Raw genomic sequence first — 56,680 nt, 5'->3', positions numbered from 1 at the left:
ACAAAAAAACCCTAAAAGTTTTTGTTCCGTCTTTTATAATAATCAAGGTGAACAGGAACCAATTGATAATCCGGTCTTATATTCCAGAAGAACATCCTAGATTAATCAATCACCTCACAACAATCTTAATCGTATGGTAGCGAAACAAGATGTTATGGAATCACAAACAATGAGACGAAGGTGTTTGTGATTACTTTTTATATTTTGCATATCGGAGAACTCTCACGATCTCAAGCCAATCAATATGATAGTACTATTACGATAGAAGATGCAAGATCCGATCACACAACTACGATAAAAGTAGTATCGGTCTGGCTTCACAATCCCAATGAAGTATTTAAGTCGTTAACCTGGTTTTAGAAGAAGAAAACCCAAGGTTAAAGGAGAAAAGACTCCAGCATGCAAACTAGTATCACACGTAAGGTGTGGGGATAAGTTTTGCACAATACTAGATGTCTCCTTTATATAGCCTTTCAAATTAGGGTTTTGCCTTAGTTACAAAGCAATCAATATTCACCGTTAGATGAAAACCTAATTTAGATTCAAGCTAATATTTCTCAACCGTTAGATCGAAAACTTAGCTTGTCATACACAAATGACTATACGCTTCTAGGTTCGTTAACTGCACCCAAACGTATACATTGTTGGTTCAACAATAGTCTACCCAAAGAGGTTAACCATATGAGCGTTTCATACCAATCATGTTCCAATCAGTCTCCCACTTATCCAAGGTACAGTTGTACTCCGTACGCCTCGGATCCCAGAAGGATATTGCGCACTTGATTACCTTAGCTGATCTCACCCACAACTAAGAGTTGCTACGACCCAAAATCGCAGGCTTTAACGATAAACAAATCTGTCTCACACAGAGAAGTCTATCAAAGGATCAATCTGTCTCCCATAGAAAAACCCTAAAAGTTTTTGTTCCATCTTTTGATAATAATCAAGGTGAACAGGAACCAGTTAATAATCCGGTCTTATATTCCCGAAGAACAGCCTAGATTAATCAATCACCTCACAACAATCTTAATCGTATGGTAGCAAAACAAGATGTCGTGGAATCACAAACAATGAGAGGAAGGTGTTTGTAATTACTTTTTATATCTTGCCTATCGGAGAACTCTCACGATCTCAAGCCAATCAATATGATTGTACTATTACGATAGAAGATGCAAGAACAGAACACACAACTACAATAAATATAGTATCGGTCTGGCTTCACAATCCCAATGAAGTATTTAAGTCGTTAACCTGGTTTTAGAAGAAGAAAACCCAAGGTTAAAGGAGAAACGACTCCAGCACGCAAACTAGTATCACACATAAGGTGTGGGGATAAGGTTTGCACAATACTATACGCTTCTAGGTTCGTTAACTGCACCCAAACGTATACATTGTTGGTTCAACAATAGTCTACCTAAAGAGGTTAACCATATGAGCGTTTCATACCAATCATGTTCTTCTTCGCCATAACTAGTTCAATTGACTCAAATGAACTAGTTAAGAGAGTTGTTCAATTGCAAGGAAACCTTGTGTAACTACACAAGACACAATTAAAGAAAAAATGATTTGATTCACTCGAAATCGGTTCATGAACTTTAATATCCACGGTTTGCAAATGCATTCCTTAGTCTTTTAAGATTAAGTTCAGAAATCATCTTTAGATATATGACCTTCTCAAGTTCGCAGACTAGGTTCGCGGACTTAAGACACTGGATAGAGTTTACAAAATCCAGCAGAAATTCTCGGGTTCGAGAACTACGCCGGTTCGCGGACTGGGTTTGAGAACTACGCCGGTAGTTTGTCAACTCCAGCAGAAATTCTCGGGTTTGAGAACTTCGGCAGTTCGCGGACTTGGCACTTGCCATACTTCCGGTTCTCTTGATCAACAAAGTTCGAAAACTTCGGTTCAAGGAATCCATTGTTTATGTAATCTACTCTCATTCCAATCATTTAAACTTTCTTAGAGGACGTTATATAGTTGTTACACTATTTCTCGTCAAAGAAATTTTCAAAGTGATTGAAACATTCATGACTTTCGTCACTAGGTAAAGATAAACTTGGTCGAAGCGAAAAGCTTACCGACACATATTTCGAGATAAAGATAGGCGAGGTATACTCGACTCGTAATACCAAATGTGTATAATCTAGTCTATATATATAACATACGACTTTTGTCTCAAAGAGTATGAGATAGAATAGATATACTTTTGAGTGACATATAAGTTCAAGTCTCCACCTACCTTTTTGTCGAGAAGTTCCACCTGTTCCTTGAGTAAATCTTCTACTTGTATCATGAATCGCCATGAAGTCCTTGAGCTCAACTACACTTATTATCCTAGTCCGAGACTTAGCTATAAAAGACTAGAAATCAAGACTTATAATTTTGATCACTAACATTGATAAACATGCTCGAGATAGCAACGCATGCGAGTTTGACCGAGCAGTTCTCTAACAGAACATACACCAGCTGTTGGCAGATCATATGGAGAATAATGTAAACAACAATTTCATCATGAAAATGTGTGTTGTTTGGAATTTATGGAAAATGATAAATGATATGGTGTTCTCTCATACTAACTTCTCAGAGCAATGCATTATCAAAAACGCTTTACAGGACTTTCAACTTAGTATGACAGATGTTTCAGAAAATGGAAACTCTCTTTCTCAGAGCTACCATATTCCTTACTGGGAGAACCCTCCTTCTCCCTTCATCAAGATAAATGTGGACGCTTCCTTTATTCCTAACAATGCCGCTGATGGTATTGTTGCTCGCGATCACAATGGTATTTTCCTGGGTTGTGGCTCTTTTGCACTTTTGATTCCACTTCTTCTTTACAGGCGGAATCGGTGGCTTGCAAATTTGATTGGATCTTGCTACAAGATTTGGTTTCAATGAAATCATAATCGAGGGAGATGCTTCTAACGTTACTTCTGCAGTTATCGGTGATATCTCTGAGATACCTTGGAGCATCAGGTCGATTATCTTAGAAATAAGGGAAAAAGAAATCTCGTTTGTTGATGTAAAATTTCAATCTGTTCCTAAAAGTGCAAACCATATAGCACATCTGTTATGTCAACATGATATGCATAACAATGTAAATATGTGGTGGAATGCAGATTCTCCACCTCTTTGTATCGTTTCAAACCTCTTTGATTGAGGTCCCTTAATAAAGTGGTCTCTTCAAAAAAAAATAATTCCAAGAACCAGGGCCAATCCGTATGCAACTCTGTTGCACGCCCCATGAATATCCATCTGTCCATCGGCAGTTCCCTAACTGCCAGACTTACTTTTTAACTGCTAGCTTTGGTGCTGGCTTGCACAATGGCTCCACACCTGTCTCAAACGGTTAGGTCATGCCAAACTCGGCTATAAAGCACTTTATAACCGTCTCTAACTTGATAATTCACTTTGGCATGCGTGTGATGCACCCACACTCGCAGCTGACAGCTTGAACTCAAGTCCTACAATCATTATGCATCACTGAACTTTGGCCCTGCCAATGTTCGATAATGATTGCGCTATTCCATATTGATTGCGTTGTTCTATAATAATTTCGCTTCACTCAATCTTGGCCTACGTCAAGTGCCCGACAATGATTACGCTGTTCTACAATGATTGTGCTTCACTCACTCGTTACGCACTTAGCTCATTTGGATGCCAACATCCAAATATCATGCCAACTGAGTCTTGACTTGCTTAATTTCAACTTTATGCTTTATATGCATCACTTGCATTCCTTTTGCCTGATCAATTGATATCAATGGCATGTTTGGCCCGGCATTGCTGCATATGCATAGTCCAAGCCTTGGCTAAAGCTTAGGACCATGCCAAAGTCATCCCATGACTTTCAATTCATCCTTTATTCCTTCCTTGAGATGGGCCAACTCTGAATAAGGATATGCAACACTATCTCATAGTTTTTGCATGTGTTAAGTAGCCTTTCTTGTCTCATCCATGTTGGCGCTACACCGTCGGCATGTGTAGCTCCAGATGCCAGGCTAAATTCTCAGTAATGCGCAACTATTGCGCTTAACTGTTGGGCCATGTCATAGACCTCCCCCACCCAATCCATTCAACGTCCTCATTGAATGCAACATCAGTCAGCCTCTACTGAACTCTCTTTGGCATTGTACGCATCTAAGCCACTCTCAGAAATTATCAACTTTGTTTAGCCTTCAACCTTGCCAAAACTTTTCTTCCTAGTACTTTACGCCACCACCTAGTTTGTTTGCCTTCCATTAAGCCTATGAATTTCATCATCATTATCACATCGTCGACTATTCTTCAATCTCCACTTCATTCACATCTCAACACCCAAATTCTATTGCAATCTGTCACTATGCCTCTTTCATTAGCGCACAAATTTTCCCTCAAGCCATTCCGTGCCTAAGTGTACACGCTAAACAACCAACATATCGCCTTGATATGCAAAATTTAGCTGACTGCCTTCAATTCCGACTGACAGTGCACTCTTGCAATTCAACATGCCTTACTGTAGACTAAGTGTTCTTCAATCATTTTTCAACAATCTTGTGCAAACTCGACTGAAATGCATGAAATTATCCATGACTTAGGATACTCGGGGATTTCTACTGTCACTTTAAAAGTAGTATCCTCTTCACGCGCCTTTGAAACTAACAAGGCCTCACTTGTTCTTTCAAACTGCATGTAGCGGAAAAACATCATCATGTTCTTCCTAACTATGAGTTACTCTTTAACTCATGTGCTTGATGGACTTATATCTTTATTCTTGTTGCGTTACTCCATGCTATCGATGCCAAATACTGTCGCATTTCTACATAACTCTCCCAACATCAAACTCGCATATGCCACCAACTTCACTTCTTGCTTGGCCTTGCTTTTAGCGTTTGTTATTATATACTTTGGCTGAGTATACTTGTAGTGCTTCCCCAATTAACTAGCTTTACATTAAGCAAAAAGAAACAAGATTTTTTCTTAAACACCTCCTTTATTCATTACAGTATCCTTACATAAGAAACCTTAGGGACTCCTTCCCATTTACACCACTGGCCAACACTCGGCCTTACTGAAAGAAAACAACTAACCAAAGAAAATACACCAACAACTAGTGTGCCATCTTTTAAGACCATAGGATCAGCAACAACCAACATAAACTTGAAACATAAACAACAAACAGATAACATGCCAAAGTCTCCATACTTCAGCAACCTTGTAGGTTCAGGAACTTGCAAACAACAATGCAAGGCCCCTGCTTCATACACATGCTAATAACGGCGAACAAGGGATGCTAAGATCCATATGATATCCAAATTCCATATGAATCTCAGCTAAGCTTTCTTTGAACGAGTGGACAGGAGCAAACTCACTTGCCTTTTATTTGTTAAACTTCATGTCAACCGAACTAACTTTCTTTACACCTTTCACGAAACAAGGTGCACTTGGACATTGTATGAAAATACCTCCAAGGTGAGGCATCACTGTTGCCTCCGCTTCATTTAAAAAGTTGTTACCAAGGATCATCTCAAATTCATTGAGATGCATACTATTATACTGATTTGGCCACGCCATTCTCAAACTTCAACATTCGCCACATCCATCCCCTTGATCGACTTATATATATCATTCATTGTCTTCATGCAGTGATCAGCCTGATATACTTCCAAACCCAAGTACTATGCCATCGACAAGCTCATAACAATATGTGATGCACCTGTATCTGCCATGCCCCAGTGACGATGATTGTGAATGCCAACTTTCACATAAACCAGGCCATGTTGTATTGCTTCCGTTTGTGTTACTATGTTGCATAGTTGAATATGATTAACATGCTCCACTTTAGCAGTTTCTTCTTTGTCTCCACTGCCCTCAGTGACTATTGCGGACAATGTTTCTTTTTTTGTACAATCACGCGCAAGGTGAGGAACCTGGCATAAGAAACAGCCGCCGGACCTGTTCTTCGCAGCCAAACTATCATCCCTTTGATACCTTTTCTCCTTGGCCTCAAAACTTTTCTTATTTTCCTTGTCGTTACACTTCTGGTTCTTCTTATCCTTTCCCTTCCTATTAGCATCAGTTGAGGAATTGACTGACCTAAAATCAGCAAGGCTGTCCACGATTACAATGCCCGAAGGTAGGTCTTTGGTACCCTTTTTTCTTATTTCGTCATGAGACCATGGTTCCAAACCAGATGTAAAATTAAACAACTTATCTTCCTCATATATGTTGCGAATATCTAGCATCAGAGAAGAGAAAACTCTTTCATGTATTCCCGTGGTGTACCAGTATGCCTCATCTTATGCAAGTTCTCTCTGGCTAACCAAGCCGCATTACTTGGCAAGAATTGACTCTTTAATTTTTCTTTCATGACTTCCCATGTAACGATGCTCGGACGACCAGCAGTAAGGTCATCATCAGTTCTAGTTCTCCACCATAATTTCGCGTCGCCCTCCAGGTACATGCTAACGAGAGTAACCTTTTGTTCTTCCGGGGTTCTGGCGGCCTTGAAGTATTGTTTCATGTCCCACACGAAATTCTCCAATGCCTTCACATCTCTTGCGCCAGAAAACGCCTTAGATTCTGGGACTTTAATCTTCCTAAAGTCACTGCCACTACCACCCGCAGTAGCTTAATCTGAACCAATGATACCCACCATTCTCCTTAAGACGCTTAACTCATCAGTTAGCTCTTTCAAGGCTCCGGTGAACATGGTCTTCACAGCAGCGATTTGGCCTTCCAAATCAGCATGCTTCTTAGTTGCTTCTTGGTTTGACTCCAGTATATCAGCAGTGTACTCATCAACAGCCTAAATGCGAGCCAACACCGTTGCATTATAATTGGCATTGTTAGAATGGCGCGCCTCATCACCAATCTTGTCTTCCAAGTCCGCTACCTTATCAGTTAAGGCATCCAATGTACTCTTCTTACCAGCCATTATCTCTAGCAACTTCAGTAACTAAACTCGAGCAAAACAAATAAAATCTTCCAAAAACAAAGCTAAAACAGAGCAATCCGTGCTCTGATACCCGAATTGCCACACCTCCAAATGGTCCAAGAAATTTTCCGCGAAGGTATAACCCGGCAATACAGTGGTTCAGTGATCTCTTATCACTCACTCGTATTTCAGCCTTATAAGTTTGCACCAATGCAAACAACCAACTCTACCTTGAGTATGCAACGAAAGACTTACTTAGATTTTATCTACCAAACAATGTATCCCATACTAGAAAGAGGTTCGTGCCATGTTTATGCTTCACAGAATTGGGGGATTATTATCAAATCAACAGAATACCAAAGCCAAATGTAAGCCAACAAACTCACTTTTATTAGCTTAAGGGGAAGATATAACACTCGTCCAACCAATGTACTTACAAGCTTATTCTCTAAGCCTAACGTAGAAATCACTCGCTACTGCAATGTGGTTCCTCAACACTTAAAATATTGAACAACTTGATTTACAAGGGTTCTCTGTCTATTTATAATGCCAAGAACTAGGGCCAATCTGTATGCAACTCTGTTGCACGCCCCATGAACAACCATCTGTCCATGGGCAGTTTCCTAACCGCCAGACTTACATTTTAACTGCTAGCTTTGGTGCTGGCTTGCACAATGGCGCCACACCTGTCTCAAACGGTTAGGTCATGCCAAACTCGGTTATAAATCACTTTATAACCGTCTCTAACTTGATCATTCACTTTGGCATGCGTGTGATGCACCCACACTCGCAGATAACAGCTTGAACTCAAGTCCTACAATCATTATGTGTCACTAAACTTTGGCCCTGCCAATATTCTATAATGATTGTGCTGTTCTATAATGATTGCGCTGTTATATAATGATTGCGCTTCACTCACTCTTGGCCTATGCCAAGTGCCCAACAATGGTTACGCTGTCTACAATGATCGCGTTTCACTCACTCGCTACACACTTAGCTCATTTAGATGCCAACATCCAAATATCACGCCAACTGAGTCTTGACTTGCTTAATTTCAACTTCATGCTTTATATGCATCTGTTTGTGGGTGAAAATGGTTTCTGCTGATTTTGGTAATTTCGGGTGTGTGGGTGAGAAACGAATTTAAACCCTAAACAATGTACTGCAAGGGAGTACTTTAGATTCGAGAGATCAATCTGTACAAGTCCGACCTAAACTAAGAAATGGCCGTTCCATACTTGCTTCGGTCACAAAATGAAGAAGAATGGGTTGGTTTTGGGGAGGGAAGCAAGGAAAGTGCTGAGACCAGAATAGTTTATTCTGGAAGAGTAGTTGTTTCACGACTTGTATCAGAAAGTAGGAAGCTAACAGATGGAAAGCTAGAAAATGTTTTCTGAGTGTTGTATTGCTCCTGACTGAACTTGTTGTTCGGTGGAAATATGTAAGACCTATATATACAAGTCGAAGTGAAACGTACTCTGGTCTCATTAAGGAATAGTAAATGAGTGAGTAAACGGGAGGAGGTGATGACCGGTCACTCTTGGAATTGATGTTCCATAAAAGAAAGCGTTTCACCATTACTTCCTATATTTACTAACCGCCTCATTATTATTACACTTTCTCATAACGGGCGTAGTGTAAGCCGCACGCTGTAAACCGCCAAACCAATACCCAAATAGGATCCCCCAGTTTGTGATATGTGTTGATGTCTCGAATGTTTTCATGGAAAACATATAGCATGTTGTTGTTTTCCTGGCAAGTCGAGCTTGGGGGACTTGCTGGCTTGGTGACCTTCGATGGTCCAGATTTTGCATCTTAGGAGGAAAGGTAGTCGTTGATCGTCGCACGCTCTTTGGTAGTCGCATATGGAAGGATAGTATGGAGGCGCGACAAAGTTGGAATGACATTGGCATGGCATGCCTTGGCGCGGTTTGGCTGGCCAAACTAGGGTTTCGGGCCAAAGGTTACCATGCGTTGTCTGGTAACCTTGGATGGCTAGGATTTTCTTACTGGGATTGAAGGGCGATCGTTGATCGTAGCACGCCTTCGTTTTAGTAGCCGCATAGGGAAGGCCAGCATGGTGGCACGGCATTGGCATGACATGCCTTGGCGCGGTTTTGGCGCGGCCAAATTAGGGTTTCGGGCCAAAGGTTACCATGCGTTGTCTGGTAACCTTAGATGGCTAGTATTTGCTCCTGGGATTGAAGGGCGACCGTTGATCGTCGCACGCCTTCGTTTTAGTATCCGCATAGGGAAGGCCAGCATGGTGGCGCAGCTAGGTTGGCATGCCATTGGCATGGCATGCTTTGGCGCGGACAAATTAGGGTTTCAGGCCAAAGGTTACCATGCGTTGTCTGGTAACCTTGGATGGATAGGATTTGCTCCTGGGATTGAAGGGCGACCGTTGGTTGTTGCACGCCTTCGTTTCGATATCCGCATAGGGAACGCCAGCATGGTGGCGCAACTAGGTTGGCATGCCATTGGCCTGACGTGCCTTGGCGTGGCCAAACTAGGGTTTCGGTCCAAAGGTTACCATGCGTTGTCTGGTAATCATGGATGGCTAGGATTTTCTCTTGGGATTGAAGGGCGACCGTTGATTGTCACACACCTTCGTTTTAGTAGCCGTATAGGGAAGGCCAGCATGGTGGCGCAGCTAACATGGCTAGGGCAAGGTGCGTTCGGCATGGTGGGGCCAAGGGCTTGGCACATGGTGCGACTAACATGGCTAGGTGGGTTTTGGCATGGTGGGGCCAAGGGCTTGGCATGCCGTTTGGCACTTGGTGCGGCTAGCATGGCTAGGGCCAAGGCAAGGTGCGTTTGTCTTGGCGAGGTGGGGCCAATGGCTTGGCATGCCGTTTGGCACATGGTGCTGCTAGCATGGATAGGGCCAAGGAAAGGTGCGTTTGGCTTGGCGAGGTGGGGCCAATGGCTTGGCATGCTTTGGCGCAGTGGTGCGGTTGGCATGGTTGGCATGCCTTGGCGCGGAGATGTGGCTGACACGGTTTGCCACTGGCACAGTGGTGCGGTTGGCATACCTTGGCGCGGAGATGTGGCTGGCACGGTTTTCCATTGGCACAGTGGTGCGGCCGGCATGCCTTGGCGCGGAGATGTGGCTGGCACGGTTTTCCATTGACACTGCGGTGTAGCTGGCATGGTTGGCATGCCTTGGATCGGAGATGTGGATGGCACTGTTTGCCATTGGCACAGTGGTGTGGCTGGCATGGTTGGCATGCCTTGGCACGATAGCATGAGAATTTTATGGTTTTGCACAGGTGATGTCAATCAATGTTAAGGGTTCTACCATGAAACATGACACGTAGAAAGAAAAAAGGTACCCTAATAATTCTTACGTAAGCATGCTGATCGGTTCAATAAATGTGCTAACGGTCATCATGACGTCATGCCAGATGTGCGGTTTTATGATTTTAACACTAGGCTAAAAACTACCATCAACATTAAGTCCTCTGCTTAGCTCGAAAGGGGAGCATCGTTGCGAGGTAAGCATAAGATGGTGACAGGCTATGATAAGAAATCGAAACAACAAGTCGTGATAAGACGGTCAGGGAATTCCGACTAACATTTTTCGAGAGGTAAAGAGAGTTGCGTTTCGGCGAGTTTGTTGGTATTGGCAAGTCACTGCGCGGACGACTCGACATGCGGGGGCCAAGGAAATGGCACGGCCTTTGGAGACGCAAAGCATGCGCGGACGGCCTTGGCATGTGTGGAAAAGTAATGGCGAAGACGGCTTTGGCATGTGGGGTCAAGGCATGGCGCGGACTTGGAGAGGCGAAGCGTGCAGACAGCTTTGGCATGTGGGGCCAAGGCATGGTGCGGACTTGGAGAGGCGAAGCATGTGGACGGCTTTGGCATGTGGGGCCAAGGCATGGCGCGGACTTGGAGAGGCGAAGCGTGCGGACGGCTTTGGCATGTGGGGCCAAGGCATGGCGCGGACGGCCTTGGCATGTGGGTCCAAGGCGTGGAGCGGACTGTTTTGGCGTGGTAATTGGTCTTTGCAGGACCGATTGCCTCTTTTCCTTACTTGGCTCAAATAGGAAATCCTTTCCTTGTTCAAACTCCCATGTATCACGCCTATATAAAAAGGGCTCCGACCTCTCCTTCTTCACAACTTTATTTTTATTTCATTTTGGCCGTGTGGTAGCAGTAAAGCGAGCGAATCCCAGGTATGTCTTCCAGCGCTTCCTCCTTAACTAGTTTTTCTTGTGTTCTTGTGTTAGTGCAAAACCCTAGCCATAGGCATATCTTTTCATGAACTTGTAGAAATATTGTTCTTCTGAGTTGGCATGAATCTTAGCCATAGATATTCTTTGCTTGAGCTTGTAGAAACATTTAAGCGTGAATACTGTAATAATGTTGGCCGCCTTAATTACCGCGTAAAGTAGGCGTGCGTGTGCTAGTAACCGTTATCACCTTCTATGGAAAATTTAGCTTCTAGGGTTTCCCCCTTTGTATGGCCGTGTGTACGATTCCCATGGTGGGGCGTGTATCCTTGGTCAGGCGCATATTTCTCGCTGCGAGATGCGGCCTTGGCATGAGGTGGTAATGCAGGGTCTTTCAGTCCCCATTTATTTGTCTATGCTCATTATAACATCGAAACAAACCGGCTTGCGTACAAGATGGTTCTTTATGTGTGATAAAATTATTTCCATGTACTTTCCTTAATAATTTTTCTTCGTGTTGTTCCATTGTAGTTATCTCGAGGGTGGAAGTAGCATGAGAAAATCTTCGTTAGGATGTCACTTGAGGAGAGTTCTGCCGTACCGAAATATGTTGGCAATTCCAAGCCAAATATAGATGATGAGTTCTTCACAACGTCCTCCACAATTAGGAAAAATCATCCCAAGTATGTTCGGTTCTTCTGACTGGTCCGGAAAGTGAAAGAGAAGCCCGGTCGGTTCGGCCAGGAGTTGTAATAAGTTTTTGTCTTCATAGGAAAGAGTATCATGCTTCTCCTATTGACTTTAAAATTTCTGTGAGTCCATTGCGTCCCTTTGAGAAATGGATGCGATTCATGATGAGCCAGGAGTGTGTAAAAGATAGTTTGACCAAGGCGCAGATTATTGATGTTGTCGTGGCTTCCGCAGTGCTTCAGATTAGGAAAGATATTCCGGGCTTGGTTACTTTTATTTCCCGATGTTGTCCGAAAACTTACGCGGCTATATGCAGGTGGGGTGAAATGACTATCTCCTTAGAGAGTGTGGTCGTGTTGCTGAACCTTCCTGTAATAGGAAACCTCGATGTTAAATTGTCTGCAGATGAAGAAGAAATGCACGCCGTATTTGTTGCGAAATCAAAAGGGTTCGTTCGGAAGGAAAACGAGAAAAGGTGCTTCTATGGCTGGTGGGTGTCTCAGTGGTTTCCCGACGAATCGGACTCGAATCAGAAGAACAACACGCTTCATGTCGTGGCATTCTTGGCCCTTTGGTTATCCAGAGATGTTTTCGATGACGACTCGGGTAAGAAGGAGATAATACTGGAACTTATCAAGTTTGCTTTAAAATTGGAAAAAGGCGTCGTTCTCCCTATTGGCGGCTTGTTTCTTGGTTCTCTGTACATACACTTGGATCAGCTGGTCTCGAATATGTGCGCTTCGAATGGTTACATGAAAGTTGATTCATATATTCATGCCGCCTTTCTCCAAGCGTGGCTGTGGGAGCACTTCGAGAGGTATGCTCCAAAATCGTTGGCCATGCTTCTTGAGTCTTGGGGTGGTTCTAGGATACTGTGCTGGTCGAACAAGCGCCCAAAGACTGGTTCGAACCTGGTTAGATTCATTGACAACTCGTACAAGGTCAATTTTCGTCCATGGGCTCCGGTGCATGCGTCCATAACTCAAATCAGTACCTTTGCTCCTGCTCCGAGCATGTCTTTGTCTTATGATAAAGATGATATGAATGTTGGAGAGATGGTGTTCATGCGAAGCTGCATGCCCGGTCATGTGCCGTCTTTCTTTCGAGGATTTTTCAAAGAAGTCTCTTACAATATCGATAGGGCGGCTCGACATATGGGTTTTGACCAAGGGGTCCCACTTGTTCGTCAGCCGGTTGTTCCAGAAGTCTCATTGTCAACTGTTCTCGATGCTACTGTTCTTGTGTCGGGTAAAAATCTCCCTTTCCTGCTGTGGGTGGGGAAAAACGATTTGCTGGTTTTTACGGAATTGAAGAGTCGACCATGTGAGACTCCTTTAACCGAGCGAAATGTTGAACCTCACACAGATGCACTGCAAGAAGGGAGTGCTTTAAGTTTGAGAGATCAATCTGTGAGATCCCGACCTAAACCAAGAACAATGGTCGTTCCAGAGTCAATTCGGTCACAAGAGAGGATGGGTTGATCTGCAGGAGGGAAGCTGAGAAATGCGTGAGATCAATGGTGATCTGAGATTGTAGGTGTATTGTGAATTCAGCGTGAAAATTCTCTGAATGATTGAATTTTGCTCAATTGAGAGTAATTTCTGTGAGTCCATGTAGACGAAAGATCGTCTGTATGAACTTTGATGAGAAATTACTCGTTTTGGCGAATGTTGTTCGATTGTTCGAAAACTGTTGTTCTTTCAATCAGGATTCAGGGACATTTTATAATACCGGAGTTGAAAACACCATGATCCCATGAAGTGTGACAGTTGCTGGAATCAGAGAATGGGAAATGGGGAAATCGTGTTAAAACCAATTACTCATCGTGCAGAGACTTGGTTAACTTTCCACCCACTACTTTGCTGACTCTTCCAACTGATTGCACGAATTGCTCACATTCTCATCGTGGGTGAACACACGTGCCGTAGACCGCCAGACCAAAACCCTAGTTAATATCCCCCCATGTGACACGATTGAAATCTCGTGATTGTGGAGTCAGTTGCTGACTTTATGGGACGATGAGTCCATGTATTGCTGAGTTGAACATGTGTGAATAGATGTTTCGAAACTCATGAATTTAATGTGTCTACTGAGACGAGGTATCATTATAACCTAAGACGAGTAAAACTGTGTTGCTAAATTGTTGAATATTCATAGTTGAACCAATATTCTTTGATTTGAGCAAATATTGCTAGTCTGAGCGAATATTGCTAATTGAGTAAATATTGCCGGTTCGAGCGAATATTGCTAGTTCGAGAAAATATTGTTCTTTTGATGAATTGTTGGTAGCTGGACCAAATAAAATATCAATTTAAGTTACTGACTGCTGAGTCGAGCAAAATAAATATCAACATAAAATTACCAGAGTGTTCGAATCTGCTCAGAATCACGTTTCTGCAAAGCTCTGGATTCAAACCCTAATTTTACCGAGATAATGATTTATTGCAAATCACATGAAACCGGCTACATGAGATGACGGGTTCACCATATAACGCCCAGATGCTCGAATGAGCAAAAACACCAAAGTCTCTTGAGGACCAGTTGGTGAAAGAATGATTAAATGTTGGTTTATCATTTACTAGAATAATGCTCGTGTGAGCAACAAATCACAAAACCTGATGTAGAAAATATGAGGGACCGACCAAGAGGTCATTAGACCGGCTCTTGGTGGCCGTGGGATCAATAGATGGTCATTTAAGCGAACTTCCAATTGTTTGGAAAGAGTTTGAACCTAATATGAGCAGTTGAGCAAATTAGGTTAAAATCATTAAAACACGCGGGACCAGCTGTTTGCAAGCCTCAGGGTTACCCTTGGTCGATCAAGGGGATGTGCCCGTGTCACCATGATGTCCGTGCTTTAATCCTGAGAATTTTGATATTTTCTGGTGCACGTTTGAGCAACATTTGGAGAAAATATGCAAAATCCATGGTTTTGCTGAAACTGTGAAAAATACATGAGATGATGAAAACCATAAATAAACAAGGAATCACAAGGCGTGGGACCGGACACGGCTAGGGCATGGCCGGCCGGCTGACATGCGGTCCCACATGCTTTTCCCAGTTTTATGTGATTTTATGTATTTGTCTCTGATTCAAGGAAAATTCCATGAAACTGAAGAGTTTGGCGAAATTAGGGAACTTCCATGAGATGATATACATAAATTAAAATATAAAATAGGGAATGGGAGTGTGGGACCGGCAATAGCCGTGGCATGGCCGTCCGGCCAATGGGCGCGGGTCCCAAGGCACTCTCCCCAATTTTATGTAATTTTGATGATTTTAGATAATTTTCATAAAATTAAAGGGATTTGTTGAAACCCAAGATATTTTGTTGAAATCAGGGAGTTTTCATGAAATCAGGAAACCAAACACCAAATAACAATAAAATAATGAGCGTGTGGGACCGGCTAGGGCATGGCCGGCCGGCTAGAGCCCGGTCCCACAAGTTTTCCTAATTTTTTAATATTTTCCATTATTTTAGAGAAAATACATGAAATTAGGTAATTTTTGGGAAAATTCATAAAATCAAGGAATTTTCATAATTTGAGAAGGAATAATAAAATAATGGGATGTGAGGTGTGGGACCGGCCACGGTCAAGGCATGACTGGACGGCCGGCGGTCCCGCGACACCTTTCCCTAATTTTATTATTTTTTGATAAAATCATGTGATTTAGATAAAAATACATGAAATTAGGTAATTTTCATGATTTTAGGGAAAATTCATAAAATCAAGGAATTTTCATAATTTGAGAAGGAATAATAAAATAATGGGACGTGAGGTGTGGGACCGGCCATGGCCAAGGCATGACCGGCCGGCCGACGGTCCTGCGACACCTTTCCTTAATTTTATTATTTTTTGATAAAATCATGTGATTTAGATAATTTCTTTGAAATAGAGGAAATTTGCTTGAACAAGAGGATTTTCATGAGATCGTGAAAATAGTAAAAATATGGTAAAATATAAAATTGGGTGCGGGACTAGTCACGGCATGACTGGCCGGCTGCTGAGCCTAGTCCCCTGGCGCTTTTGCTTAATATTTTATTATTATTATTTTCCCTTCCTATTTTGCATAGGTTCCTCGTTCGTTCGTATTTTTAAAATGCTCGTTCGTGCATTCAAAATGCTGGTCTGTGCATTATCTGCTAATTACACTTGCACCATTTTGTCACGGCTTATTCGATGCTCAGATGTCTGTTTCGTCGAATATTTATTACTAACCTGTGGAATTATGCTGGGAAGAACCACAGATTGAAGTAACGAAATATAACGAAGAATCGTAGAATATTGCTGGATACTCAGACGATGGCTCGTAGAATATTGCTGGATATTTAGACGATTTAAGATAATTAATTGTTGGCTCTATACTAGAAGGTCTTCCTGTCTAGGAGCATTAATTATCTGCGGGTTGAGAAATATGAACTTGTTGGAGTGTCATATTCCTCTTGCATAGTCGGGGAAAACCTGGTTACATCCCGAAGACGTTCTCGCTCTATACTAGCAGAAATGCTGTCTAGGAGCCGCCCAATCTTTCGATTCTATACAGTATGAGATGTGACGTAGCCTCAGCTGAGAGACTACACATCTTCATCTTCTCTGAGAGACATTCTCCATCAGAGGTGGAATGAGCTTTCATGCATAGAGACATGAGTCTCGATACTCATCTGATTGTCGGATCCGCAGTACTTACTGAAATTGCTCAGTATTCATGAGATGTGTCATGGCCTCAACTGAGAGACTACACATCTACATGTACTCTGAGAGACAGCCTTCTCAGTCAGAGATTTATGACATGAGCTTTCATGCTTTAATGGGAGACATGAGTCTCAATACTCATTCGATTGCCGAATTTGGAGTATGGTTTTACAATTCTACCCTTTGTCGAAAATCCACCATCTACATTAAGTCCCCTGCTTAGTGAGGAACAGTCACGTTCCTCAGTCAACATTTAATGGTGATTTTCCAGGTATAAATAAAAATAAGTAATTGAACTTAGTCATAAGATAAGATATTATCGGATTTCGACTGAATGAGCAAACCATGGTTCAGGCGGAAACCTTTGTGGCATAATAGAGCGTCATCCAGTGAACATAAAACCGTGTAGAACCGCTGGTTCGATGGTGGAACCTTGGTTGGTTTAGGATTCACGGGTCAGGCCCAAAAGGGAAATCCTTATGGAATTAGGTTTTGGAAATAAAATTAGGTATAAAAGGAAATTAATCCTTTTTTTTCTTTTTTTTTCTTCCCACACGACCGACCATCATCTTTATCTCCCTCTCATCTTCACGTCAAGCATCAGGAGTGTGGAAAAAATTTCCGCCGGAGCGCCGCCGTCCGACCGGAGCTAGTCCCGCCAACCAGGTACGCGGCTGATTTTTTTTTTTTTTTGGCTTTTTTTTGCTGATTTCATGAGTTGTTCATGTTTTGATCATGTTGAAATTCTATACATGTGTATATATTAGCGTGAGTTTTGTAGAAAAACCCTTATTTTATCAAACGTATGTTCGTTCGATCGTTAGTTTTGAAAACTAATAAAAACCCCTGATTTGTGAGAGATTTTTTATATATGTGGATTTAGGTCCAGTGATAGAACTTAGTGTATGAGCTTTCATGTGAACCAAGATTTTACCTTAATAGATGTGAGCTTTTACAAAACCGAAATAAACTCCATTTTAAAGGATAACGTTCATTCGAGGAAAATATACATATATATCTTTATGTATGTGAACTTATGTCCAGCGATAAAAATTTATTTATGAGCTTTCCTGAGAGTTAGTATTTTATCACAATATGTGTGAGCTTTCACAAAACTAGCATAAACCTTCGTTTTTAATAAACGCTAATACGAAGGAAAATAGACTTTTTTACATGTAGTCGTGACATATTTTATGTGAAACATGATGACGTATTTTATTCACATGGATTTGTTCTTATTAGATAAATTATGAAAATTTATATGAACAAATTGCATTAATTATTGTTTTGTAAAATCAAGACATGGGTTTTGAGTAACCTTCAAATTATACAACTTATTTGTGATGAAGTCATGTCTTATTGTAAATATCCTAGTTCAGTTATGTGAATGTTCATGTTATGAAAATTATGTATATGATTTTATGATAAAATCATTTTTTATGAACTAATGAAGTGTTGTTCGTTATTGCAGGTTTCAAGGAACGAACTAATTTCGTGTGCTAATTATCGCGGCACAATCACTATTGTTAGTGAAATTGTAAAGAGGTAAGAGTTTAAGATTTACCATTTTGTGGATGAATCTATTTGCATGTCGATAACTCCATGCTCCTGGTTTCAGAAAATTTCGTAGTTATTCCTCCAGTTCTGACGAAGATCCCAAAGCTCCTATAGCTAAGTCGAGAGCCAAGGAAATTTGCGATGAAGGAGCAAAGCCCAGCGTACCCTCGAATGAGCGAGTTACTTTCGCCGAACTCATGAAAACAAAAGCCGAAGACGATGAGAAAGATGCTTGTCAGCGCACAAAGGATCGAATCCGGCGCAAAATACAGAGAGCTGAAGAAAAACGCCAATTCTTGGACGGGGTACCCTCTGATTCTGATGCTATGCTTCCGAAGAAGAAACCACTTGGGGTTTTCCTGATAAGTGTTATAGTTGCAGGAAATCCTACAATTTCACCCCTCATATGATTTCATTGTTGATTGATGAGTGCCAAATATTGTATATATTTATCCCTTTTTTGTTGGCATTTAACTCATCTTTTGCGCATTAATTCTACCTTTTATCCCATATTCTGTATTTTCATTGTTTTCAAGAATAAATATTTTTCTTACTTAATTTTTCATTTTTAGGCAATAAATAAAGTTTGGATGAATAGCAGAGCGGAAAAGAGCAAAAAAGTAGTGAAAAGCCGGGAGGAATTATACAAGGAAGCCGCGAAGAATGGTGTGCACAAGACCAAAAGGCTAGAAGTGGGCTTGAAGAAGAAGAATTGTCCTTAAAGAAGATATGGGCTTGGCGTACCCAAGGCCCAAAACCCTTACTCAAACCCATTTCCACTATCCAAACCCGTATCGGATTTCAGCCGTCAGATCGAAGCATTTCAGCATCCTACGGTCGCTCCATCATCGCACATCAAACTCCGAAGCTCCCGCTTTACATCGCAACGCCCATCTCCATCTTGGGCCGTCCTTTTCGTTGCATTCCTCCATCCGACGGTCGCTACCCACAGCCTCCCATCTCATCGTTGGATCCACCTACCATCGTCACATCCTACGGACCAGATCGCGAAACATCATCCCTCGCTGCAACCGCTCAACACTACAGTACCAAACACTCTACACCTCTACCAAACGCCCCCCTCTTCCCAAATCAGTCGACCACCCTCCCCTTCTCCCAAAATCAGTTGCAGAACCACCATACCGCCTGCAACTTCCCTGCCACCACCATCTCTTCCATCACCATCTCCATTCTCTCGACCAAGTCAGAGCTTCACCATCATCCAACTCCCTAGTATGTCCCTTTCTTGTTCTTAGCATCACCCCTAGGTGCTACAAATAAGAAAGAGAAACTCTAGGGCTTCAGTAGTTGCAATTGGGAGCTGTAGAGCTGAGGAGGAGCAGAGGGAACATCAACAGGGCATGGGTCGAGCGTAGGGGAGACCAATTCAGAAATCAGTGAGTGTAATTTGTAATTTAGAAATTAGGGTTTTCAAATTTGGGGATTTTCCAATTAGGGTTTGTAGAAATTTAGGGTGTTGAAAATAACTATAAATTGATGATATGGGTGTGGTAGAAAAGCTCTCTGGGCTAGCCAGGAAAAAATTATTGCATTAATTTTCCAATTTCTGTTTAGCAACAGTGTGTGTGTGTATCCTGTTTATCATTTGATTTTTGAAGTTATGTTTGCTTTATCTATGTATGCTGTTAGTAAAATGTTGAGCATGAGCTAAGTAGCACTAAACTAGGGCTCTGATGAAGCCTAGTGCAATGTTGGATGATGCATGGTTAGGATAGTGTTCTTCTTGCCTGTTTGCTTGAGCAATGAGAAGTACTCAGTGCTCTGGCATGCCTGTGATTGATTGTGCTGTCAAAAGACAATCAATTCTAGGGGCATATCAGTGAGCAAGTTGTTTTTCATCTCATTCTAGATGTATGCTTAGGAACTCCAATTCAACCTTGACTGCATTGTTTGATATAGGCACATGGTGGATTCAGTTGCCTTAGTAACTTCACTCTCTGCATTTTTCTCTTTGTCAGTAACTATTGCACAATCTCACCCCTGCCCATGGCTCACAGCCTTGGTTTACTTCACTGCTATCTTTGTTTTGCTGCCACTGTGACTTAGTGAACTTTCATCTTGTCTTGCATCCACTGCCCAGCTTAGTCTAACTTCAATTACATCCTCCTAATCCCTGTGGAACTGACCCTTCTTACCCACTAGCTACAACTTATCCCTGTATACTTGCAGGCAAGTTGTGAGCAATCTTTTCTTCACACCAAGTTTTTGGCGCCGCTGCCGGGGAACTGAAGTGAAGCTGCTGGGCTCTGCCAACTTCTGGTGGGCTTGTACTTTTCTGAATTGGGCTTCACCAAGTGCTGCTGGGCTCTGCCTCCTTTTGTTACTGGGCTCCTGGTCTCTTGTTACTGAGCTGAACCCAACTCAACTGGGCTTCACTACTGGTTCTGCCTTCTGCTGCTGGGCTTGAGCGAGAGCTGTGTAGGACGATCCTAAAGCCCAACTGGGCTGTGCAACTAAAAGGGAACAAAAGCCTAACTGGGCTTCCCTCCTTAACCAAGTAAGCCTAAAACCATGAGTAACCCACTTGGGCCTCATTAAATATTCAATTTGGGTATGTAATAATTAATTTATTTTTTTTACAATTTGGGATTGTAATAATTATTTTCATTTTTATTTTTTTTGTATTTTCTTTTTCTTTTATTTTCTTTTATTTTTCTTTTATGGGCTTGTAATTATTATGATTGTTTTTATTTTCTTTTATGGGTTGTGCTAATTTATGCTAGGTTTAGTTCAAAAACTCTTCCAAAGCCCAATTTTAGACCAAAAACAAAATCCCTATTTAAAACCAAAATTCCACTCCTTAAAACCAAATTCCACTTAACCCTTTCAAAACCAAATCCTTATGGGCCCTGTTTTCTTCCTTATCCGTGGGCTTGTTATTTCATGAGTGGGATATGATTGTAACCTTTAGAGACCAATCAAATAGACTAGTTAGAGTAAATCAAATAGACCCAATTGACATACCCACAACTTCTGAGGAAAACACACCGGACCAATCTGAAACAATGGGAGAACCCCGTACCCTCAAGGATTATATGTACCCAACTAGATCCAGTCAACCTTCTTGTATTGTGCTACCCGAGGCTAATGGCCATTATGAGCTGAAATCAAGCACAATACAGATGCTCCCTATTTTTAGAGGTGTTGAGAATGAAAACCCTTACCACCACGTGAGAGAATTCGAGGAAATTTGTGGAACTCTGCGTTTCACTCAAATGTCCGACGAAACCCTAAAGTTAAGGCTCTTTCCTTTCTCCCTGAAAGATAAGGCAAAGGCCTGGCTGTATGCTTTACAGCCTCAATCCATCATGACATGGGATGACCTCATAAAGGAGTTTTTCAAAAAGTTTTTCCCGAATCACAAGACTGCGACAATTCGTCAAAGTCTGAATAGCTTTGTGCAATTAGAGGGTGAGACCTTAGCTAGATACCTGGAGAGATTCAATGAATTATTGCTCCAATGTCCCCATCATGGTTTTGAAAAATGGAGACTTGTGCAAATTTTGTATGAAGGTCTAGATGTGTCCACCCGAACAACGGTTGAGTCGATGTGTAATGGTCTATTCATAGACAAAACTGCTGATGCGTCTTGGGACTTCTTGATTGAAGTAGCTGAAAAGACGCAACAGTGGGAATCCATCCGTGAAACCAGAAAGACTACATCCGAAGCAAAGGCTTTTAGGATTGAAGCGGATTTTGAGGGTCGAGCAAACATGTCATCAATAGTTAGGAGATTAGAAGAGTTAGAACTACATAAAAATTCAAAACCTTCCACCACTACTCTCCAAGAACATGTCGCTTCATCTGTTTGTGCTGCTTGTAACGACCCCAACCATCAATTCCAAAATTGTCCAGATTTGCTTGCAGTCCAGGAATCTAGGCTTGAACAGGCACAAGCCATGTTTCAAAAACAAGAGCATAACCCCTATTCACAGACCTACAATCCAGGATGGAGAAACCACCCTAACTTTTCATGGTCCAAAGGACCCACTCAGGGAGGACCATCTCAACCCAATCAGAGCTATCAAAACAATCAGGGATATCAGAACAATCAAGGTTATCAATACCCTAGGAACCCTCAACAACAATCAAACTCTCAACAATCTTATCCTCAACACAATACCGACAAGAGATTGTCCACCTTAGAGGAAATGTTTCAGAGTTTGATGCAAAGTCAGAAAAATCTAGATCAAAAGATGGATCAAATATGTGAGAGAGAAAAGGGTAAACTTCCGAGCCAACCCCAACAAAATCCAAAGAGGATATTTCAAACAGGCACAACATCCTGCACTGAAACCTCACCTGATCAAATCCATGCCATTACCACCCTCCGAAGTGGTAAAGTCATCGAGAACAACGTAGGCGAACCTAATGAGTCTGATACAAATTCCACGTTGTCTCCACAACCCCAGAAAACCAAAGAATCTGAGCAAGTTGGAAAATCTGACAATTCTACTGCTGTGAATGTCCCTTTGCCAACTCATTCTCCTGTTGCCCCATTTCCTCAAAGATTGATCTATCAACAGAAAAGTACCCATTACAATGAGATGTTAGATCTGTTCAAGAGAGTCAACATCAACATTCCTTTTCTTGAAGCAATCAAGCAAATCCCTGCTTATGCCAAATTCCTCAAAGACTTGTGTACTCAAAAGCGCAAGCTCAATGTGCAAAAACGTGCTTTCTTAGCTGAGCAGGTAAGTTCCATCATTCTAAACAAAACTCCACCCAAGTTTAGGGATCCAGGATGTCCAACAATTTCTTGCACTATAGGAGAACACACGGTCAATAAAGCGTTATTAGACCTAGGTGCAAGTGTTAACCTACTGCCATATTCTGTTTATGAGCAGTTAGGTCTTGGGGAGTTGAAACCAACATCTATCGCTCTACAACTGGCAGACCGATCTGTCAAGATTCCTCGTGGAGTGGTCGAAGACGTTTTGATCAAGGTTGACAAATTCTATTTTCCCGTAGACTTCATTGTCTTAGACACTCAACCTGTACAAAACCCAGACTGTCACATTCCTGTCATCTTAGGACGTCCTTTCTTGGCTACGTCCAACGCGATCATTAATTGTCGTAATGGAGTGTTGAAACTGTCTTTTGGCAACATGACGGTATAATTGAATGTGTTCGATATTAGTCAACAACCTGTGAATCTTGATGATGATGATGTGCATGAAGTTAATATGATTGAAGGATTAATGCAAGATTCGTTGACTAACATTCTATCCGTCGACCCCTTTCAAGCATGTATGGAGAACTTTAACTCAGATTCCTATGATGATGCATACTGTAGTGACGTCCTATCTCTGCTCGAATCTGTACCTCAAATGGACGTCACTGAAGGAAGATATGAAGTGGAACCACCCTTACTCTCTGATTCCAAGCTCATTCCATCCATTGTTGAGCCACCCAAGCTTGAATTGAAAACATTGCCTAGTACGTTGAAGTACGCATTCCTAGGTTCTTCTGATACTCTACCTGTCATTATTTCATCATGTTTAGACACGGAACAGGAAAGTAAGCTCTTAGAAGTACTTAAGGAACACAAAGAGGCCTTAGGATGGACCATCTCAGATCTCAAGGGAATTAGTCCCACCATTTGCATGCACCACATTAACCTTGAAGAGAATGCCAAACCATCTAGGGAAATGCAAAGGAGACTTAATCCTAACATGAGAGATGTAGTCAAAGGAGAAATCCTGAAACTACTTGATGCGGGTATCATATACCCAATTCCCGATAGCAAATGGGTTAGTCCCATTCAAGTTGTGCCTAAGAAGTCAGGCATTACTGTAGTTCAGAACGACAAGAATGAGTTAGTCCCTTCACGTACAACCACAGGATGGCGTGTATGTATCGACTACAGAAAGTTGAACACAGTAACCAGGAAGGATCACTTCCCGCTCCCTTTCATAGACCAAATGCTAGAACGTGTGTCTGGACACAGTCACTACTGTTTTCTAGATGGCTTTTCCGGTTATAACCAAATCCACATTGCACCAGAAGATCAGGAAAAAACTACGTTCACGTGTCCCTTTGGGACATTTGCTTATAGACGCATGCCCTTTGGGTTGTGTAATGCACCTGCCACTTTTCAGCGATGCATGATGAGCATTTTTTCTGACATGATAGATAGTTTTCTCGAGATCTTCATGGATGATTTCTCCGTGTTCGGTTCTTCGTTTGATAAATGTTTAAGACATCTTACCCTTGTGCTGTCTAGATGTAAGAAAAGGAACCTTGTTCTAAATTGGGAAAAATGCCATTTTATGGTGAATTCAGGAATAGTTCTAGGACACATCATCTCGGAAAAAGGCATTGAAGTAGATAAAGCTAAAGTAGACCTCATCCGACATTTACCAAAACCCCGCTCTGTGAGGGAAATTCGATCATTTTTAGGTCATGCTGGTTTCTACCGGCGATTCATCAAAGACTTTAGCAAAATCTCAAGACCTCTGTGTAGTCTACTCGCCAAAGATGTCACCTTCAATTTCGATGATGCTTGTGTGAAAGCTTGGGAGGAATTAAAAACTCTTCTCACCGCCGCTCCTATAGTCCGACCACCCAACTGGGAACTACCGTTTGAACTCATGTGTGATGCCTCTGATTATGCTGTTGGTGCTGTTTTAGGACAGCGTGTTGATAGACTACCATACGTGATATACTACGCTAGCAAAACCCTTAATGATACTCAACTCAATTACACAACTACCGAGAAGGAATTGCTTGCTGTCTTTTTCGCATTAGACAAGTTTAGATCTTATCTCATAGGATCTAAGATCATCATATACACTGACCATGCGGCTTTGAAGTATCTTCTTTCCAAGAAGGATGCTAAAGCTCGCCTTATTCGATGGATACTCTTATTACAGGAATTCGATCTCGAAATCCGTGATAAGAAAGGTTGTGAGAATGTGGTTGCTGATCATTTGTCTAGATTAACCACTGAGTCTATTGATGAGTCCATGCTAATCAGAGAATCATTTCCTGATGAGCAATTGATGTCTGTGTCAAACCTTCCTTGGTTTGCCGACATCGTTAACTACCTTGCTGCAGGTAGGATGCCCTCACATTGGTCGAGACAAGACCGCTATAAGTTTTTGGCTGAAGTTAAACATTTCCTTTGGGATGACCCATATTTGTTCAAGTACTGCCGGGACCAAATCATTAGGAGATGTGTCCCCAACACCGCACAGAAAGATGTGATATCTTTTTGTCATGACCAGGCATGTGGAGGCCATTTCAGTGCCAAGAAAACCGCTGCAAAGATCTTGCAGTGTGGATTCTATTGGCCATCATTGTTCAAGGATTGCCATGATTATTGTGTTGCTTGTGAACGCTATCAAAAGCTAGGAAGCATTTCGAGGAGAAACATGATGCCATTGAACCCCATTTTGATTGTGGAGATTTTTGATGTTTGGGGGATCGACTTCATGGGTCCATTCCCTATTTCTGACGGTAGAGTGTACATCCTAGTCGCAGTTGATTACGTTTCCAAGTGGGTAGAAGCCATAGCAACCAGAACAAATGACCACAAGGTGGTACTTTCATTTCTAAAGGAAAACATATTCGCACGTTTTGGTACCCCTAGAGCTATCATCAGTGACGGCGGTTCACATTTTCGTAACAAGTACTTTGAGTCTTTAGTACGCAAGTATGGCATAACTCACAAGGTTGCTACTCCGTACCACCCTCAGACTAGTGGACAAGTAGAAGTTTCTAATAGGGAAATTAAGCACATTCTGGAGAAGAAGGTCAACCCGTCTAGGAAAGATTGGTCATTAAGATTGAATGATGCTTTGTGGGCCTATAGAACAGCTTATAAGACACCAATTGGCATGTCCCCCTATCGTCTAGTGTATGGAAAGCCGTGCCATTTACCTGTGGAATTAGAACATCGTGCCTACTGGGCAATCAAGGAGCTGAACTTTTCTCTGGACGAAGCTGGAATTCAAAGGAAACTTCAACTCAACGAGTTGGAAGAATTGAGGAATGAGGCTTATGATAGTGCCAAGTTATATAAGCAGAAGATGAAGATGTTTCATGATAAGCGTATTCTGCGCAAATCCTTCACTCCTGGTCAGAAAGTTTTGCTGTATGACTCCCGATTACATCTTTTTCCGGGAAAACTGCGTTCCAGATGGAAGGGTCCGTACCTAGTACGCACAGTTTTTCCTCATGGAGCTGTAGAGCTGGAGGATGTTTCCAACAAGAACATTTTCAAAGTCAACGGGCAGAGATTAAAACCATTCCTTGAACCATTCCCACCCGACATTGAAACAACCAACCTGGAGGACCCGGTCTATGTGGACTAAACTGGTCCACTCTTTCCCTAAATAACCAAAAAGTTTTCCAAATGTTTCCCTAAAAACCAAAATTTTTCTTTTTCCCATCAAAACCAAATGTCTCCCGACAAGACCAAATTTTTCCAAAAAGTCCAATCCCATTAAAATCCAAATTTTCTTGTAGATAATGTGTTAGTTAAATTTCCTTTTGTATATATTTTGTGCTCATCCATTGTGACTCCGAATATGTTGGAGTTTTGCCTTGAATAACGGAGTTTTAATCGAGCTTTCGCCGTACAATCGGGTATTCTCTCTCCTTTTACTCTACTCAGCATGTCCCTCTTCATATATTGTTTTATAATTCTTTCCATATTTTGAAACATTGAGGACAATGTTTAGTTTAGGTTTGGGGGTATAGAGTAGATACCATGATAATATGCCATAATTGAAAACAAAACTCCATCTTTTTGAAAAAAATTGAAAAATTCCAAAAAAATTAAAAAATGAAAAATCATAAAAAATGGAGCTCAGTTACCTTGAAATGTTGACTCTTGTGCAAATATGTATTTTTATTAGGAGTCTTAGTCTAGATATTTAGGCACCCTGATTCTAGCACAATTCACATAGTGATAAGAAATTTGCACGCGCACGATCTACCAATACATGTATGGCCTCGATCTTCAAGGTGTTGGATAGGAAGTTACGATTGCCAATCACTTTAGAATACTGAACGAAACTTGACTAGCTTGTTCTTTGGTTGGTTGGGATAGAAGGTGGAGGTTACATTAAGAAAAACAACCATCGAATTTAACTGGGTGCATCAAAAAGGGCTACCTCTTGCAAAGTGTCATGTAATTTTTGTTTCCTTTTGTATATGTATCAAAAGTGTTTCTATCCAAAAAAAAAAAAAAAAAAAAAAAAAAATCAATCAAGTATTTATCAATTCCATCATCTCTTGTTCCAAAAATAAAAAGAGAATAGTCAATGTAAATAAGAGTCATGTAAATAGTCATTTTGTTGTTTCTTTGTAATAAGCAAGGAGGGTGTATGCCATTGATGTACAACGCGAGTAATTGTGAAATACCTCCAACTCATTCACAATTCTCGTAAAGTCCGGACAGCTAGCTAGATTTCGACCTCAGTTCTTAGCCTGAGAAACTATCTCTTGGTGATTAGTAGTCATAACTTCAGATCTTTCTTTACACATGTGTAGATACACTTTACACTCTTATCACATGTCTTTTTTTGTTATCAGTGCTAGGATTGTGCCTTCGATAGCTAGGTTGACATCTCCATTTTGCTGTGAGCTTCAACTGTTTTGCACATGTCACATTTGATGGAATCTGAGCTTATATTTTGACCTAGAACTTTGTAGGTACGTTCTAAGCAAACCTTCACGAGACTTCAACTCGTCCACTAGGGACACTTAGTGGTTTAAAAGGCTTAGTGCATACGCTAAATGCATTCGAGAGACCAGCGACAGTGGTATAGTTAGGATTTCCTTAGTTTTGTTTTACTTGAGGACAAGTAAAATTCAGGTTTGGGGGTATTTGATGAGTGCCAAATATTGTATATATTTATCCCTTTTTTGTTGGCATTTAACTCATCTTTTGCGCATTAATTCTACATTTTATCCCATATTCTGTATTTTCATTGTTTTCAAGAATAAATATTTTTCTTACTTAATTTTTCATTTTTAGGCAATAAATAAAGTTTGGATGAATAGCAGAGCGGAAAAGAGCAAAAAAGTAGTGAAAAGCCGGGAGGAATTATACAAGGAAGCCGCGAAGAATGGTGTGCACAAGACCAAAAGGCTAGAAGTGGGCTTGAAGAAGAAGAATTGTCCTTAAAGAAGATATGGGCTTGGCGTACCCAAGGCCCAAAACCCTTACTCAAACCCATTTCCACTATCCAAACCCGTATCGGATTTCAGCCGTCAGATCGAAGCATTTCAGCATCCTACGGTCGCTCCATCATCGCACATCAAACTCCGAAGCTCCCGCTTTACATCGCAACGCCCATCTCCATCTTGGGTCGTCCTTTTCGTTGCATTCCTCCATCCGACGGTCGCTACCCACAGCCTCCCATCTCATCGTTGGATCCACCTACCATAGTCACATCCTACGGACCAGATCGCGAAACATCATCCCTCGCTGCAACCGCTCAACACTACAGTACCAAACACCCTACACCTCTACCAAACGCCCCCCTCTTCCCAAATCAGTCGACCACCCTCCCCTTCTCCCAAAATCAGTTGCAGAACCACCATACCGCCTGCAACTTCCCTGCCACCACCATCTCTTCCATCACCATCTCCATTCTCTCGACCAAGTCAGAGCTTCACCATCATCCAACTCCCTAGTATGTCCCTTTCTTGTTCTTAGCATCACCCCTAGGTGCTACAAATAAGAAAGAGAAACTCTAGGGCTTCAGTAGTTGCAATTGGGAGCTGTAGAGCTGAGGAGGAGCAGAGGGAACATCAACAGGGCATGGGTCGAGCGTAGGGGAGACCAATTCAGAAATCAGTGAGTGTAATTTGTAATTTAGAAATTAGGGTTTTCAAATTTGGGGATTTTCCAATTAGGGTTTGTAGAAATTTAGGGTGTTGAAAATAACTATAAATTGATGATATGGGTGTGGTAGAAAAGCTCTCTGGGCTAGCCAGGAACAAATTATTGCATTAATTTTCCAATTTCTGTTTAGCAACAGTGTGTGTGTGTATCCTGTTTATCATTTGATTTTTGAAGTTATGTTTGCTTTATCTATGTATGCTGTTAGTAAAATGTTGAGCATGAGCTAAGTAGCACTAAACTAGGGCTCTGATGAATCCTAGTGCAATGTTGGATGATGCATGGTTAGGATAGTGTTCTTCTTGCCTGTTTGCTTGAGCAATGAGAAGTACTCAGTGCTCTGGCATGCCTGTGATTGATTGTGCTGTCAAAAGACAATCAATTCTAGGGGCATATCAGTGAGCAAGCTGTTTTTCATCTCATTCTAGATGTATGCTTAGGAACTCCAATTCAACCTTGACTGCATTGTTTGATATAGGCACATGGTGGATTCAGTTGCCTTAGTAACTTCACTCTCTGCATTTTTCTCTTTGTCAGTAACTATTGCACAATCTCACCCCTGCCCATGGCTCACAGCCTTGGTTTACTTCACTGCTATCTTTGTTTTGCTGCCACTGTGACTTAGTGAACTTTCATCTTGTCTTGCATCCACTGCCCAGCTTAGTATAACTTCAATTACATCCTCCTAATCCCTGTGGAACTGACCCTTCTTACCCACTAGCTACAACTTATCCCTGTATACTTGCAGGCAAGTTGTGAGCAATCTTTTCTTCACACCATTGATCAGCTCATTTTTAGGTTTACACTCTTAATTTTATTGATTAATTTTTGAATGTTCTTACAAGGAAAATAAAGAAATCAAGAATGATCTCTACTCTGAACTTTCTCTCTCCTATTTACTTGTTTCTTACTCAAAAAGATCTCTCCCTCTCTTTACAACTCAAATGACTATTTATAAGGAAAATACATAGTGGATGACAACTAATCTGTCCTTTATTTTCGGATGTGGTTTGCGACATTCTCGCAACCTTACAAATGTTAATTTCGCAAGCTCTCTCTTCATCGCAAGACTATCACATTTTTCTCATGATCCTTGGAGACGTCATTTTTGAAATTGTTCTGCGACGCTACTGTGCAATACCATTGATAATTTTGCTGAGACATAATTGTTGCGAGATTCTGATCCTACATCTTGCCTCTTCTCATATCTTCTCTGCAAAGTAGAGAATGATGTGAGAAATGCCGCAACTGCTTATCTTTTCATATTCCACATTAATCACACGTACTCTCTCTTCCATTTATTTCTTGACACGCCTTCTGTAACCGCCACCTTTCAACCGCTCACGTCTCTTTGTTTTAATGGTGTTTATTTCTTCGAGAAGTAAATTTTCTTTATATACTCTTCTCCCTCCCTCTTTCCACTTTTCTTTTTACTTTCTCTTCTATTTTTATTCTCTCATCTCTGCAACTCTATCATTCTTCTGCAAATTCTGCTGCTGTAATTTTTTCTTCCTTCAATTCTCTTACTTTCTTAACATTCCCATACTCTATATTCAATCATGGCTCCAAGTGGTCATATATATGAGAAGAATCTATAAGATGTCCAAAAAGATCTTGCTAATAAAGGTCTTACACTCTCCCTCATTCCTGGTGTGAACGCCAAATCAATTCTTTCTGTCAAGCTTTTCTCCAATCGAAATTGTGATGATCAATCAATCATAATTTCGCTAGGTAAAATTCTCGCAGGTCTCCCTATTCCTTTTTATAACCCAGACATTCCTTTATTTTATGAAATTCTTGCTCATCCAGGGTTTTCGCGAGCCATTTTCCAACTAAGTGGGGATTGCATCCGTCTGATGCTAGAGTTTGCTAATCGTGGTGCTGGTAGAGGATCTCTTTACTCCAAAGAACTTAGGGATCCAAAATTCGCATACCTAGATATAGTTTCTGAGAAACATACAGTGACGAATTTCTTTGAAAACTACGAACTTATCTCCATGAAGAAAGAGAATACTCGCTGGGGTATTCGATTAAGAAGAAAAGATAACATTGATGAAGCCAAAATTATTATGCAAGATATTGACTGGAATTCTGGTAAAAACACAACTCCTCTCCAATCCAAAGATGACAAATGGTGTGTATTTCCTTTAATGCTAAAGGGTCCTTACATTGCTGGATCGAACGTTCTTCCTGCGAATCTCGTTGCATATCAACCTTGGGTTTTCTCCTGGACCGAGAAGGAGAAAGAGGTATACTCCTCCCCTTTAACTCATTTTATACTTCTTTATTGATTTTTACTATTCTGTTCGCTAACTCTTGCGATATTCCGCAGATCCAAAAACTAAAAGATAGTTATAACAGGACTGGGAAATCTAGTACTGTGTTAGTTCTTCACTCATACACAGATGAGGTAAGAAATTTTCTTTTATGATTTTAAATAATACTGTTACTTCTATGCTTCCATTTCTTATTTCTATCTGTGTATGAAGGTTATTGCTGAAGTAGAAGAATCTGTTGATGCTGCGAAGATTGGTGACAAAGGTAAAGGTACTTTTCGCAAGGAAAAATCAACTGGTCCTCCTCCAAAGAAAATAAAAGTTCGTTCTCCTTCTCCTTCAAATGTTCTTCCTAACGAAAGTTCTGAAAATGATAAGGGTGATGAAGATAACGATGATCTTGCTGCAACTGAAGATTCTCCACCTGAATCTTCTATGGCTAAGCTTTCTGGCCTCTTTTCTGATTCTTTACAAGGGATGGGAGATAACCAATTCTCAAATACCTGCAAAGCTCTCGCTAGCCTTTGTGATGTCCCTTTACTAAATGGTGATAACTCTCTTCGCGGAGTTTCTAGATCAGTGATTCCCGACTTCTTGCATTCTCTGAATAGTCTGGTATACTTTTATCTTTTTACTTTTTCATTATTATAACTCAAAAGCTCTTTCTATATTAATATTTTTTTATTTTTTTTTCGCAGGCTGGAAAAGCTTCTTTTGCTGTTGCCTCAGATCTAGAGAGAAGACGCGAAAATCTTGAAAAGAAGAATCTTCAATTTCGCAGAAAGAATGAGGACTTGGAAGCTGAAGTTAAAAGTATTCGCGAGAAAAATAGGCAATTAGAAATTGATTCTTCCTCATATAAGAATAAAATTTCTAGTCTTCAACAAGCCAATAATCAGCTTTACGGTACGTTGCTTTTCTCTTTTCTCTTTATTCATTCATCCTGTTGTTTTATCTTATTTAAATGATCCTTTTTGCAGACATTTATGGTCTTTCTGATGAAGCTACCCTTCTTCGCTCATTTCCTAATGCCTTGGATAATGATGCCCTTCTTGAACGCCTTAACAATTCTTTAAATAACTTCTCAAATGATAAAATCTCATCTCTTTCTCTAAATGAACTTAGATCGAAATTTCGCATCTTAGAGATTGATCATAGATCCAGTTTAGGCTTAGACAACATATTTAAGCGTCTCCTTATTGATTCCAAATAGAAAATAATGAATTAAGAACCAAAATTAGCGGTCTCATAAATGATAAGGATCGTATCTCTGATCAAGGTGCCAAGGCTTTAGCGAAATTCCAAGAGGCTCTCCTTGAAGTTCAACTTGAGCGAGATGAAGCTAACCGCCAGAATATTGAACTCTGCGAAAGGGAAAATCAAATTCGTTCTCATCTTCTCATAAGTAGTGAGGATGAATTTGTCTGGGATGCGAAAATTTTAGATGATGCTAGAAAAGATTTAGGCGTAAACGTTAGTCTCCAAGTTGAACATACAACCTTGATTAGAGACATGATTTCTGACAGAGAAGGTTGCTAATTGCTCTTCTTTACTAATCTTTTGCTTCTTATGAATTTTCATCAAATTAATAATTGATTGTCTTTTGTTCGCAGATTCTGAAAATAAATATCGTGAAAAGATTGAAGAACTTGAAGCTGAAAAGAAGGAACTCTCAAAGAATCTTTCTTCTCTCAACGACAAGTATTCTAGATTGAAGAATCAAATCATAATCACTATTGAGAATTTTAAGAATGACGCTATGCATTTTCGCAATCAAACCATCCAGATGGTTTGTGATGATCATAATATCCCTCATTCTGATTATCCTTGTCTTTTAGAAGAAATCCCACAAAATACTCCCAGTTTGATTATCTCTGATAGTGAAGCTGACGATGAAGAGTCTGATAGTGATGGAAGTTCTGATGGTGATAAATATTCTGACGCAGATGAATAAGGAAACAAGTCTGGTGAAAATAATGAGGATTAACCAAGAAATATTCTTTACTTCTTTCTTTGATTCTTTGTAATACTTGTACACTTATTTCTTCTTTTGTGTATTTGTGTTTCTTCCATTTTAACCTGCATGAATGAAAAAAATTCTTCTTTGCAACACAATTAATCAATATAATTATTAATTCTTGAATTTTTGAATAATTCTCTCATATGGAGATAAATAACATTTTCTAATTTCATACATTCCCATACTTGCCTCTGTTATGTAAATCTAAATGAGAGATTTCATATAACTTTTCTTATTGTATAATTTCGCAGCCTTTTGCGAAGTGATTTTTGTTTCTTTTCAAAATCTCATTCCTGTGTGGTCTTATTTTTCCTTCCTAATTAAAGGTCTTATTATGCCACCTCTTGTCATTGCGACAAAATCGCAGGACGTCCTTGCACTTTCATGCAAAAACCCATTGATCTTGCCTTAACTTTTTCTTCTGTATTATGGCCTCTTCAGGAATATTGCGACAATATGACTGACCTAAATATTCTTGCGAAAATAAATCCCCATGACATTGTTGTCTTGCGACGAAATCGCAGGACGTCTTCGCACTTTCATGCGAAAACCCATTGATCTCGTCTTATCTTTTTCTTTTGTATTATTGCCTCTTCAGGATTGTTGCGCAAATATGACAAGCCTTAATATCCTTGCGAATAATAAGCCTCGTGACATTTGCGTCTTAAGACACTTATCAGCTCCCTAATGGAGGGTGCCGCCCTTATCTTCCCCCTGGTTGCCCCTTCAAGGAGGCGTACTTATACCATACAAGGTTAGCTCCTCCCATCCAGTCTTAATAACAACCAGTTGTTTTCGCAGCCTCTTATGCCTTTTACCTATAGGGCTTATGGTTACGAGACTGCACCCTAAGTGGGGTTTTCTTCGTGCCGAGTTTTGTATAAGCCAAGACTTGTCAAGAATGGAAAGGACGCTTCAAACGCCCCTGACACTCTTGACTCAACCGTGTACCTCGGCGCCTTGATCAGATTCTGCACTCCTTGGGAGAGTCCTTATTACCTTAGTCACCCAACCGAAGTTATATGCTTAAGCTGAGAATCCAAGGTGCCTCTCCCGAATGGGCTTCATTGACCCCAAATCTCCATGACTCAGATTCCGGGGGTGGTGTAGCCTTTCCTTGATCCATGCAACAGGTACCCCCTTATATGACGTACTTTGGGTCTTACATTTCCTCTTGCGAAATTGTATTCGCGAACTAGGGTGTACGCCATAAAGGTTCGCCTCTTTCTCTTTTGTCATTCTTCTCTGATTATTTTCTGTAAAATTCATTATCTCTGCGAGAGTCTCGCAAATCATTATATTATATCTGAATTTCGCAATCTCAACTTTGTTGTTCAATTAAATGTATTTTTGAGAATTTTACTTATTGCGAGAGTATCGCAACAACTTAATCATTCATACATTTCTTGTTTTTATTACCTTTTCCATCCTCTGCTTCTTTATTATTTTCTTCTACTGCTTCTTTGGTAATAGTATGCTCATCATTTCTGTTCTGAGCTAGCATTAATTTCGCAACATCTCTTCTTCTTTCCTTTCGATTGTATCCACCATCAACCTCTCACTTATTTGTACATCTTTGATTTTGTGTCGCCAGTTGTCCTTCTTGTTTGCTCTTCCTTCGCAAGATTCTATCTCAGTTTCGTAACATCTCTTTCCTTCGACCCAATCTCCCTTTATGATTCCTACACCATTGGGGTGAGGGAATTTGATGCATTGGTGGAAAGTTGAAGCTACCCCTAGAATCCCATGTAGCCAAGGTCGACCAATTAACGCATTGTATGGTGATTCTACATCAACGACACATAATGAGATTTCATAAGATATTAATTCGCATAGTAACCTCCCCTTTAGGCTTGTTAGCAGTACCATTAAAACCATATATATTATATGTTGATGTATAAGATCATCATCTCTTCCACCCATGGTTTTATAAGTATGATAAAATAAGATGTTCACAGAGCTTTCAGTATCGACTAGAATTCTATTGATTGCCCATGAATCTTCAGCTTTATCATCCTCATCTTCTTTCGGTTTCGGATTAATTTCTAATTTTATTACCAATGGATTATCATGCACCTCTTCTCCTTCGGGAATTTCTTCTGCGGTAAAAGAAATGATCTGTTTCTGCCATTCCTCTAATAGTGAGATTTTCGCAATATTCATAATTTCTCTTCCATTATTATCTCTTGCGAACACTCTACTCAAAACATTATCATGAAAATATTCAATTGTCTTATATGAATGTACGATAGAGTGACAGAATAGATTTTTTTCTTTTGCACCAACTTCTATGAAAAAATATTTCTTTCTTTTCCATCGTATTCCCTTTGTGATGTTCTGGCGGTGGTGCTAATGGTTGAGGTTGCGAATGCCTTACCAGAAAGTTGTTTAATTTTCCTTGATCTATTATTCTCAAAATAATTCTCTTTATATTTCTGCAATCGTTTGTGGTATGTCCATGAAAATGATGATAAGAACAAAATTCATGACTTCTATGATTTGGAGGTGGTTCCGTTCCCATATTCCATGGTGTTGGTATATTCTCCATCAAGATTATAGCTTCCCGTATCCTCTCCACACTTGCATTTAAAGGTGGCATCTTGATCTCTTCCCATACTACCTTGTGTCCTCCTTGTCCTCTATTAAAATTTGGTCTTTGACCTCCATAAGTTTCTTGCGGTTGGTCGAGTCTTTGAATCTTGTTATTTCCTCCACGATTGTAGAAATTTCTTTCTCTTTCATACTCTTCTTGATCTCGACTCCCCATAGCTACCAACTTCTGTTGATTGTTACCTGTTACCTTTTCTTGTTGTACTTGCGAAGTATTCGCCACTGTATTTATTAGCTTGGGTAATAAGCTTGCATTCGCTGTTTGTGAGATAGAGTTCGCAACTGGATATGATTCCATTTTATTTTGTCTTTCCTCTAAAGAAATGTACTCTTCTTGAAATTCTCGCAATTCAGTCATTGTAATCGTATTCTTGACTCTGAAAATTTGGACATACAACAGGTTTGTTGCAAACATAGCATTGACAAATGATAATATGAGATATCTCTCATCTACACGTCCAGCCATTTCTCTACACATAGTTCTCCATCTTTTAGTCAAATGTTTCAAACTTTCGCCAACCCTTTGCTTTAATCTAAACACATCTTCTATACCAGGTCGTGAGGAATTGTTACTTATATATGCCCCCAAAAATGTAGTCTGCAAATGATTAAATGAAGTTATTGTATTCTTTGGCAAACCTTCAAACCATTTTAACGCTTCTCCTATTAAGCTGGATGCGAAATATTTGCACAATACCGCATCATGATTTTCCCATTGTAACATGCACCTCACATAAGCTTTAATGTGTTGAATTGCACAAGTTGTTCCATCGAAAATGTTGGTTAATGCAGGAAAATTGCATTTCGGTGGTATTCCTCCTAATTGTACTTACCTTTTAAATGGAGTTTTCGCAGCTTCTTCTATTGCTTCATCCAATTGTCTTCTACCTACTTCTCCTCTGTTATTTAGCATTCCCCTCATTTCTTCTAATTCTTTCGAGATTTGCTTATTTATTCCTGAATCTTGACCCATTGGTCTCTTTAATTTTGCTTCTCTTCTTCTGCGTTCACGTCTATATTCTCTTGCGTAATTTTATATCTCTTCTTCATTATCCTCATCTCTCCTTCCTATGCGATTCTCTTCCTCATCCCTATCTTGAATTCGCAAATGATGATGTCGTTCATTTTCCCCTCCATAATTTTGTTCATTTCTTATTAATTCAATTCGCTGTCTTTCAGCCATTCTCTTTACTCTATCATACTCTTCATTGAGATTATCGTTATTCCGGTTTTGTAGACGCCTTCTTTCCCGATTGTCATGATTGTTTTGGCGAATTGTCTCCTGAAACTCTTGTTCTTCCATTTCTGCTCTCAATCTTTCACGTTCGCAGATTAAACGTGCTTTTTCAGCATTATGTCTTTCAATTTCTTCTTCAATTATCTGTTGATTTCTTTGAGTTTCTCTCACATCTAAAATTCTTCTTGCTTCCTCTTGATTTCCTTCGCCATCTTGGTTATTTTGTCTCTGATTTTGCCCGTTCTCTTGATTTCCTCTAATTTTCCTATCATCAAAAGTTTCATTTTGTGGAATGTAACGATCATCAATTCTTTATTTATTTTCGCGATATTCTTCATCAGGATTTGACATTTCTTCTTGAATATTGTTTCCAGCATTGATCGTAGGTGAATTTTGCCTCATTTCTCTTCTAGTCGATCTGGAATATGATTTTGTAATACTCCTAGATCTTCTATTCTGCAATCTGATATTCTCCATCCTTAATTTGTGATTTTGTCTTGTTAAATTCGCACGTTCTTGTGCCTCAGCTCTTCTTTCTTCATGTATTCTTCGTCTCAATGTTTCTAACGCTCCAATTTCCTCACCTCCATGAATTATTCCTTCATCTGCTTCTTGATTTCCTCTTCCTGTCTGTAATTTTTATTTTGTTGATCTTCTTCTATTTCTTATGATGAATTTGATTGTCAAGTGTGTACGCTCACTCTGTCATAATCTGTATTCCTCTCTTGAACTAGTGTTTGTTGAATTGGCGATTGAATTAGATTTTCTCTATTATTTCTCATTCTAGTAGATTCTCCCATTTCACTTCTTTCTCTTCCAGCAATTCTTTTGCTTCTTCTAATAGTAGTCGGTTGTTCGGATGTATTTCTTCTTCTAACCATTTCTTCAATGCTAACAATATTTCAAGAAATTATGAAAAATTCTTAATCAATTGCTTTAAATTTTCACAAATCTCAATATCAATCTTTAGATTTTTCTAGAATAATCTTCAACTCCTCCCTGTTTCTAGCGCCATTATGTAGTTGCAGGAAATCCTACAATACACCCCTCATATGATTTCATTGTTGATCAGCTCATTTTTAGGTTTACACTCTTAATTTTATTGATTAATTTCTGAATGTTCTTACAAGGAAAATAAAGAAATCAAGAATGATATCTACTCTGAACTTTCTCTCTCCTATTTACTTGTTTCTTACTCAAAAAGATCTCTCCCTCTCTTTACAACTCAAATTACTATTTATAAGGAAAATACATAGTGGATGACAGCTAATCTGTCCTTTATTTTCGGATATGGTTTGCGACATTCTCGCAACCTTACAAATGTTAATTTCGCAAGCTCTCTCTTCATCGCAAGACTATCACATTTTTCTCATGATCCTTGCTGACGTCATTTTTGAAATTTTTCTGCGACGCTACTGTGCAATACCATTGATAATTTCGTTGAGACATAATTGTTGCGAGATTCTGATCCTACAAGTGTGCCAGAGAATTCGAAAGTCCCATGAACATTGCAGCTGAAGCGGAAGAAGATTCAGATGATGATTTTTATGTTCATCCAGACGTTACTAATAGTCATGACAGTGATTCCGAAGAAGAGGATCCAGAGAAGGATAATGATGAAGACTCTGAGAAGAACAGTGATGACGAATCTGATAACTCAGATGGATCTGACGAGCAGCTTTACTTTTGATCTCTTTTTTCTTTTTAGTATTTGAATACTCTCAATCTTCTTAGTAGATGTCTTCATTCGAACAACTTTATTGAAGTATTTAGGCCTTCCTTTTGAACGAGAGATTTTATTAACATGAGTTCTTCTTGATAGAATTAAGCAAACCGAGCCAATCTTCATGCTGAACTCATTGTAATCTCCCTTAACTCTTGTGATTCTTGAAAATATCCAAACATAAGATGTATAGCACATGGGGCCGTGTGACTTGCCGATCACAATTAATCTTGGCCAGTCCCCAGTGCACTATTTTATTCCGCATCTCCAGTTTGACCTTGTTGAAGACTTAGGGATTCAGTAAAACTCGTAACTGAATCGGAGATAAATGTCTGTCGTATCTTGTATATATATTTGTAGATTTAGGGTTTATCACTTGCGCCAATATTTCCTCCATCCCTAAGTTAGTTTCATCACAGAGGAAATTTCGATCATCATACTTCTCATATCATGTCTGCTGATAATACTTCTTCTCGAAACGGACTTCAGTCGAAACATGGAGTAGAAGCGCCCATCTTGGTAAGTTGCACATCTTTTCCGTCTCGTTCAGTTGAGGTTACTGATCGTAGAAGATGATTTGTTACAGGATAATCAGAAGAATCCTTCTTCTCACAATTCAAGGCCCAAGCGGACTGCTAGAAATCCCGCCCGGTATAGGTCGGCTCTTGCTGAGACTGTATCATTTGTAAGCAATCTTATAACCCTTGAAATTTTACCATGTCTAATTCGGGCAAAATTAAAACAGTTCCCTGTTCATCACAGGCGGATGTTCGTGTCGTTGTTGATGCTAGAAGGAGAAGGAGTGGAAAGTCCGTGACTGTGGTCGAGATTGAAGATAGCAGCTATCAATCATGTGAAGATTCTGCAGGATCCGTGGAGACAGAAGACAGTGTTCATGCCCGTGAATACCCGACAGCTGGACTCTTGTTTGAAGCTCCATTGGTTAACACTTTCCCAGACAATAAGATGATTTGTGGATTCGTCGTTCCTAAGTTCCATGCACCTCTGTATACCAAGATCTGGAAAAAGTATGGGCATATTGCTACCACGGAAGTGTGGAAAAGGTTTTCTACCCCCCCTCCTAACTACAGTTGCATGGCTGCTACCGATCATTGAAGAAATGAACCAAATGCATCTGCGAGATGTCAAGAATTAGGAACTGCACAAGTGGGATGAGATGGTTTCCAATTGCGATATATTGCGATTCAATATGAGTTGGCTTCGTCGTGGTCTTGAGATAGTTAAGATCCATAAGGCGGCGGAGGCTGCTGATGCGATTTCCATGACCACTGCTTTATTGGAGGAGGAAAAGATATTGGCTTTGGAGTCAGCAAGGGTTGAGAAGGCAGTTGAGGATTTGAAGGCAAAGACTAGGATCTTCCATAAGAAACTCGACAGGGTTTCCTACAGGTATTATCCATGGCTGGATGGTTTGCTCTGAGTGAATATTCAGGAGATTTGAAATGTAGGTTTCTGACAAGGTAGAATAATCTGATAGAATGAGGAGTTTTGTTCAATTGATGAATGAATGAGCATCTTGCATGCTCTTTGAAGGAAATAAATTACATTTGAGATGTATTTGAAATAAAGGTTAATTATCTACTGTTGATCAAGCATAATAGGCTTTGAGCCATTTGTCGTTGATAATATTTCCTTCCTTTCCTCCACTGAGTGCTAAAATTTTGTAGTACCCACTAGACACTGCTTTGATGATAACATACGTCCCTTCCTAATTCTGAGAGAATTTGGGAGCAAACATGTCTTGTTGAATGTGTTTTGCCGTCTTCAATACCAAATCTCCTACTTGAAAAGTTCGGGGTTTTACCATTTTGTTGTAAGCCCTGGATACCCTCTGTTTATAAGCCTCCACGTACTTTTCTACTTTATCTCTCCTTGATTCAAGCATGTCTAGTTCAGTACTCTTTACTTGGACACTTCAGCTTCGTCCCATCGTATCCCGCTAGCTGCTGCAATCCTTGCTAAAGGAATTTTTATCTCGGCTGGGAGTATAGCATCAGCTCCATAGACGAGCGAATACGGTGACGTTCCAATTGAGCTCCTTGGTGCAGTTCTGTAAGTCCACAGATCCATGGGAAGTTGCTCATGCCACGATCGTGGATTGTCATGAATTGTTCGACTGATAATCCAGATCAAAGTTTTGTTGGTACTCTCTGCTTGGACGTTTCCTTGGGGGTAGTATGGTGTGGAGAAGATCTGTTTAATCCCGTACTCCTTGAGCAATTTCTCGACATCTTGATTAGCGAAAGGGGTCCCATTATCTGTGATAATATGTTTAGGGACACCAAACCTACATATAATATTCTCCTTGATGAAGGCTGCAATAGTTACTCTTGTGGTACCTCTGAGCGGGATTTTTTCGACCCACTTAGTGAAATACTCAGTAGCTGTGATGTCAAGTCCCCAGCTATAGAAAGTCCATGGACTATTCACAGAGTGTAATGGAAGACAAGGGGTATGAATGAGATTACCATGAATCTGACATTTATGGCACTTCTGAACGTATGCAGCCGCATCATCTTCCATAGTCGTCCAGTAATATTTCTCGTGGATTTGGAGAAACAATTTCTTTTTCCCCTGATCTTCTCCTTCGTGAGTTTCTTTCAGGATTGTCAGGATTTCATCCTCGGCTAGGCATCTCAACAAGTCTCCTCCAAAGCTTTTGCGGTATAAGATTCCGTCAAGAAAAACAAAACTCTTAGCCCTCTGTATGAGTTTGATTGCATCTTTCTTTTCTGGTGGCGATTTGTTGTCTCGAAGATATTCGATGTAATGCTGCCTCCAGTCTCCGGTGTGAAGGAGTGTTAGAACCTCCAAATGATGAGGAGGTGTCTGACAATTAGGACAAGCTCCCTGCAAAGTCCTCGACTGTGCTTCCATGGAAATCCAATAGTACCCGAGTCTCTGGAGTCTTCTATAAAGTGTTATTAGTAGCATCTGTCCGCATACTTCTTGATGTACACTTTGGAGTTTCTCTTTCGCTTCTTCATCACCTAGGCATCGTGATAGAGAGGCATCGGGGTTGCGATGGTATAACGCCCCATGAAGCAAGAAGAAGTTTTTCAGCTCTTTAAGGCTGATCGTCCCTTCTGTAATGGAGCTGCTCATTTCATGAATGATGGGCGCTCTCCAGTCATTTGCTTGAGCTTCTTCAGTTTGATTAAGCCACGTGGATGATACAACTCGAATTTTGCACTATGATAGCTTTCTCTGACCCTTCGAATTTCAACTTGGAGGCAAGGGTTGCTAAGCAATCAGCATGCCTGTTGTTGCTCCGGCCAGTATGGGTGATAGTCGCGTCGGCGAAATGAGTCAGGAGTCACTGTGCTTCATCTCTGAATGGAGCAAGGGTTATCTATTTGAGAGAATACACCCCATTCATTTGATTAACTAGCAGCTTTGAATCTCCCCTGATCTCCAGATGCATTGCTCCTGCTTGTTTAGCTAAGGATAATCCTAGCAAGAAGGCTTCATACTCTGCTGAATTATTTGTACAGTGGAAATCCATCTTGAATGAGTGTGAGAATACCTCTCCTGATGGAGAGACCAAGACTATGCACGCTCCTCCAATATCATTACTAGGGGTGGCGGATCCATCAAAGTACAACAACCATGTTTCTTCTTTAACGACTGAGATTCCTGGAAGTTCTCCTGGTACATCATCTGGTAATGTCGCAGAATCTTCTCCTGGGAACGCCGCTAGTAAATCTGCTACTTCTTGACCTTTGATTTCTTTGGGGGAAACACATACTATGTCGAATTCCGACATCTGAAGCAGCCACTTTCCAGGTCTTACTATCAGAGCGGGCTTAGAGAGTAAAAACTTTATGGGATCATCTTTGGATACAAGCACAACTCTGTTGGATAGTAAATAATGCCTGAATATTTGCATTGCATGAGCTAGCGCCAGGCATTCTCTTTCATCTTTCTGGTATCTGAGTTGAGCATCCTTCATGGTTCGGTTGAAATAGTGAATTGGATGCTTGACGCCTTCTTCGTCTTCTTCAGCCAGTAGTGCTCCAATAGCAACATCACCGGAGGATGTGTATAATATCAACGGTCGACCCTGCACTGGAGACCTCATGACTGCAGGTGATAAAAGTATCTGTTGTATTTTCTGAAATGCTTCCTGCTGAACATCCGTCCACGTGAAACTCGTTCCCTTCTTCAGCAGAGGGGTGAACGAAGCAATAAGTTGAGCCAATCCTGGTATGAAGAGTCTGATGTAATTCACCTTACCCATGAAGATCTACAGTTCCTTCACAGTGCGTGGAGGAGGCATGGTGGAGATGGATTTCTCTTTGTCCGGATCGACTTTGATCCCTTCGGAAGTGACCAAGAATCCAAAAAACTTTCCAGAAGAAACTCCAAAAGCGCATTTTAGAGGATTCATCTTCAACTTGTATTCTCTGCATATTTCAAAGACTTGTCTCAGAACTTCTAGATGGGATGTTCGAGCTTTCGATGTCACCACGACATCGTCAACATAATCTTCTACTTGCTTGTGCATCATATCATGAAATATTGTTGTCATGGCTCGTTGGTAGGTGGCGCCTGGTAGGCTTTTAAAGATGTGAGAAAATAAGACAAAGGATAAGAAGGCCTACATGTTAAACTGCAAGTGCACAGTTGTCATTGTAGTGTGTATGTGCAAGAACATGTCATCTCCACAGGGACTTGGGTGTATAGTTGAAGCTTTATGTATTCCTAAGCTAGTTCTCTAAGTGCAAGGCAGTGAAGTAAATGTGACAGTGAAGCAGAGATGGTAAAACAACAAGGAACCAAGGCTGTTAGCCAAGGGCAGGGAGAGACAGTGCACTGACTTCAGTGCACAGCAAGATGTGAAGTGCAAAAACAGTGAAGGAAATAAACTGATCAGGAAGCAATGTGAGAAGTTACTAAGGCAATTGAATCCACCCTTGTGACCTAGCCAAACAATGCAATTCTAGGTTGAAATTAGGATCTTAAGCATACAAATGGAATGGAAAGAGAATTAGCTTGCTATGAGCACTAATTTCTCCCATTGCTCAATCAAAACAATGCATCCTAAGCATACAAATGGAATGGAAAGAGAATTAGCTTGCTATGAGCACTAATTTCTCCCATTGCTCAATCAAAACAATGCACTAAGGCTCTAACCTAGCATTCCACTACCTAACAGTGCACTAAAGCATCATCTGAGCCTCAGCAATGCAACTTAGCTCATGCTAATCTTGTAAACAATAATAAATATCATACAAGGTAATTCAAACAACACACATATGGTGAGCAAATACAAAAACATGATAAACATATGAACCAACAGTGAAAACATGAAACAAATGAGAAACTGGCTAGTCCAGTTCTCTACAAGAGTGAAGCTGGCTAACCCAGCATCCCCTATTAACATCACTAGAGACATCAATTTATACCCAATTACACATTTAGGGTTTTCCCCCAATTTTCCCCCAAAACAGTAGAACTAGGGTTTGGTGAAACTCACCTAATTTGTTGGAATTGATCGCATGCATGCTAACCCAATCTTCTTCTGACTCTACTGATGCTTTCTCACGCTCCAATTACTCTACTAACTCCACCTAATTCATCAATTTTTCTTCTAGGTTTTCAGAGAAAGATGAGAAGAGAAATTAGTGAATTAGATAGGTAGAGGGGTAGGGGATTGATGGGAGAAGGATGGGTGTGGTTGGTTTGGGTAGTTGAGGCAGGTGAGGTGGTGGTTGCGAAGGCAGAGCAGGTGGAGAAGATGGTGGTGGTCTGCAACAGGCATGGAGGGGGAGAGGTCGATGGAAGAAGGAGAAGGGGGTGTTTGGTAGGGGTATATGGCTCGGATGTTAGGGTGTTTGGCAGTTGCAGCGAGTGAAGATGTTATGCGATCTGGGCCGTAGGATGTGAAGATGGTAGGTAGATCTGACGGCGATGCGGAGGTAAGCGAGGAGCGACCGTCAGATGAAGTGATACAACAAAACTAACGGCACTTGATGGAGTTAGGAACTGTAGTGAAAAGCGGATGTATCAAACTTTGATGCACAACAAGGGGGCGACCGTAGGATGACTCTGAGATCAATCTGACGGCTGAAGACGCAAGCGGGTATGGATTTGGGTTTTAGGCTTTTGGGTATAGAATATGGGTTTGGGAAATGAGTTTGGGCTTGGAAAATCTTGAGCCCACTTCTTCTTTAAGAACAAATCTCTTCTTCAAGCCCATTTCTACCCTCTTTGGTCTTCCGCACATCATTCTTCACGGCTTCCTTGCGTAATTCCTCCTGGCTTTTCACTACTTTTCTGCTCTATTCCGCTCCGCAAGTCATCCAGACTTTATTTATTACCTAAAAATGCAAAATTAAGTAAGAAAAATATTTATTCTTGAAAACAATGAAAATACAGAATATGGGATAAAATGTAGAATTACTGCACAAAAGATGAGTTAAATGCCAACAAAAAGGGATAAATATATACATTATTTGGCACTCATCAGCGCCATCATTCTTCAACCCAAAGGGAATCACAGTGTAATGAAAATTCCCAATGGGAGTGCGAAACGCGGTCTTGGAGGCATCATGTTCGAACATTTTGATTTGGTTGTACCCACTGTAACCATCCATGAATGAGAACATACCATGGTCGCTGGTCGCATCAACGAGCATGTCAATGTTGGGTAAAGGAAAGTCATCCTTCGGGCAGCATTTATTCAGGTTTCTGAAATCTACACAACATCTGATTTGGCCATTTTTCTTCTTAACTGGGACGACATTAGCCAGCCAGGTTGGATGTTGAATAGGCTTGATAAATCCTGCTACCAGCAATTTTTGAATTTCAGCCTTGATTTGTTCCTCGACCTCATGCCTGAACTGCCTGGGTGGTTGTTTGACAGCCTTGGAGCTGGGAATGATATGTAAACAATGATTCACCAGTTTATCATCCAGGCCAGGCATTTCTTTATACGTCCAAGCAAATATATCCTGATACTCCTTCAGTAGCTCTACCAGACCTGCACGCTCTTCTGGTGATAGCGCAGAACTGATCAAGATCGGTCTTGGATCTTCCTCTGTGCCGATATTAACCGTCTCAAGATCATCAGTGGTAGAATTCGTGCCATCTTGCAATTTCTTTGGAGCTTCCTGAAATTCATCCTCGGGTAGTTGTTCATTCTGACACGATTCACCAGTGCGGGGAGACTCTTGATCAATTTCCCCTATTAATTTCTAATCTTTTCGTCGCCGGTAAATGACCCTTCCTTCTGCGTCATGAGTGGTCATAAAATTGGATCATGAGATCGTAGTTTCATCTTTTCGGCATCTGACCGATGTAGCAGGCGATTCGGCTGGTTCCGCTTTCGAAGATGGTGATGACGCAGATGCCTCAATAGCCTTCCAACTTGGAAGTGGAGTAATATAGATTTTCTTAGGAGGTTCAGGGGCGCTCTAGGATTCGATGAATTCAGCATTGTAGGACAGAGCATAAGGAGATGATGAAGCAGCTATGCAGACGATCTTGTTATTGAGTAAGGCCTCCATACATTGATGGTAGGTTGATGGAACCACCTTGTTGTCATGGAGCCAAGGTCGCCCAAGTATCAGGTGGTAGTCAGGCTCTTGTTTGATCACGTGAAATTTCACCTTTGATTGAATTGGTGCTACCCTCAAATCTATGTACGCGTATCCATATGTGTGGCTTTGGTTTCCTTCAAATCCTGTCATTAGGATGGGATGGAGAATGATTTTACCTCGTGGGAATCTGGCCATTATAAGAGTCTTCATAGTGATAATATTGCTGGAAGCACCGGTCTCGACGAGAGCCCTTCTAAATTCGGTGCCTTTGATGAAGCCAGTCACATACAACGCGCGATTATGCCCTTCGTCTGCGATGCGATCTTCCTCTCCAAAAGTGATGTTGTCAATTGAATGTTCAGATACCAGGGATACTTCTTCAACTGCTGGGGTTGGTAAAGTTATTTGCACGTCAGATGATATCTGGTTGGGTGCAGCAAACGTGTCTGTACGCTTCTCCCTGGAAAAGTGTAAAAGTTCACACAAATTTTCAATCAATTGTGCAATTTCTTGATCCACCAGCTTTTCATAAGTAGTGAAACTGTTGATTTGAGGGTCACGCGTTGAACCAGTCTCCAGTGTTGGGACTTCCGAAGCAGAGACGCCGCCCAACTCAGATGTCAGCTTGATGAGTAAATCGAGTATGTGATCTATCGTGTTCTTTATCAGATCCATGTTCCTGGTGTGGACTTCCAGAACTTGAGATAGCTCTGCCAGAGTCGGGGTTCCTCTGCCTTCCGTGTCTTCAGGTGTAACATGAGGAATCCTTCCATTTGAAAGATTCTGGATTGGGTCTGGATCAGTTGAATTTGTCCTAAGACCAACAATCTTGTGAAAATGATATTGCAACCGAGAGATTAATCTCCCACTGTGGTCGCCAATCTGTGGGTAGGGAAAAACGATTTGCTGGTTTTTACGGAATTGAAGAGTCGATCGTGTGGAGACTCCTTTAACCGAGCGAAATGTTGAACCTCACACAGATGCACTGCAAGAAGGGAGTGTTTAAGTTCGAGAGATCAATCTGTAAGACCCCGGCCTAAACCAAGAACAATGGTCGTTCCAAAGTCAATTCGGTCACAAGAGAGGATGGGTTGATCCGTAGGAGGGAAGACGAGAAATGCGTGAGATCAATGGTGATCAGAGATTGTAGGTGTGTTGTGAATTCAGCGTGAAAATGCTCTGAATGATTTAATTTTTCTCAATTGAGAGTAATTTATGTGATTCCGTGTAGACGAAAGATAGTTTGTATGAACTTTGATGAGAAATTTCTCGTTTTGGTGAATGTTGTTCGATTGTTCGAAAACTGTTGTTCTTTCATTCAGGATTCAGGGACATTTTATAATGGCAGATTTGAAAACAACATGATCCCATGAAGTGTGACAGTTGTTGGAATCAAAGAATGGGAAATGGGGAAATCATGTTTAAACCAATTACTCATCGTGCGGAGACTTGGTTAACTTTCCACCCACTACTTTGCTGACTCTTACAACTGATTGCACGACTTGCTCACATTCTCATCGTGGGTGAACACACATGTCGTAGACCGCCAGACCAAAACCCTAGTTAATATCCCCCCATGTGACACGATTGAAATCTTGTGATTGTGGAGTCAGTTGCTGACTTTATGGGACGATGAGTCCATGTATTGCTGAGTTGAACATGTGTTGTAGGATCAGAATCTCGCAATGACAATGCTTCAGCGAAATTATCAGTGACACAGTACAACAGCGTCGCAGAACAATTTCAGAAATGATAAAATAAATGACGTCAACTAAGATCACGAGAAAGGTGTAATAGTCCAGCGAAAATTAGAGAGCTTGCGACATTAACATTTGTAAGGTTGCGAGAATGTCGCAAACCTTATACGAAAATAAAGGACAGATTAGCTGTCATCCACTATATATTTCCCTATAAATAGTCGTTCAAGTTGTAAAGAGAGGGGGAGATCTTTTTGAGTAAGAAACAAGTAAATAGGAGAGAGAAAGTTTAGAGCAGAGATCATTTTTAAGTTTTTTTTATCTTTTCTTGTAAGAACATCCCAAGATTACTAAATAAAATTAAGAATATAAACCTAAAATGAGTTGATTAATGATAAAATCACATGAGGAATGTAGTGTAGGATTTCCTGCAACTACATTTTTGGCGCTAGAAACAGGGAGGAGTAAAGGATTTATCCCTCCTGTAGCTTGTTGGTTCAAGAAATTTCCATGAAGATTAGCTATTGTTCATATTTTTCTAGATCTACAAAGTTTAGGTTCAAAAATGGAAATTTTATGGAAGAAATCACACTTTCAGGGAGTAAACATCATCAACAATTCAAAGACATGAAAAGAGTGAGAGAAAAAAATTAGTTGTTGTGGTGAAATTTAAGGAAAAAATGGAAGTTTCAGTGGAAGATTTTCATGTTCAAGAGATGAAGGAAAATGTGAAAGAAGTTAAAGAAGGGCGAGGAAAAGATAAGAGGCAGATGCTGCAATTGCTATCACAAACAGAAATTCGCACAGATGGTTCAAGGCTAAGAGAACAATAAATAGGTCACGGGTTCGAATTCGCAGAGACACATATTTTTCATTTTCTTCTCATTTGCATGGGAGAATAAAAGAATAAGGAAAAAAGTTATGCGTTAATTTCGCAGAGAGGTTCTTGCACAATTGGTCCAGAGAGCAGTACGTGGGTTTGTGGTCGGAAGTTCGAATTCGCCTGCGAACATAGTTTTCTTCTTTTTTACAGAGAGCGAAAAAATGAATAATTTCACAATATTGTTTCATTATTTCGCAAACAAGAGGCAGCACAATTGGTCATCTGCGAAGTTAATGAGTTCATGGTCGTGTGATCAAGTCCCAACACAGGCTTATTTTTTCGCACATATATTTCTTTGATTATTTCGCACAGAAGAAAGTTGATGATAATTTCGCAGAGATATTTCACAAAGAATAAGCTTGCACAATTGGTCACGAGGCATGAATGCAAGCAGCAGGTCGCGAGATCAATTCTTGCTTCTCGCATGATTATTTTTGTTACGCGAAATTTATACATAATTGTCTCTCACACAGTTGGAATTTGATTACTTCGCAAGAACTTTGATTATTTCGCAAGAGAGTCTTAGCACAGATGGTGCGAGAATATGCAAGTAGCAGGTCGCGGGTTCAATTCTTGCCTTTCGCATCTATTTTTGATAAGCGACATTTATACTTCATGCAACGTATTTTTCGCGCGAGATTGACAACAACAGTGAATCACATAAAAGCTAAGTACCACTTTCCTTGAACATTTTACTTTTACAGAAAATAAAAGATTTTTGATTTGATTTACAAAAGGCGATATAATCGCAGAATTACAGAAATTTCAGAATTACAAAGATTCCACAATTACAAAAGAAACCGAGAAAAATATCGCACAGATCAATTTATATATTTCTCTTGAAAATTTGCTTTGTTTCAAATGAGAATGATATCTAACATGGAGAGTAGTATGAGGCAAAATAAGACCTTCCATCAACAGGCTAGTAAGACCTTCCATCAACAGGCTGCATAAGACCTCATTAGGATCATTTCCATGAAAGATGTTTATCGGATGAGACGAAACAAGTTATACAAAGGAAATCAAAACAAAGAAAAACGATTTGAACTTGAAATTAAATAAAAAATTTGATAAAAGAAATGTTGAATACTAATCTAAATTCTTATTTGCATTACAATATTGCATGAGGCAGAGAACGTGGAGTATAATTCCGCAATACTTCTGATTCGCAATCAAGGACGGATACTTCTTATACTTCTCAAAGGATACTTCATACTTCATACTTCTTATATATTTCGAGGATTAAGTACTTCTTATACTTCTCAAAGGATACTTCATACTTCTTATATATTTCGAGGATTGAGTACTTCTTATACTTCTTCAAGGATACTTCATACTTCGCATACTTCAAGAGATGATACTTCTTATTTACTTCGCAACGCTCCGGAACTTCACAAAAGAATAGAGGCAAGTACCTACTTTTTAAGTCCAATATTCTTTCGCTCGTTCCTCCAAAAACTACTACTACAAAGTGGATTTTTCCTTAAAGATCGCTTTTCAAGCAGTATTCAAGGAAAAAGAGGCAAGATGTAGGATCCAAATATCACACAATAATAAAGCTTGCGAGAATGTAGCAGAGCCTGCGAAATTGTAATGAGAGCCCGAGAGAACGTAGCACGGGATCTGAAAATGGGGGAATATGAGCTGTACTCCACTACATATGAGCTGTCATCCACTATGTAATACCTATATAAAGAGAAAGGCAAGGGAGAGAAAGGGGGATAATCAAAAAAGAAAAAGGAGAGAGACACTTTAGGGAGGACACATTTGTAGAGAGAGAGAGAGCAGAATTTGTATTATTATCTTCTTCTTCCTTCTTCAACCAAGAGATCCAAATACTCATTTATGGAGTCTCCATGTAATCAAGATGTAATTACAAATAATCATAGTAAAACCTAACCCCGTGGATGTAGATCAAATTGATCGAACCACGTAAACCTTGTGTCTCTTTACAATTTTAGCATTCTTATCATCATTTTTATGTTTAGATCTAGAAATTATTACAAGGGGTGTGTTGTAGGATTTCCTGCAACTACATGTGTGAGTAAATGTTTCGAAACTCATGAATTTAATATGTCTGCTGAGACGAGGTATCATTATAACCTAAGACGAGAAAAACTGTGTTGCTAAATTGTTGAACATTGATAGTTGAACCAATATTCTTTGATTTGAGCAAATATTACTAGTCTGAGCGAATATTGCTAATTAAGTAAATATTGCCGGTTCGAGCGAATATTGCTAGTTCGAGCAAATATTGTTCTTTTGATGAATTGTTGGTAGCTGGACCAAATAAAATATTAATTTAAGTTACTGACTGCTGAGTCGAGCAAAATAAATATCAACATAAAATTACCGGAGTGTTCGAATCTGCTAAGAATCACGTTTCTGCAAAGCTCTGGATTCAAAACCCTAATTTTACCGAGATAATGATTTATTTCAAATCATATGAAACCGTCTACATGGGATGACGGGTTCACCATATAACGCCCAGATGCTCGAATGAGCAAAAACACCAAAGTCTCTTGAGGACCAGTTGGTGAAAGAATGATTAAATGCTGGTTTAATCATTTACTGGAATAATGCTTATGTAAGCAACAAATCACAAAACCTGATGTAGAAAATATGAGGGACCGACCAAGAGGTCATGAGACCGGATCTTGGTGGCCGTGGGACCAGCAGATGGTCATTTGAGCGAACTTCCAATTGTTTGGAAAGAGTTTGAACCTAATATGAGAAGCTGAGCAAATTAGGTTAAAATCATTAAAACACGCGGGACCAGCTGTTTGCAAGCCTCAGGTTCACCCTTGGTCGGTCAAGGGATGTGCCCGTGTCACCATGATGTCCGTGCTTCAGTCCTGAGAATTTTGATATTTTCTGGTGCACGTTTGAGCAACATTTGGAGAAAATATGCAAAATCCATGGTTTTGCTGAAACTGGGAAAAATAAATGAGATGATGAAAACAATAAATAAACAAGGAATCACAAGGCGTGTAGTTGCAGTAAATCCTACACTACACCCCTCATATGATTTCATTATTACTCAACTCATTTTTAGATTTACACTCTTAATTTTATTGATCAATCTTTGAATATTCTTACAAGAAAGGATAAAGGAATCAAGAATGACCTCTGCTCTAGACTTTCTCTCTCCTATTTACTTGTTTCTTACTCAAAAAAGATCTCTCTCTTCTTTACAACTTGAACGACTATTTATAGGGAAATACATAGTGGATGACAGCTAATCTGTCCTTTATTTCAGGATATGGTCTGCGACATTCTCGAAACCTTACAAATGTTAATCTCGCAACCTCTCTAATTTTCGCAGGACTATCACATCTTTCTCGTGATTCTAGCTGACGTCGTTTATCGTAACATTTCTGAAATTATTCTGCGACGCCGTTGTGTTGTGTTGTGTTGTGTTGTGTTGTTGATAATCTCGCTGAGACATTATCGTTGCGAGATTATGTTCCTACAAGGCGTGGGACCGGCCACGGCTAGGGCATGGCCGGCCGGCTGACATGCGGTCCCACATGCTTTTCCCAGTTTTATGTGATTTTATGTATTTTTCTCTGATTCAAGGAAAATTCCATGAAACTGGAGAATTTGGCGAAATTAGGGAAATTCCATGAGATGAGAGACATAAATTAAAATATAAAATAGGGAATGGGAGTGTGGGACCGGGAATACCCGTGGCATGGCCGTCCGGTCAATGGGCGCGGGTCCCAAGGCACTCTCCCCAATTTTGTGTAATTTTGATGATTTTAGATAATTTTCATAAAATCAAAGGGATTTGTTGAAAACCAAGATATTTTGTTGAAATCAGGGAGTTTTCATGAAATCAGGAAACCAAACACCAAATAATAATAAAATAATGGGCGTGTGGGACCGGCTAGGGCATGGCCGTCCGGCTAGAGCCCAGTCCCACAAGTTTTCCTAATTTTTTAATATTTTCCATGATTTTAGAGAAAATACATGAAATTAGGTAATTTTTGGGAAAATTCATAAAATCAAGGAATTTTCATTATTTGAGAAGGAATAATAAAGTAATGGGATGTGAGGTGTGGGACCGGCCACGGCAAAGGCATGACCGGCTGGCCAGCGGTCCCGCGACACCTTTCCCTAATTTTATTATTTTTTTTGATAAAATCATGTGATTTAGATAAAAATACATGAAATTAGGTAATTTTCATGATTTTAGGGAAAATTCATAAAATCAAGGAATTTTCATAATTTGAGAAGGAATAATAAAATAATGGGACGTGAGGTGTGTGACCGGCCACGACCAAGGCATGACCGGCCGGCCGGCGGTCCCGCGACACCTTTCCCTAATTTTATTATTTTTTGATAAAATCATGTGATTTAGATAATTTCTTTGAAATAGAGGAAATTTGCTCGAACAAGAGGATTTTCATGAGATCGTGAAAATAGTAAAAATATGGTAAAATATAAAATTAGGCGCGAGACTAGTCACGGCATGACTGGCCGGCTGGTGAGCCTAGTCCCCTGGCGCTTTTGCTTAATACTTTTTTATTATTATTTTCCCTTCCTATTTTGCATAGGTTCCTCGTTCGTTCGTATTTTTAAAATGCTCGTTCGTTCATTCAAAATGTTGGTCTGTGCATTATCTGCTAATTACACTTGCACCATTTTGTCAGAGCTCATTCGATGCTCAGATGTCTGTTTCGTGGAATATTTATTACTAACCTGTGGAATTCTGCTGGGAAGAACCACAGATTAAAGTAACGAAATATAACGAAGAATCGTAGAATATTGCTGGATACTCAGACGATGGCTCGTAGAATATTGCTGGATATTCAAAAGATTTAAGAAAATTAATTGCTGGCTCTATACTAGAAGAGCTTCCTGTCTAGGAGCATTAATTATCTGCGGGGTGAGCAATATGAACTTGTTGGAGTGTCATATTCCTCTTGCATAGTCGGGGAAAACCTGGTTACATCCCGAAGACGTTGTCGCTCTATACTAGCAGACATGCTGTCTAGGAGTCGCCCAATCTTTCGATTCTATACAGTATGAGATGTGTCGTGGCCTCAGCTGAGAGACTACACATCTTTATCTTCTCTGAGAGACTTTCTCCATCAGAGGTGGCATGAGCTTTCATGCATAGATACATGAGTCTCGATACTCATCCGATTGCCGGATCCGGAGTACTTACTGAAATTGCTCAGTATTCATGAGATGTGTCATGGCCTCAGCTGAGAGACTACATATCTACACGTACTCTGAGAGATAGCATTCTCAGTCAGAGATTTATGACATGACCTTTCATGCTTTCATGATAGACATGAGTCTCAATACTCATCCTGTTGCCGAATCTGGAGTATAGTTTTACAATTCTACTCTTTGTCGAAAATCCACCATCTACACCTGCTTGCGGAACGAAATCCATCAACAACCTCCAAATATAACATGTTTTGGCAGGATGAATTTCTCGTTTTTCATGGATTCATGAATGATGTGGTAGAAAACCGTCGCAATAAGCCTTCTCCCGCGGTTTTAGCGGAGCATCCACTGCTGAGGGATCCTTCTTTTCCCAAGCGGAAATCCGTTAGCCCGAATGCAGATAGTCCCCAAGTGAAGGAGCGAATATCTAAAAGCCGTGAAGATGGTTCCCAGTCAGATTCGAAAGCCCTACCGACTTTCAGTTCGTCTAATATGCGGGTACGTATGATTTTCCTCTTGATTTTAGTTGGATCGCGTATATCCTTGTTCTCTTTTCTGAGTATCCATCTTTGTATCTTTCCTAGGGTCTAAGCAGCGTGAACGCCTTTACCAAACTTGCAAGTCAGAAAACATCGTTTCTCGAGATGGAGGGTGGAGGTGGTGGGCCTATTCATGGTGATGGGGAACCCGAGAAGGATGAAAGTTCAGAGTCCAGTGATGGCGAGAGTAGTTCTTCCGACAACAGTGCTGAATCTTCCTCTAGTCGATCTGAAAGCGAATCAGTGAGTCTCCCGCATGTTTTTTTTTATTTCTTTTTGGAGAATATCTAAGCCGTGATATCACAGGGGGAAGCCGTTTCTGAAGACGACTCTGAGATGGAGACTGGCGGAGATACAACATTGTCTCCAACTGTGGCAGCCACACCGGGTGACCTTGAAATGGATGTTGATCGAGATGCAAACGCCGTTGTGACTCAGACAATGCAGAGTACTCCAGTGGCCGCGGGTGCAATTGTCGTTAGGAATCCCTTGCCGGTCGATGTTGCAGTCGCGGTGCCACTTTCAATTCTCCATACCTGGTTCCTCATCCGGATCATGTGTTGATCAGGGAATTTGTCTTCAATTGACGACATGTGCAACGTGACAAGTCACACTGTTTCTTAGGATGTAGTCTCGAGCTGGAGGTTCCATCGTGACGTGTGTGTAAACTTTGAGTTCAATGTTCCTTGGTTCGTAGAAGGTCTCTCTGAGGTTGAAAAGTTGTTGGCCGAAACAGTCGAAGGTCCTTTTGCGGATATGGTGAAGAAGCAGGAAGTGGAAGTAGAGAAGCTTTCCAAGAAACAAAAATTGAATAGGGAGGCCCTTCAAAGCACAAATGAGGTTCTCGCCAAGAAGAGCAAGCCATTGTTGGAAAACTTTCCTTGAACATATTTCTATCTTTTGAACTCCTTATTTTAGGTTTTTTTTTTTAAAAAAAAACCCGAATGAAACGCCTAGTTTATGTTTTTTATTTATGAATCTTTGGGCTGATAGACAAATGCTACCTTGATGGTTTTGGATTATTCTTTTAGAATGAATTGTTTTGGTTACGATTGCAAGCGATGCAAACATCCTAGGAAAACCATGGAACAGTGTGTTGGTAGATGACATGGGATGAAATATAACATGACTATCGGTTTTATCATTCCCGTGAAAACTTGAAATAGAAAACCATGTATTCGGTCTAGGTAAGACTTACTCGTTTTTTCAGATCTTCCTGATGAAAAGGAATCTTCCGGTTGTAAGACCGAGTTTTGTGAGAAATGCCTCCATGACTGTGGAAAGTCCCTAGTAATTCCTTGTCGGGTTGCCGATCCCTGGGCGGATCGTTCGCTTCTAAACCCCTCGGAAGTCCCCAGTCGTCCTTTGTCGTGTAACGACTGGTAATTGAGTCGTCTGGTAACTGAGTTCGTCGTTTCCTGAGCGGATTGTTTGGTTTTACTGTCCTGACGTGTGGGTCGAGGTACGAGATCGAGGATTGAAAATTGACATCATGACCGAAAGATCAACCTCCCACTGTGGTCGCCAATTATTTGTGGGTGAAAATGGTTTCTGCTGATTTTGATAATTTCGGGTGTGTGGGTGAGAAACGAATTTAAACCCTAAACAATGTACTGCAAGGGATTACTTTAGATTCGAGAGATCAATCTGTACAAGTCCGGCCTAAACCAAGAAATGGTCGTTCCATACTTGCTTCAGTCACCAATTGAAGGAGAATGGGTTGGTTTTGGGGAGGGAAGCTAGGAAAGTGTTGAGAACAGAATAGTTGATTCTAGAAGAGTAGTTGTTTCACGACTTGTATCAGAAAGTGGGAAGCTAACAGATGGAAATATAGCAAATGTTTTCTGAGTGTTGTATTGCTCTTGACTGAACTTGTTGTTCGGTGAAAATAGGTAAGACCTATTTATACAAGTCGAAGTGAAACGTACTCTGGTCTCATTAAGGAATGGTAAATGAGTGAGTAAATGGGAGGAGGTGATGACCGGTCACGCTTGGAATTGATGTTCTATGAAAGAAAGCGTTTCACCATTACTTCCC

The 56,680-nt window shown here is 40.5% G+C and overlaps 1 protein-coding gene across 1 annotated transcript; it reads right to left on the bottom strand.

Annotated features, from left to right (window-relative positions):
• Positions 1–6,608: 6,608 nt before the first annotated feature.
• Positions 6,609–42,880, bottom strand: LOC113340539. Its single transcript, XM_026585673.1, has 3 exons — positions 42,326–42,880; positions 6,873–6,935; positions 6,609–6,785 (listed from the first exon to the last, which is right to left on the bottom strand). Exons 1-3 carry the CDS (start codon positions 42,878–42,880, stop codon positions 6,609–6,611), a joined length of 795 nt encoding a protein of 264 aa, XP_026441458.1.
• Positions 42,881–56,680: the final 13,800 nt, after the last annotated feature.

This window comes from Papaver somniferum, unplaced genomic scaffold (genome assembly GCF_003573695.1).
Source record: "Papaver somniferum cultivar HN1 unplaced genomic scaffold, ASM357369v1 unplaced-scaffold_22, whole genome shotgun sequence".
In the NCBI taxonomy this organism is placed as follows: domain Eukaryota; kingdom Viridiplantae; phylum Streptophyta; class Magnoliopsida; order Ranunculales; family Papaveraceae; genus Papaver; species Papaver somniferum.
This window is presented reverse-complemented; position numbering and strand designations above follow the sequence as displayed.

Excerpts from the sequence above, each read along its gene's own strand:
- LOC113340539 (XM_026585673.1), bottom strand. The coding sequence starts at position 42,880 with ATGAGGTCTCCAGTGCAGGGTCGACCGTTGATATTATACACATCCTCC. Across the intron at positions 6,936-42,325 it reads TGGTCTCTCCATCAGGAGAG|TTACTGAAGTTGCTAGAGAT; the intron begins GTATTCTCACAC and ends GCTCGAGTTTAG. Across the intron at positions 6,786-6,872 it reads TGGATGCCTTAACTGATAAG|GCTGTTGATGAGTACACTGC; the intron begins GTAGCGGACTTG and ends GCTCGCATTTAG.